The following is a 71,958-nucleotide window of genomic DNA, read 5'->3' on the forward strand; positions in this document are numbered from 1 at the left end:
GAAAGTCATAATGCGGACATTTAACCACACTATACTTGCAATGTGGACGTCAAACCACCATTGCTCCCAAGGCATAGCCCTGACGAAAACATCATCACATAAATCATGTTGGGACTGCACATTGCAATGAACCTTAGGTATATCTCATTGGGCCTTCAATACATCAAATGGGCCGTATCATATGAGCCTCATGTTCATCAAGTGAGCCACATCAATGGGCCACACCAATGGGCCTTATGTGCATTGCAATGGGCCATAACCCGTGGGCCTTAGAATGCATTAAATGGGCCTAATCTTATGGGCCTTATATGTATCAAATGGGCCTCAACCCATTAGCCCCATTACATCTTAATGGGCCTCGACCCATGGGCCCCTAACACATCAAAGTGGGCCTCAATCATGGGCCAACAATAACTGAGATGGGCCTCCCACCATCATTACATTATATATGATATAATATATAATATATATACAGTACCTATAATATTATATATAATATAATATTATATATATGTGTATATATATATATATATATATATATATATATATATATATATATATATATATATATATATATATATACACACGCACACACCACACACGCATGCACTCACGGGCCCACCATCCCTGGACGGTGGGGATAAAACACTTACATCATTGCTGGCCCCACCGTCCGCCTGGACGGTGGCCAGAGAATACATGCATCACTGTGGGCTCCATGTGGGGCCCACCATAATGTTTATATTCCATCCAGACCGTTGATAAGGTCGCCTGGACCCAGGTGAAGGGCAAAAACAAATTTCAGGCTGATCCTAAACTTCTGTGGGCCCAAAATGGGATTTCAATGATAGTAGTTCAATCCCACTGTTCCCTACGGTGTGGGCCACCTGAGTCTTGGATCAAGCTGATTTTTGGGGTGGGCCCACGTCAGGTAGTGGCCCACCCTATGAACGGTTTAGATAGTAGATAAACATCAAGGTGGGGCCCACAGCTTCAGCCGTGGGTGGCTGCTCGACCGCCGTCCGCCCGGACGCCGTGCGCAGGCGCTGCCTGCTGCGTCTGACACAGCAGCAGCAGCTGCTGTGTTATCCTTTATATATTTTTTTTATTTTTAGAAAACCCATGGATTTTATAGGTGGGGTCCGTATTTTGACAATCCACACCGTCTAATGGCATCCCATGGCTCAGCACGAGCAAAATAAGTCCAATATCGGACATATTTTGGCGTATAGAAAATCAGGGGAGGTTTCAATGGTGAAAACCGCCATTTGGTATGGTATGGCCCGCCAAGACCTCGGGTTGACACCATCCTTTGGTTCAACGCCTAAAAGAAGGATGGGAACGGAATGGGCGGCGTGGATTGAAGACATGCATCAAGATGGAGCCTACACAAGTGGACCACCCCCCTTGGCAAGCTAATATTTGCATTTTTCCAAAAACGTCCAGCGTCCCTGGACGCTGGACCCTTGTAAATACATTAGAGGTGGGCCCTGCTTAGGTGGGCCACCTCATGGAGAATGGTGTGGATATTACACACAAAGTGGGCCCCACTTGTAGGTGATTTGGATGGAATACATACCCTGTGGTGGGGTCCCTTCAAGTGGGCCATACAAGCTCATTATCATCACACAAAAAAATAAAATAAAATAAAATAAAATAAAAAGGAGAGAGATAGAGAGTGAAATCGTGTGATGGAGGGACCCCGGCACTATGGGCCCTCCCTTGCACTAAATCATATATCAAGTGGGTCCCCTTACATGTGGGTCCATTAAAATTAAATCCAACGGTGGAGATCCCTTCTCCACTAAATTAGACGGTCTAGATGACCCTAAACATGCAAAGAAATAAACATCATGATGGGGTCCATGGAGAATGGCCCCATCATGGAATGATCATGATGATCTAAGTGGGCCATCGGCCACATCTTAGGGTCCAAAGCGAGATCCAAACCATTGATCGGTTGGCCTCACTTGGCCCATCTTAAAAATATCAAAATCTACCCTATCAAGACACCCACCACTTGATCTTCTTGCTCCCTTGGCTTCCTTAGCTCCTTGTGCTTCTCTTTGATGGAGGAAGATGAGAAATGGATGGTTGAGATGAGAGATGAAGGGGTAGGAAAGGTGGACCTCACAAATGAAATTTTCTCACCATGGGGGACTCATACGTATAGATTTTGCTTATGGGAGAGTATGGAATGAGAGAGAGAGACTTGTAAGGGAGAGAGAGAGAGGGAGTGATGGGTGATGGAGTGATGGATGGGAGAGAGGGATGGGGGTGTAAGAGATTTTTGATTTTTTTGGCAAAAGGTGTAAGAGGAGTTATGGGTTGTGTAAGAGCTTTTTGACTTTGGGGGTTGCTTGGGAAAGGGTGAAAGTTGATGTGTACTTGACATGATGGGATTGATGGAATTGATTGATTGATGTGACACCTCGTAGAGATTTTCTCGAAATTCGCACGCGCGGCGTTTCCTCGCACCGAACGCTGGCCCACAACTCCCGACCAGAGCATCGCATCAGCGCGCGAGTCGCGGCATCGGAACCGCGGCGACGACGCGGTCGCTAAGGTATAAGTCCTGGGTTGAGTCGACTCGGGTTGACGGCACGAGAATCCAGGTCGCGCGCAATTACTGGTTAAGGGTCGAAGGTTGCCGAAATTCGACCGGAAAGACCGCGGAAGCCTATGGAACGGTACGGTCTAGGATACGGGGCTTACACCCTAGGGCTATTCTAGGATATGCAAGAGAGTTTTTTAAAGCTTTACAAGGGTTTGCTAAATGGTTTAGGGCTATCAAAGGGTGAGAGAGAGAGAAAAAGCTTGTAGAATGGAAGTTCTGCTCGTAGAGGTGATCTACTTCGCAGTCGACGTCTCAGCGTTTCTACTTCCTTGTGATCGGTGAGATCTCTCCGTTTTTCATTATTCTCTTATTGTTCATCCACCCCTACGTGAGTGAAGAAGGTTTGATCCAAGCGGTGTGTGCTTGTGATCAGTTGTAACATTGTACTTCATAGTGAATTGTTAATCTGGATGAGGTCCCGTGGTTTTTACCTCTTTAAGGGTTTCCACATAAAAATCTCTTGTGTCGTGTGATTTATGCTTTGATTTATTTCATTGCTTTATTATCCCATAATTCTGGTATTATTTGGGAGGCTAGATCCTAAGGTTTTGTACAACGGCTCCCAACAAAGTAGTATCAGAGCGTTTAGGTTGGTTGAACGGAGTAGAATCGGTTCTGAATTATGGAAGGTGGCTTATCAAGGATGATCAGCCTCAATGGTTCTAACTGGACCATATGGAAGGCTAAGATGGAGGACTTGCTTTATTACAAGGACTTGTATTATCCAATTCAAGATATATTAGTAAAGTCAACAGATATGTCAGATGATGATTAGAAGAAGATGGACCGGAAGGCGGTGAGATTTATTAAACAATGGCTGGACGATTCCATATTCCACCATGTGTCTACGGAGACCTTAACCTCTGCCTATGGCTAAAATTGCAAGGGTTGTATGAGAGGAAGATAACTAGCAATAAGATTTTTTCTGATAAGATGACTTGTGAATCTCAATTTCAAAGATGGTAGTTCTGTGGCTGAGCACATGAATGAAGTCAGCAATATATTGAACCAGCTCTCCGATATGAAAATGGTCATGAATGATGAATTACAGGCTTTGTTATTGCTTAACTCATTGCTTGATAGTTGGGATACATTGGTGGTGTCTCTAAGTAACTACGCGCCAGACGGAAAGGTGTCCATGGAACATGTAACTAGTTGTCTCTTCAATGAGAAAATAAGGAGAAAGTCTCAGGGGTCTACTCAGCAAGAGGCTCTTGTGACACAAGAACGGGGGAGAGGAAAAACAGAAAGGGCGGGAAAGCCCAAGATAAATCAAGATGTAAGTTGAGCGTCAGAAAGGATGTTGAATGCTGAAATTGTGGCAAGAGGGGCCACTACAAGCATGAATGTCGTAATAAGAAGAACGACAAGAAAGGAAAAATAAAGGAGAAGGAAGATGAATCAGATTCCACTGCGGTCGCTTCAGATGGCGACGTTGTAATTATTCTTTCAATAGATCACAATGTTTGTCTTACGGCTACAAGTCAGGACATCGACTGGGTGATAGACTCGGGAGCCTCGTTTTATACGACTCCACGCATGGATTTCTTCACAAGCTATAACTCAGGTGACTTTGGGAACATGAAAATGGATAATTCTGGAATATCGAAGATCGTAGGGGTCGGTGATATTTGTGTGAAGACCAATGTGAGTAGCACATTGGTTCTTAGGGATGTGAGGCACATTCCAAACCTTCGCCTCAACTTGATGTCGATGAGAAGGTTAGATGATGATGGCTATAAAAGTCGATTTGTTGGTGGGCGCTGGAAGCTTATTAAGGGTTTGTTGATCGCAGCCAGATGAAATAAGTGTTTCACCTTTTACAAGACAAAGTGTCAGTATGTGTAAGAGTGGTTTGAATGCAGCGGAAGATTCAACTATTAACATGTGTCACAGGCATCTAAGCCACATGAGTGAAAAATGGCTTCAACTACTAGCAAAGAAGCGGCTCCTTCCAGACGCGACAGATATAACTCTCAAAACCTTTATTGACTGTTTATCAGAGAAACAACATAGAGTTTCATTTGTTAAATCTGCTTCTCATGTTAATAAATTGCATGAATTAGATTTGGTTCATTTTGATGTTTGTAGTCCTATGAGGACAAAAACCTTGGATATGGCATTGTATTTTGTCACTTTTATATATGATGCATCTAGGAGGGTTTGAGTTTATGCTTTGAAATCTAAGGACGAGGTCTTTGGTGTGTTTAAATTGTTTCATTCTATGGTCGAGAGAGAGACATGTAGATCATTGAAGTGCATTCGCACTGATAATGGTGGTAAATACATCGGTGACTTTCATGAGTATTATAAGTCTCTGGGTATACGACATGAACAAATGGTTCCCAAGACCTCCCAGAATAATGGTGTGGCTGAGCGAATGAATCGCACAATTGATAGAGAATCAGATACATGTTGTCCCATGCGAAGTTGGCTAAGACGTTTTGGGGAGAAGCAATGTACATGACAATGTATTTGATAAACAGGTCTCCATCAACCCCATTGAATGGAGAAGTACCTGAGAAGGTGTAGACTGAACAAGATCCATCGTACAGTCATCTCAGGGTGTTTGGATGCAGGGCATCCGTTCACGTACTAAAGGACGAAAGGTCCAAGCTTGATACGAAAATCAGGCAATGTGTGTTCTTGGGGTACAATGATGAAAAATTCGGCTACAGATTATTGGATCCGACCGAGAAGAAGCTTGTTAGGAGTAGAGATGTGGTTTTCTTTGAAGATCAATGTATAGAAGACATTTGTGGGCCAGAGAAGACCCAGTCTAGTTCAGGTGAGCTAGAGGATATGGATCTAGTTACTCCTCATGTGGTGCCTGATGACGGGGGAGTACAACAAAGTGTACAAGACGAGGGAGTTCCTATAGAAGATGGACCGAGGGAGCAGCCCCCACTTGATCCACCTGTTGAGCCACAGGTGAGGAGGTTATTTAGGGACAGACAACCGTCCAAGAGGTACTCACCGTATGAGTACATTATGCTCACTGATGGGGGAGAGCCAGAAGATTATTTTGAGCCCCTAACTGACGAGCATAAGGGGGAGCGGTTGAAAGCCATGCAAAAGGAGATGGAATCCTTAAATTCATGCTAATCATGAGATCAAATGCCAAACATGTTTAAAAGAAAATGAATGATTAGAGAAATTGGCCTCAATTGCACACCTCAGGTCACAACAGCCAGCGGCTTGGCTTCTCCATTGCGTGATAGTTTGCATGGCCCACCTGATGAGCGACCGACCCTCACCACTCCTTGGTGGGAGGAGACGACACCACATCCAAATTTCAAAGTACATGTGTGGCCCACCTGATGAGCCGTTGTAATTTTTATAATCTAAGGTCTCAAGTGATGAATGACTACCCGGATCTCCCACACGTGCTCTGCATTTTCCTCCTGAACTGCCTGACTTCGTGGATGGAAAAAAACTGATAAACTCTGGCAGAGTATGATGGATGATACGCAGGCACTTAAAAATTGTACAAATATCATTTAAATAATTCAAACTAAGCTATCTGAATCATAAGCTTACTTAATTTTTTATATGGGATCAAATACCATAAAAAATCATCCGGGAAAGAATCACCTTATAAAGATGTTAGGTTGGCATATAAATATTATAACGGTCTGCGAGATGGTTTCAACAACGGACATTTCCATCCACACTATTTTCTGGAGATGTGGTCCACTTGAGTTTTGGATCTCTACCATGCTCACGCTTATTTCTAAAATGAGCCTGTGTAACAGATGGACGGAGTGGATATAACACAAATATTATAGTGGACCCCAGAGATTTTAGGGTTTTAAGGGATTTTTGTAGTATGTGGAACACAACACCAACGTCAGTACCATGTACACCTAGCAAAACTCCCGGTGATGTATCTGTTTTGTCGATACTGTTCTTTTGTTTTTCAGGACATGAGGTTAAAACTAGGTAGATCCAGAATCTGCGTGGACAGTAACACCCACCGGTGAAACCTTCTGCGGGCCCACCATGATGTTTATTTGCCATCGAACCTGATCAGAAGAAACGTGGATGGGGTGGTGGGTCAATATGTTGGCAATGAGGGGTCCATCGTGATGTATGTGTTATATCTATGCTGTTCATCCATTTCGCCCTCTCACTTTAGATCATGAGCAAAAAAATGAAGCATATATGAAGCTTAAGTGGACCACAATATAGGAAATAGTGGTGATCAAATGTCCACCTTTAAAATCTTTTTAAGGGCCACAAAAGTCATGGATCAGGTTGATCTTTATGTTTTCCTTCCATCCAAGTTAGAGTGATCTTATAAACAGGTTGGATGGAAAATAAATATTACAGTGGGCATTAGAAAGGTTTCAATGGTGGATGTCAATATCACCACCATTTCTCGTGACCTGGTCCACGTAATATTTAGATTTTCTTTATTTTTGGGTTCTTAGTTTAAAATGAACTAAAAGAATGGGATAGACGGTGTGGATATAAAGCACACAAATCATATTGGGCCCACAATGCCCAAAATGGAGGTGGTGTTGTCCACACCACGTCTGCTCATACGGTCATACAGATATGGTCGAACGGAACACAGATATCAGTTGGATCCAAACTTCTGTGGTGACCACAAGCTTTAGGAATTCAAATCTTTACTATTTTGTATGTAGTTGCCCACTCGATCTTTGGTTCTGACTTATGCGACAAAATATCGGACGTGGTTCGGCTAGTTACGCTGCCAGCCGGTGGTTGATAATTCGTGGGCCAATCATAATATATATGTTTTATCCTAGCTGTCTATCTATTTTTCTAAAGCATTTTGAGGCTTGATTCCAAAAATAAGGTGGATCTAACTCTCATATGGAACACACTAAGGGAAAATAATAGTGATTAAATGTTGACCATTAAAACATCCTAATACCCATCGTAATGTTTATTTGACATCCAACCTATTGATTAGGTCATACAAACCCGAATGAAGTGAAAAGGTGCTTGATCCAAAACTTTTGTGGCCCTTAAAAGTTTTTAATGGTGGGCATTCTATCAACACTATTTCACATGTGGTTTATTTGCGATTTGGATTTATCTCATTTTTTAGATCATACCGTAAAATGATCTTAAAAGATGGATGGACAGCATGGATAAAACACGTAGATCATAGTGGGCTCACATAGCACTGATTACTAGCCAATTTGTGTCCAAAATATCTGAGAAGAAATGAATGGAGGCGTGGTGGGCCACGGTGAAAAACATAGCACTGACGTCTATCTAGTTAGGCTGACATGAGCTAGATGGGCGGTGGTTGATCATAATGTATATGTTTTATCCAAGCCGTCTATCTATTTTTCTAAATCATTTGGAGGCTTGTTCCAGAAAATATGGTAGATTTAAATCTCAGATGGGCCACATTACAAGAAAATAGTAGTGATTAAATGTCGACCATTAAAACATCTTAGGACCTATTGTAATGTTTATTTGACATCTAACCCACGAATTAAGTCATACTATAAAAATATCAGCTTGATCCAAAACTTTCATGGCCAATAAGTTTTTAATGGCTAGCATTCCATCAAAGCTGTTTCCCGTTGAGCATTTTAAATTCGGATGGACCTCATTTTTGGCCAGATGCTATAAAATGACATGGAAAGATGGATTTAGGGCAAGGATAAAACACATAGATCATGGTGGGCCCACAGAGAACTGATCACCAGGAACACGTTTTGGCTAGTGATGCTGGTTGAAAAAATGAGGCAGATATAAAACTCAATGGGGCAGATATAAAGCTCAAGTGGACCACACCATGGGAAAACAATAGTAATTGAATGTCTACCACTAAAAACCTCCTTAGGGTTCACTGTAATGTTTATTTGACATCCAACTGGTTGATTAGGTCTTAAGGACATGGACGAAGGGCTAAAAAGAAATATCAGCTTCATCCAAAACTTTTGTGGCCTACAAAAAGTTTTTAACGGTAGTAATTTAATCAACACTATGTGGTCCACTTGAGATTTCGATTTACCTCAAATTTAAGACTATCATGAAATGATCTGTCAAAACGGACGGATGGCATGGATGAAACAGATACATCATGGTGGGGCCGAAGATGCACCGACCAGTAGCCACTTGCTAGTGGCAGGGTCCCTAGCCGATCCGTTTCCGATCACTAGCCAATTCTGAAATAAAGGAGGGGTCACTAGCCGTCCGAAATATCTGAAAAAAACATGAATGGAGGAGTGGTGGGCCACGGTGTCTAGCCATCTATAACTAATACCGACGTCAGTGCTATGTTTTACACCACTACCACGAGTAGAGGCAACTCGCGTTCCTCGTCGTGCGAGAGCGGCTCTGTTCCCATCGCGGTGGAGCTCTCGCGGTCTACAATTTGGGCTACTCCTTCGAACTACCTGCCTTTATCCGTTCTGAAATCTACCCTCTCTCTCTCTCTCTTCGGTCTCTCTCTTTCTCTGCCAGAAGCATCAATGGCAGAGAACCGAGGAGTTGCTGCCAATCGATCTAACAGCAGAAGCTGCAATTTCAGAGAAGGGAGTCTCCTCACGAAGCTGAAAACGACGGGAAATCTCCGAAACATTTCAACCCTTTCTCTTATCAAACGTCGTTTCTACAGATGGGATTCTTCCCCTCCAGCAAATTGCTGCATTTTGAGGTCTCTTTCTACTCTTAAATCCATCAGAAATTACATGCATCCATGTATCTTTGTATTTAGGGGCGCGTTTCAGTGGAACCGGGCAGATGTGGGACTGTTGAACGGCTAGGATAGGTGGGCCCTCAGGATCTGACGGTATATATTTATGATGGGAACCTTCGCACAAAGCCGAAGATTGACGGTGTACATCCACCATGGAAGCGGAGAGGATATGATCACCCCTTTGATTTTATGTTTTAGATTGCCCCCCTGATTATAATTAACGGTTTAGATCGTCTAAAGGCTGGGGCCTGATGGATGAATGGGTATTATTCCGCTCTCTTTTCTCTGGTCATGTAAAAAAGCCCTTTATAAAAAGGGAGGAATGGAGAGGATGTAAGAGACATCTGATCTCTCTCCCATTATCCCAATGCTGTTTGAGTTTAAAATTCAACTTTAATTTCCGAGAGGAAGTTGGAAGAGGGATTTGGAGGGAAATCATGTGGGGTCCACCAAGTGGTTGCTCACCAGTAGGCCCCACGGACCCATATCCAACTGGGATCGCTTGATGTATTCACAAAATCCAATCCGTCCATAAGGCAGGTCGCCTCTTGTTACCCACAGGGCCCAGAAATCATACCAAACAGAAACTTGGGTGGGCCGCGATACAGGGGACAAGTTGAGAGGCGATGACCCGCCCTTGATTTGTGTGGGGACCTACCATGTTGTATATATGGAATCCAGGTATTCCAGACCCTCCATCTGCCCTGGATGAAGGGGCAGGACAAAGATCTGGTTGCCCTGGTGAAAATCAAGGGTGAGCATTCCCTCTCACCTTGTTCCCTGTGTTACGGGCCACCAGAGTTTTTGATCGAGCTGATTTTCTGGCCATGGGGGTAGCCTGAGGGAGTCTGATGGACAGGTTGGATGTGATACATACATCATTTGGACCCCGATTCTGCCCAGTACCACTGGAGCTCACCTCATGTATGTATGTGTGGAATAGTATCTGTTTTCTTCTCTGAGAAAATTCAAATCTGTTGAAAATTGAGATATAAGCGGCTGAAGATTTAAGGTGTGTTTGGGTGTCCCCAAATTGCGATCCGAATTGATCGATAATTTTCCGCTGTGCGTTTGGCGCAGTGCAGAAAATGGCAGCTCTGCATAACAGGTGACGTTATTTTCTGAAGGTTTTGTCAAGTGTATTGTGTGCGAGATGGATGAAGGGTGTGGTGGCACGTGAGCATATGCGGCACATGCGTGTGAGATCCTGGGACATTCATTTGGTGAGGCCCATGATGAGTACACCCTTGCTCTAGTAATCAGGCTGTTTGATTTATCCAGTGGGCCATGCATGTATGTTGAATATGGGTCGATTGTTGATCCTCTAACTGCCTTTTGCTTTTGCACATGCACGTCCTATTTGATTATTTGACCTGACTGATTTTTTCCACCAATGGATCCAAACAGCAGGACCTGCCTGTCGAGTGTCTTGGATCATGCTTGATTTGGGTAGCCCTACAGTTGGGTTGGGTACTTGTTCCTTCAGTCTTCATGTTCGTTTTAATCTTCTTCTTTCTTGTTTTCAATTCTTTACATTTGGTTGAAAGCCTTGCTGTGAATGTATTGCGAAGTCTCCGTTCTCCAATATGCCTTGTGGAGTAAAAATCGAAAAATGCGATTCCTGCTCACAAGAGTAAGATTTTTGAGTCCTCTTCTCCAGCATGGCAATGTCTCATGTATGGGTGGGACCCAGAAGTTAATCTGCCTCGCCTTGGCATGTTTGTGCCATTTCCAAAAATCAGTCTGGGCCGGTCATCAGGAGGGCTGCAGCTGGGCAAAACAGATGGTTAGAGGAAATTGATCAACCATCAGTGTTCATTGTACATGTATGCTCCGCCTAATAATTGAGACACAATTTCAAATCTCTGTTTCAGTCCCTCACCTATTTGGGACTGCTGCTGGGTTGCATACTCGTGTTGCTGAGACCAATGCAACTCGTTCAAAATGGTCGAGCCAGGAATCCGAATTCAATAAAAAAAGGAATCTGGAAAATTTTGAAAAATCAGAAAAATAATTGAAGTTAAAATTCCAAACAAATTTAACAAATTTGAAAAAGAAGTTTGGGATGGTCAAACAAACTGAGGTTCAGATAGATGGTTTTTTGGTTATGTCTTATAACTAAGTCTTGACACGATGAATCTTCCCAAAAAACAAAAAAAAAACTGACACCATGAATTCGGCCATGAGAGGAATGAATGGCCAGTAGCACATGGAAATCCACGTTGGTTCAAACCCGTCATCATCTCCATCAGCACAATACTAACCGTGTCTATATTTGAAGAACGTATCATGGTAACTTCCACTTTCACATTGAGAGCCTTCAAACCCACACTAACTAGGTATGGAGCCCACCCTAACAAGTCATGGGACCTACACCTGATCCCATAAGAATCGGCTAACTGTTGGTGATTTCAACACATAGCGATAGTTATTGTGGCTATCTCACACGATCATTCATCACTAGTAATGCATGCTGTTGGAGTTCCGGTTCTTATCTCACACCACCATGACGTAATCCCGAGCTACAACAAACCTAGATCAACCCTAGGTATTAAAAATTCGGATCTAATACCACTTCTAATTCGCGCGCTTTGCAAAAGCACATTCAATGAAGATAGAACAATCACAATAAATAGAATAACCAAAACAATCAAGCAAGCAAACACAGAACACAACGATATTTACGTGGAAAAACCTTGCGGGGAAAAAAACAATAACACAATGCGACAAAGATTATAAAACTTTAGAGTGTACACCACTCACCTTCTTCAATTATAGAAGCACTCGATTTCCCCTTGTGATGCGCAACCCTAGGAAAACCCTAGCCCCTTTGAGAAAATCCATTTGGATCTAATACCACTTTTAATCCGTGCGTTTTGCGGAAGCATATTCAACGAAGATAGAACAATAACAATAAATAGAATAACCAAAACAATCAAGCAAGCAAACACAGAACACAACGATATTTACATGGAAAAACCCTTGTAGGAAAAAAAACAATAGCACAATGCGACAAAGATTATAAAACTTTAGAGTTTACACCACTCACCTTCCTCAATTATAGAAGCACTCGATCTCCCCTTGTGAAGCGCAACCCTAGGAAAACTCTAGCCCCTTGAGAAAATCTATTCTCAAGCCCTTATAAGCGTCTAGAACCCTCTCACCGGGGAAAATCCTTGCCCTTAGAGAGAAAACACTCGGATTCACTTAAGCCCCAATCGCAATCGGACTTAAATACCCTGATTCTGCAAAATCGTGTAACCCATCGTTTTGACCGAATGGGACCTTCGGTCGAACCGAATCAAACCGACTCACACATTTCGGTCGAATCGAAAATGTGCAAATCTTCATAGTGAGCAATTTGAGATTCACCCACTAATTCGGTCAAACTGATGGAATACTGGTCGAATTGAAAGTGGCCTTCTCTGCATTCTCAGATTGGCAGAATCCAAGGCATCCCGCACAACAATCTTCACATTGACTTGCATTATACCAAGTCACCTTGAAGATCTCTCGTGCAACCTCCACCTGGAACGCAACTCCATCCGCACCCTTGTGCAAGGGTGCCCAATCTCATCAATGGTTGGAGAGATTGATCAATCCCAAGCAATGCTTGAACTTTTCTGTGGTCACTGGCTTTGTCAACATGTCCGCGGCATTCTCGTCCGTGTGAATCTTTTAAAAGTGAATCTCTTTTGACTGATTCATCGCTATACGGATAGCACTTTGACTATCATAATGCAACCGAATCGCCTCTTGTTTCAACCCGAGTTCTTTTATCAGACATTTCAACCATAATGCTTCCTTTGATGCCTCTGTCGCAGCCGTATATTTTGTCTCAATTGTAGACTATCATAGATTGCAGCGTAGATCTCTAATATATCGGTCCATCTGCTAATGTGAAAACGTATCCCGTCATGAACCTCCTATTGTCCAGATCACCTGCATAATCCGAATCCACGTAGCCTACAACTCCACTTGAAGCTCCATGTTCCCCAAACATGATCCCAATATTGTCAAATAGCATATGCGATCGCACAATCTCATATGCGGTCGCATGTATATTATTTTTTTTCTGGATTTTTTCAAAAAATGAAAAAAAAAAAAATCAGAAAAATCAGAAAAAATTCAAAAAAAATCAGAAAAATCAAAATAAATTATTATATGTCATTGGGACATGAAATACATTTAATTTAAGTAAAAAAATAAAACCATACTCCATGCATGATAGTTGATACATCATACATCATACATTTACAATTTAGTAATTTACAAATTACAATATAATTAACTTCTTAAATGATCTTAAGTAACATTAACAATTAACATTTTAGTTAGTAGTTACATTACATACTTACATTTAACAATAACAATTAACAAATATGAAATATGAAATATCAAATATCCATATTCAACATTCAACACTACATGTACATGATACTATGATAGTGATACAATACATAATATATCAAGTTATCAATGATTCAATATCAAGTTATCAACAAACAATCGACAACATTAACACACTTAGACTTATGAAATAACCATTAAACAAAATTAAGAAGTTATGTATTTATTATATATCTAATCAATAATCATGATTCATGATATACATTGATCTAGCATCCATTGTGGCACATCACCACTAGGTCCACCACCACCACCACCATCATCATCATCATCATTCGAGTCATCTCCTTCTTCCACATACACTTCTTCTTCTTCCGTTTCTTCGTCATCTATACGTACTAATACTTCATCAACATCCAATGGTGGATGATCTTCAATTTGATCATCATTATCACATTCTCCTTCTTCAATCTCCTCAATCTCATCAACGGGTTGACGGCTACCACTCGCCCCCCGGCTTCCCTCCGTCCTTTGCCTTCGAGTGGTACTACTACCTTCACCAGGTGTCAATCTATATGCGGCATCTTCAACTTGTACCCATGTCAGATCCTCTCCAGCAAATACCGGGTTCTACGTCTTTACGAGCCACTCGTTATCTGCATCCAACTCATCTAAGCAGATAGGGTCAAAGAAGCCGGGCTTTTCTTTCCTACTTTGGAATCGTTTTCGCAATTTTTGATTGTATTGAACGAAAACCAAGTTATTGAGCTTTTTTGGTTCAAGGCGATTCCTTTTCTTGGTATGAATCTGTAAGAAAGAAAGTGCATTTGGCATTAGCTATTTAGCTAATTAATTTAACTTAGGCTATTAAAAAATTAAAGTTTACGAAATAACAAAACAATTACTAAACAGTCTAAACTTTTACTTGCCGACTCGAACGTGCTCCAATTGCGCTCGCAACCACTGGCTGAACACGTGAGTCCAAGAATCTTCATAGCCAGCTTTTTTAGAGCTGGATCCTTCCTGTTTGGGTCCACTCCATAGGCAGCCCACCAGTCAGCTGAGAAAAACAGTTTAAGTATAGGTTAGAATCGTTAGATCTCTTAGAGATACTTTGTAGAAAAACTTTTTGTAAGAGTTCAGTACACAGTTGACAGTGTACACTAACATTCATTCATAAAAGTACTTACTGGGTAATTTCATTGTCCAATGTCTTATTACGATATCCCTTGAGAATATCCCTTCACTTTTTGTGTAGAAGTCTAGCAAAGTTGAGATCTTGTCCTGTTCTCCTCTATCTGGAATCATTCTTTCCAAGACATCAATAAATCCAACCATATGCATAGTTAGTGTTTCTGCTGGATCAGCAGAAGCCAATAAACAGGTTGGGTTAAGGATGTAAGCAGCCAAATACAATGGGGATGACATTTGGCTGCCCCATCTTCTATCTATAATATCTAAAATTGGCCTGTAATCACGGTCTCTATAGTTAAAATGGTCCATGATCTTATTTTGCGCCCTCTCCATCGCATCATATATGTAGCCCATTGCGGGCTTCTCATCCCCGTCCACCAATCGTAACATAGAAACTAAGGGCTCGGATGATTTTAGCGCCTTTACCACCTGAGTCCAAAAATTTTGAGAAAGAATTGTTTGTTGAACCCCTTTCTCGTCAGCCTTCTTTGACAAAGGCCCACTTGTAAAATCGGCCGACATTACAAAGCTTATAAGTTCTGATTTCTTTGCATGTAGCCTTTGTAGTGTTAAAAACGCTGTGGCGAAACGGGTGACTGCTGGACGTAGCAAGTTACCCCCAATGTGTTTTCTCATTCAACTGAGAAGAAGGGCGTGTTTGTACATAAAGACCGTGATTCTTCTAGCCCTTGCAATCACGTTTATAAATAATTTACCTATATCTTCTAATATAAGATTAATATAATGGGCCGCACAGGGGGTCCACAATAAACGTCGCCTCTTCTCCATAAGAAGACGACCGACCATTACATACGAGGTTGCGTTATCTGTAATTACTTGTACAACGTAGTCCTCACCTATTTCTTCAACTACACTATCTAGTAAGTTAAACAAATATTCTCCTGTGTGTGAATGGCCCGACACATCCACTGACTTTAAGAACATTGTCCCAGTTGGACAATTTACTAAAAAGTTAATGAGAGACCGACCGGATCTATCGGTCCATCCATCGACCATTAGTGAATAACCATATATTTTCCATGATTCCCTATATTCAGCTATGAAGGATTGTGTACATTCAACTTCAGTTTTTAGGCATGTCTCCCTCATTTCATGATATGAAGGAGATTTAAGCCCAGGTCCAAATTGACCTATAGCCTCAATCATTACCTTGAAGCTTTTCGATTTAACGACGTTGAAAGCAATGCCGGTTTGGTAAAACCACTTAACAATATATTGAATTGTGGTTTTCCTATCTTTTTGTCTATACCGGTTCTCTAAAGTTGTTTGAGCCGGGCCTTTCCCTCTACCCCTTTGGTCGACCACATCCTCAGGGTGTGGTCTACACCATCTATCTATGGGCCCATGCCCTCGGGCTCTTTTCGATGGTTGTACTTGTAGTCTAGACCGGCCTGTTGAAGTAGGGGGAGTGGGACTAGCTTCATCTACATTAACTACATTTATATCTTCATATGCATCTTGTTCCATATATTCCTCCTGATGTAGGGCACTATCGTATTTCTTTCTTGATTGTTTTTCCATATACTCCACGATATCCCTTCGGATTTCTGGAGTAATTTTGTCGCATGCTTTTGCATTTGACCCCGGTAAATGTGCAAGGTGTTGCTTGTGCCTTGCAATGCCACTGGAACTCACAAACCTACATAACTCACATACTATGTGAGTCTTTTCGGTAGCACCACGGTAGTGCCCATATTTCCAACCCGGTTCATTCGACTTGGGCTTCAAAGAGGAAGATTGGGAAGAAGACATTATGATGGTGGATAGTGGTGGTGTGTGTGTATTATTAGCACTAAAAAGTAACTAGCTAGCTACTAACTAGAAACTAGAAAGTAAACTACAAATAAAAAGAAAAGTAAAGTAAGAGACTAAGAAGTATAAGAAGAAGAACTAAGAAGTAAGAAAGAAGTAGATCTAAGAGAGTAAGTAAGAGTAAAGAGTACTAAAGAGCCTAAAGAGATGGGACTTAGGAGAGAGTTACTTACACTTACACACACACTTACACACTTACACTTGTAGAAACTAGAAAGGGAGAAGAAGAGGGAGAGAGAGAGTTGAGTTACACTTACACACTTACACTTGTAGAAGGAGAGAATAAGAGGGAAAAGAAAATGAGAAAAAGAGAGAGAGTTGAGTTACACACTTACACTTGTAGAAAGAGAGAGAGAGAGAGAGAGAGAGAGAGAGAGAGAGAGAGTTACACACTTACACACACACTTACACACTTACACTTGTAGAAACTAGAAAGGGAGAAGAAGAGGGAGAGAGAGAGTTGAGTTACACTTACACAGTTACACTTGTAGAAAGGGGGAATAAGAGGGAAAAGAAAATGAGAAAAAGAGAGAGTTGAGTTACACACTTACACTTGTAGAGAGAGAGAGAGAGAGAGAGAGAGAGAGATTTACACACAAATAAAAGTAAAATTACAAATGTAACAACTAACAAATCTAAAAGAGGTTCCCAACTTCAAATCTTGTTGTAACTAGACTAACTTCAACTTGTAGTCTTGTACTTGTAATCTTGAAATCTTGTTGTAACTTGTTGTAAGTTGTAACTTGTAACTTGTAAGATGTAACTTGTAGTCTTGTAATGTAAGTTGTAACTTGTCTTGTCACTTCACTTATAAGTTGTAAGTTGTAACTTCAAACTTGTAAGTTGTCTTGTAACAACTAACAATTAAGAAAGTAACAACTAACAAATCAATTAACAAACAAAATATTTTAAAAAAATGATAGAAAGAAGTTGTTAGAAACTTAGAATTAGAAACTTAGAACTTAGAAGTTAGAACTTAGAAAACTTAGTGGATGGAGATTGGAGAGGACTAGAGGAGTGAGGAGTCTCTTGACTCTTGTCTTGACTCTTGATCTTGAATCTTGAATCTTGATTCTTGAATATGGATGGTATGAATGATGTATCATGTATCATGTATCTTGGATTCTTGATTCTTGATTCTTGTTGTACCATCTTGATTCTTGAAAGTTGAAAGAAAAGAAAAGAAAAGAAATATGGAAATGGAATATGGATGGAGAGGAGTGGATGGAATGTAGAATGTAGATTGTAATTTGTAAAATGTAAAGTGCTTAGTAAGAGAGGATGTAGTAAGACTAAGAGAAATAGAGAATAGAGAGAGAGTTTGGGCTTTTTTTGTAAGTAGGAATGCTTAGAATGCATATATATAGAGTAAAAATTCGGATTTAAAATAATAAAAAAAGGGTCAAAAAAGGTCAGAAATCTGACCGTTGGCCAATATGCGATCGCATATGCAGTATGCGATCGCATACATCGCATATGCTGGCACATGTGGCATATGCGATCGCATATGTGCAGTGATCGCATATGCCACTGCCGCATATGCGATTGGGCCAAATATATGCGCATATGCGATCGCATATGTATGCGATCGCACATGACAACACTGCATGATCCTAGTGTTGACTTTGCCCCTAAGATACCTTAGAATCCATTTAACAACATTCCAATGTTCCTTTCCTGGATTCGCCATATATCTGTTGACCACACTAATTTCCTATGAGATATTTGGCCTCATGCAAATCTTTGCATACATGAGACTCCCCACTACACTCGCGTACAACACCCGTGACATATTTGAAACATGCTCCTTTGTACTTAGACACGACCTGACTGACAACTTAAAGTGACTTGCTAGAAGCGTACTAACCGGCTTAGCAATTTCCATGTGGAACCTTTCTAGCACCTTTTGCGCATATCCTTTTTGAGACAACCACAGCTTCACAGACTCTCTCTCTGTGAATCACCATGCCTATGGTCTTCTTAGCAACGCCTAGATCCTTCATGTCAAACTCGTTGCTTAACATAGACTTGAGCAAGAGTATCTCCTAGACTTGAGCAAGAGTATCTCCTTCTTGTCCTTTGTAGCAATCAACATATCATCAACGCAAAGCATCGGTAGAATGTAGAACCCATGCTTGAGCACCTTGTAATATACACAACAATCATACTCACATTTGATATAACCAATCTCCACAATGTAGGAATCTAACCACTTGTACCACTACCTTAGAGACTGCTTCAACCCATACAATGACTTCCTCAGCCTACACACGTGGCCTTCCTTACCAAGCTCCTCGAATCCTTTAGGCTACCTCATGTAAATGACTTCCTCCAAGTTCCCATGAAGGAATGCCATCTTTATATCGAGCTGCTCCAATTCCAAATTGGATTCCGCTACCATAGCTAGGAGCAACCTGATTGATGTCACGACTGGAGAAAACTTCATTGTAATCTACTCATTCTCTCTCCAAGTACCCCTTGCTACAAGCTGTGCCTTGAATTTTTCGCCATCTTTTTCTGTTAATGCTTCATTCTTCTTGATCACCCATTTACACCCTATAGCCCTATGACCTTTTGGATGTTCCACCAACTCCTATGTCTGATTTTTGTGTAGAGATTCCGTCTCCTATACCATGGCCGACATCCACTTGTCATAATCTTTTCCAGATTCTGCCTCTTGAAAGGTGGAGGGATCTCCACTTCCTGTGAACAATGCGAAAGAAACCATGTCCTCAAACCCATATCAAATCGAGGCTCTAATGGTTCTTCTCCCTGTTCCTAGCTATACTTTTCTATAGAGGTGGGCAGGATCTGACCCGACTCATCGCGATCCAACTCGAACCGAAAGCCAGGGTCGGGTCGGATTGAGTAGACCCACTCAGATTCGACCGCAAAACGGATCGAGTTCGGATCAGTAGCCAATCCGATTCAATCTTATTTGGAATCGGATCCGATCCGGATTCGGGTACTATAAAGTATCTTTTTTACTTTTATAAAAATATATATATATATATATATATATATATATATATATATTTACTCTTCTTTTCAACTCGAACCCTAATTCCCTAACCCTACTCGGCACTGCATCGATCTTGATCCGAATTCAAGCCACTCAGCAGCCCAGCATCCCATCTTCATCGTTCATCCTCCTCCAGTCATCAAGTAAGTTCCATTTTTTTTCCTGTGTATTTTCAAGCTCGATTGTGCTTCTTGTATATCAATCCATCTCGATCTGAATCCAGGCCGGTCTCTCTCTCTCTCTCTCTCTCTCTCTCTCTCTCTCTCTCTCCCCCCTACATTCCCTCGCTTAGATGTTGAAAAATAAAGATTCAAGCACTTGTTATTTAATTGAATGTTTGTAAATATATTTTAATTGCTTTTATTGATTTTATTTCTCTCAAATATATTTTAAATATATGTAAAATTAGTTATTTAATAACTTAGGAAAGTTACCCTTAATTTCTTATTTTTTTTACAATTTTTTCGTATTTTTTGATTTTATTATTATTATTTTTAAATTAAAACAAAAGACTTGATCCGAAACGTACCCAACCCGATCCGACTCGGTCAGGGTCAGGCCAGCAAGGAATCAGATCGGATCGAGTCAGCCCTGCTGGACTCGGTCCCAGATCGAATCAGTTCGGGTCAGGTACTTGAAAAAATTGGATCGAGTCGAGTTGGACCCAATTCGGTCCGACTCGACCCGATGGCTACCTCTACTTTTCTGGATATCTTGCTGATTGTTTTGATCAGTTTCTTGCACCTGTTGAATTTCACATCCAGTAATCGGCTCAACTGGCTCAACCTGCACCGACAATTTCTCTGCATCACCATGTGTTTCTAACTTCCCTGCAGCGGCCTTGTTGGTCTTCAACATTGATGCCTTGTTGAAGATGACATCTCAGTTAATGACCACCTTCTAAGAAATTGTATTCCAAAGCTTGTAAACCTTAACACCTTTCTCATAACCTACAAAGATGCACTTTCTAGATTTGGGATCCAACTTTGTCCTTGTCCACTCTGCACGTGGACGTATGCTGGACACCCGAAGATCCTTAATCTTGAGTAATTGATGTCCTTGCCTGTAGATGGTGACCGATTTACAATATAGCATGCCATGTTAGCCGCTTCTGCGTAAAAGCTTTTAGGAAACCCCACATGTAACCACATACTTTTCACCCTCTCTAATAGAGTTCTGTTCATCCTCTTCGCCACCTTGTTTTGTTGTAGGGTCTCTAGAGTCGAGAAGTGCCTTGTGATGCCCTGTTCATTGTAGAATTCCATGAATCCCGCCTCTCTGTACTTCGTATAGTTATCTGACCCGCGACACTTAACCTGTCTCCTGATTTGCTTATCTACTTCGGCCTTCTATTAATTGAATTTAGCGAACACATCGGACTTGTGCTTTAAGAAGTAGACCCAAACCTTCCTCGAGTAATTGTTTATGAAGCTTACAAAGTATCGTGTTCCTCCCTTATACGGTACTGTCACTGGCCTCCCAGACATCAGAATGAATATAATCAAGCACCCCGCTGCTAGTATGTGTAACACTCTTAAACCTTATTCTACACTACTCATAAATGTAATGCTCACAAAAATCCACCTTGCACGCCTTAACTCTCTTCAACTATTTCCGTTTATGCAGTTCCATCATGCCCCTATCGGTCACATACCCTAGCCGCAATGCCACAGTTAGTGCCATTTGTACTGGATTCTGCATGTGAGGTGGTAGCGGCCTCACATATAATCGTGTTCTCAACCAACTTGTACAGATTTCCTGTCTTATGTTTCTTCATTAACACCATTGCACCTTTGGTGAGCTTGATTATACTGCTAGATGCGATGAACGTGAACCCATTTGTATCTAAAACCCCCAAGGATATCTTTCAGATCCAGGACATGCCTGACATCACCTAGAGTCCGTATGACTCCATCAAACATCCTTACCTTGATGGTCCCTATTCCGATGGTCTTGCATGTTGTGTCATTCTTCATCGGAACACTTCCATCATCATAGGACTCGTAGAAACGAACCAAATCCTATCCAGACACATATGATACAAATATCCTGAATCGAGTAACCATGTATCTGAGAGATGACTTGTACTTGAAGAGACTTAGATGAAGTCTCCTTCTGAGCTCTCTTCCGCTATGCTAGCCGATTCACCTGTGTTCTTTTTACCTTTGCTTTCTAGCTCATCCTTTCGTTTATGGTAGTCTCTCTTGAAGTGCCCCTTTATGCCGCAATAGAAGGATCCGTCCTTAGTCATTGATTTCGATCTAGACTTTTTCTTCTCGTCAGATCGAGATCGCTTCACGGATTTCCCATGTCTATGACCCCCTTTCACAACTAACCTTTCCGCTTGAGAGTACTCATCGCTTCGCTTCTTCATTACTTTGTTGGAAACGAGAGCCGCATCAATTTCATCCAGTTTCACTGTATTCTTCCCATACAACAGAGTAGTGACGAGATGGTCATATGATGTGGGAAGTGATACTAGAAGTAGCACCGCTTTGTCTTCATCTTCGATCATCACTCCGAGCCTTAACAACTCGCTATATACCTTCGTAAACGAGTTCATGTGCTACATGAGATTGGATCCTTCATCCATAGCCCGGAAAGTTGTTTCTTCACAAACAACTTATTATTGAGGGACTTTGCCATGTATGGATCTTCTAGTTTCTTCCACATATCTAGGGGAGATTTCTCATCCAGAACGTTGTACATGACTTCATCCGATAGACATAAATGGATGATGCTCATAGTCTTCTCCCCGAGTTCACTCCCGTCATCATCTGACATCTTCCTCCAGTTTAGTCTCCAACAACGACGTGCTCAACCCTTGTGATACTAGAATATCCTTAACCTTCCGCTACCACAAACTAAATTGTTTTTCCTATCGAATTTTTGTATATCAAACTTCGACCTTGACATCTTCGTTGAATTTGGGAATGTCCTTAAACCCAACGCTTTAATACCACTTTGTTGGAGTTCTAGCAACCCTAGGTATTAGAAATTCGGATCTAATACCATCGCTAATTCATGCTCTTTGTAGAAGCACATTCGACGAAGATAAAACAATCATAATAAGCAGAATAACCAAAACAATCAAGCAAGCAAACATAGAACAAAACAATATTTATGTGGAAAGACCCTTGTGGGAAAAAATCACGGCACAAACCGACATGGATCCACTATAATCAAAACCTTAGAGTTTACACCACTCACCTTTTTCGATTACAGAAGCACCCGATGTCCCCTTGCGATGCGCAACCCTAGGAAAACTTCCTTGAGAAAATCTCTTTCCAAGCCCTTACAAGCGTCTAAAACCCTCTCACCTCACAACACCCTTGCCCTTAGAGAGAAAACACTTGTATTCACTTAAGCCCTAATTGCAAATGGACTTAAATACCTTGATTCTACAAAATCACATAACCCGTCGGTTGGACCGAACCAAACCGACTCACACATTTCAGTCGAATTGAAAACGTGCAAATCTTCACAGTGAGCAATCTAAGATTCACCCACTAATTCGGTCGGACCGATGGGATACCGATTGAACCGAAAGTGTCTTTACTCTGCACTCTCAGATTGGCAGAATCCAAGGCATCCTGCACAACACATGTGTTTCAAAATTTAAAGCCAATTGCATCAGACCACTCTTTAGCTTTTATCTGACGAATTTTATGCTCTGCAGCGCGGTTTACCATGAGAAATCCAGATCAACGATATTGAAATCTTCAAAACAAAGGAGTGTCCCACTCTTCGTGATGATGCCAATTGATGCATTCGGCATTGATACTGCTGGGGTTCCAAAGATTAGAAGGTAACCACTTCTTATCCTTGACTTCTGGTGTTACATATTCTACTCCGACCAAATTTTCATGTTTGTGACATGTTCCCTTCCGATCTAGATCTTTGAAGAAATACGAAAACTAGTGGGCGTTGCTAGTTCTTGTTCTTTCTTTCTTTTTTTTTTTCTTTTTGTTTTTTTGCCCCTCCCTATGAACATGTGTATCAGTTAGCATTCTTGGGTTTTCCTTTTTGACATTGAAACTCCCTGTACATTGCTCATTTGTTGTTTCAGAATCAAGGCCTTAACTATGTCTCTGAAAGCACTCAAGTTGGCAGGTGTTCATGGAATTGCGGTTGAGGTTTGGTGGGGACTAGTAGAGCGGTCTTCGCCTTTCACATATAACTGGTTTCTGTATGAAGAGCTCTTTAAGCTAATATCTGAGTCTGGTTTGAAGTTACATGTTGCATTATCTTTCCATGCTAGCATGCGATCATCATCTAATGCGAAGGGCTATGTGAGTCTTCCACTGTGGGTTGTTGAGGTAAGAGCTTTGTTCAACTACTTTTGCAAACATCAGTTGAGTAGATTTACTGGAGTGGAGGCAACGTCTTGGACCTTTGATTTTAGTTAAGTTCATTGTTCCATACTAGAAAAATACCTACTAATATTTTGTTTTTCTTTTCAGATTGGTCGTCTTAATAGAGATATTTATTACCGAGATCAATATGGATTCTCAAATGATGATTATCTTACATTGGGTGTGGACCAAGTTCCTTTGTTCTGTGGCCGGACTGCCCTCCAATGCTATGAAGATTTTATGTTCAGTTTCATATCCAAGTTCGGATCACTTTTAGGAAGTATCATTGAAGAAGTAAGCATTGGTCTTGGTCCTTCTGGGGAGCTAAGGTATTTCTTTCAACCTATTTGTTAATCTACAAGAATGAGAATAGTTCTAGTTTAGGAACGAAACAGGGATGTTAGCAAGGTATTCCATAACGGTAACAGTGGCCATAACGGCTACCACCATTACTTTTATGATACAGGCCGTAACGGCCGTTACAGTCTCCTTTTTAATGGAAAAAAAAAGAAAGAAAGAAAGAAAAGAAAGACCTATATCTGCCATGTAATAGCCTTTATGGATCATTTTCTCCATAACGGCTGTTACACCCCATAATGTGTAACGGTTGCCACTGTTACCTTTACGTAACGGCTGTTACGGCACACCATGGACGTTAGATTCTCTATGGATGTGGGCACCTATAGTGAACAGATGGGTCTTGAGTCTTCAAGATCTATATGAACTCAAAACTAGAGATGTCAAAGGCAACCTTGTTTGTTATTCACATTTAAAGCATCTCTCTTGATCAACAACCCTTAGAGGAGATGCGCATGATAAAAGACTGTCATATATGCCTAGTGAAAACTGACAACTAGTGGATAATGGAAATGTCCATGGCATGTTTGAAAAAAATGAAAAAATCAGTAAAATATCACTCCTTTTGAGTTTATTGTTCACAGTTTGGAAGTATCATGATATAATCATGATATTCACATATCTCTAATTTATTTGTTTTTCTCCTTTTTTAATTGTCATGTTTTCTGTGAGATCTTCCCTAATATATCTTGAGAAAAACCAACATTTGAAAATCTCATGATAAATTCCTGTGTTGAGGAATAGCTGAGAACAAGATTTCTAACTTCGTTTGGAGTAGGTTATTCTTGAGATTTGTGGACTGGGAAAACCATTCATGCTAAGGGTGTAAAGCATATAACCGTGTTTACTGGCTCTCGACTGCACTACCTTAGGGTCTGTTTGGTCCTAGGATACAAAATATACTGTTCAAGAAAATTCTCTGTATGTGCAATGATTACACTTGTATTATTTCTTGCCCTTTATCCAGCCAACCTTCCTAGTAAAAGCTCAGAATATCTTTTTTGCGTTGGCGATTTCCCCCTTTAAACACTACAAGATAGAGGAAGTGAAAAAATAGGTGGTGTCATAATTACACTTTTGCCGTAAATGTTCCTTGCATGGTAATTTCATCTCCAACTACCAAACAGATTCCAAAGACAAAACTCACCTTAGGTTCCTTTCATGTCGGACAATTCACCATCCGGAGCATATTTGGAGCGATGTTGAATACTATGGTTTGGTGTAAATTTACTAAAGGTTTCACCAGCTGCATCAGGTCATATGTTGAGTAACTGCACTCAAGAGTTAAGGTAGTTTTTGGTGTCCTGCCAAATCATTGCAAGCCAACTCAATGTCTTGATGTTTGGGTGGACACATAAAGTGCGTCGCATTTTCTGACGTTCTTTAGCACACAAGTTCTATCTCAGCCTTGATTTGGTTGTAGCGTGTCCCATTTGGTGGACACTCAAAGCCAAACACAAAAGAACATAAATTAGCCCTTCTAGGATGAGAGTAACATGGTAAAGTTCCTTCGTAAACATGCTGAATGGCTTCTGTTCCTTAGGTTTCTACATTTTCTGTGCGAGTTACTACAGTTATTAGGAAGGGCTAGTTTATCAGGAGAAAACAGATTGAGTTGTTAGTGGGTTGTTTTGAATAACTAAGCTGTACTATGATTTGATTTAGGGTATGTTTGGTATCCATTGCAAAAATGTACTCTGATATTTCTTCATTGCAGTAATGTTGTGTCCATGGGTGACAGGTAAGCAATAACCTGTTTTCTAGTGGGTTCGCACTGATGTATGTGATGAAATAACATTTTCCAAACTCGCCCTGAACTATTCATGATACTTTGTTTCAACAACATGAACTCTCAACAAAAATCTGTTAGCTTTGAACTCTTTGCAGCATTTCTTCTCACGGGTGTTGGGCTGCAGGTATCCAGCTCATCCATTCAACGATGGCAGATGGAGTTTCCCTGGAATTGGTGAATTTCAGTGCTACGATAAATACATGTATGTTCTATTAATCTTTTTGTAAAAATTATATGAATCCTATTGCGACAAGTTGCATTCCTCATCAGGATGGAGGACTTGAAGATTGCTGCTTGCCAGGCAGGAAAACCTGAGTGGGGAAACAAGTGTCCACAGAATGCTGGGTGTTACAACAGTCGTCCATCTGGAGTCCCTTTCTTTGGAGAAGGAGAAGAAAGCTTTCTCTCTGATTATGGCAGTTTTTTTCTAGTGCGTACCACATAACCATCCTTCATATGATATTTGTGTGCAATGGCTTTTCACCGCATCAGCACTAAAGATGCGTATTGGCAACTTGTCTTCTATTTGCTGGCTTTTTCTTTGGATCTAACGGAATACAAGTCAATGATGTTCGAAAAGATTGAAAGTGGTCTTCTGTTGAATTAACAACTAAAGGTTATAACTCATAACGGATAGGTACTATATGATGCTCGGCCAAAGAAATGCCATCTTTTATGTTATCTTATGTAATGACTCAGGCGGGGCTTGTCTGTTCATTTCCGGGGCCACACTCTTTCATGGCCTATTCCCTTTATCTCCCCTGTCAAAAAACAGTAAATATCTGATGAAAATGTAGAATTATAATCAACAATGCACAGTTAATGGTCACCCAATTGGAGCGTTATGATAATCCGTCAGGAGAGATTTTTGGGTATCTTTGATCCATCGTATGAATGATTTGGATCGCCAAAAGACAGACCCCATGTACAATTTCTTGGCCAAGTGTATGCTTGGTAGGACTATATTTTCACCATAACAAAATCTGTAGTAGCAATTTGCATGCAGTTGCATCACATGCTACAGTTAGTATGGTATAAGGGTGCATCTCAGGTGGCTTGGGTTGGGTTGAGGGTCAACCCGAGCCCAGCCTGAACTCCTGAATTCCAACCCGAGGTGCCCAATCCGAACCCAACCCAAGTTCCTTTATTCTCAACCCAACCTGACTCATATGCATGTAATTATTCCCAACCCAACCTGACCCAACCAAATCCAAAGCCAACCCGATTTCACTAGGGTTGGTGTTTTCCAACCCAAACTCGACCCGTGGACCTTGAAAACCCTACCCAACATGATGTGAACTCAGGTTGGGTCAATTGGGTTCAGGCTGTCCCAAACCCAAGTTGCAGGCCTAGTATGGAAACATAATGAATGTTTGCCTTTTTTGCAGGAGTGGTACAGTGGAAGGCTCATCCATCATGCAGATGCCATTCTTGCTAAGGCTGCTAATATGCTGAAAAAATATCAACAAGACAGATCTGACTCTGTTTTACTGGTGGCAAAAATTGGTGGAATATATTGGTGGTACCAGACAGATTCACATGCAGCTGAACTCACAGCAGGTTATTATAACACTGCTTTGAGGGATGGTTATGATCCCCTGGCTTCAGTGTTATCTAGACATGGAGCTGCTTTACACATTTCGTAAGTTTCTTATTGTAGAAGGTTCTTCCTTATATGTCTAGTCTACATAATGATAAGATGGTTTGCTTTTCCCTTTTCATTGGACTTCAATATGTGGTAGAAATTGGTGTTTCTTTAAGGGTTCGCATATTCAAGGAGCGATCTTCCACTACTTATGTGCTTCTACATGTGCTAGTGTCGCACATCTGTGCTAAGTCCAAGCTGTGTCTGGTTGGTTCCAATGTCTAGATTCCCTGGCCAAAAATCAGGCTGCTCCAATCGGCAGGTTGGCCACACATGCATGTTGAATGGGAACTTCTGGTGAGTGTTCTCAACCAGTTATTCTATCCACGCACTTTATGCTTACCTGATGACTGGACCCGCCTGATTTCTTCTCAAGGGTATCTATACTGTGGGGTCCACCTGATGCATGGCTTGGAAGTGATGCACATGTCTTCATAGTTTTAAAAATCCGATACTATAGAGTCCATGGTTTTAAATATCTGATACACTATAGCTGTATTCTCAGTGCTGTACCCCCATAGGCCTTCCCCGATGTTTGATACGAGGGCCGATACATGCCGATGTGGGCCATATCAGCCACTATTGCTTTGGAAAGTTGGGGGGCTGATACAACCTGTGATACTGATATTTAAAACCCTGCATGTACCAGCACTATCATTTGTAGTGGCATGTAGGTGGTTGTGTAGATGCTGGTGTTTACAGTTAGCAAACATTGTCTCAATTTCAAACGAACTAAAAATGCTGCTTTCTTCTTTTCTTTTTTTATTCTTCTTCTTTTTCTTTTCAAACCAACTTGTGCATGTAGCTGCTTAGAAATGCATGACAGTGAAGTCCCGTCAACCTATCTTTGCAGCCCGGAGGGTCTACTTCAGCAGGTAAATTCTCTGCTCCAACTGGTTAGAACTGCTTCCTTCTTTATGTTATTGTCTCTTATCTTTTAATGACTTCTATATGTTGCCTTTAAAATTCTTAGAATCTTATTTACCATTACTATGGGGTTGGTGTGTTTGCATTTGGAAAAACTTTAACTGTATCATTAACCCCCTACTTTTTTCAATGCAAAATGCTCAATCTGGATTATGGGTCATTTGCAATCACAGTAACTATTTCTTGCGACATGGAATTATGTTTCTGTACAGTTAATGTTGATTAAGTTGTAATATAAGTATATATTTAAAATGTAGAAATATGGTGTTTGGGAAATAATCCCATGCGGTCAACTGTACTGGAATTATGTTTCTATACACTTAATGTTAATTAAGTTGTAATTTAAGTACATATTTAAAATGTAGAAATATGGTGTTTGGGAAATAATCCCATGAGGTCGACTGTACAGTACAGCTCAGTGCCTGTGGGACCCACTGTGATGCGTGTCCCCCATTTGAACCATGCAACCATGCATCAGATGCAGGCCATCACAAAAGATCAACCGGATCCCAAACTCAAGTGGGCCACACCACAGGAAACAGTAAAATTATGCCCAAAAACTCTAAAATCATGTTTTGGGCCCACCTGAGATTTGGAATGACCTGTTTTTAGTCAGTCCCTTCATCAAGGTGGGCTGCATACAACGAACGGGTTGGATTTCTTATAAACATCATTTTGGGCCCACTCAATCAATAGTGCGCATTCAATGCCCATTTTTTCTGTGCTGTGGCCCACCTTGGTCATGGACAGGATGATTTTTGGGCTCCGGCCCTAAAAGGGTGGGATGCAACTGATGGACACGTGGGGGGGAGGAGAGGGGATATCTATAACACATGCGGTGGTCTCACGTAACTTAACCCTACCAACCACAGTTGTGGTAGGGTTGACCACATGCAAACATCATCATCTTCTAAGCCTTCCACTCTATTGAGGACCATATCCTCAATTACACCACAGGTCACCAAGTCATTTGTTAGTACCTCCCCCAACATCCTTTTGGGCCTTATGGCTTCCCTTTTATAGCATGTGAAGATTCTCCATAATGTAATACTATATGTGGAATATTTATAATAACAACATTCATCAATTCATATGTAAATTGAACTCTAATTATGTATATATAGCTAAACTGCGTTAGTGGCTTGTACCAGAGTGACCCAAATGATTATAGTCACCGCTTAACACCCAGTGGCAGAAGTAGTGTATTGCATACCCGTCTCCGTACACCATATTGGAGCTACCTGCTAGCCAAGCAATCCTGATTTGGATAAAGCGAAATCGTTTTACACAAACAAACTTGAAATAAATTCCAGCATGATGTGACAAACTCAGAGATATTACATTCTCCATAATGTAATACTATATGTGGAATATTTATAATAATAATATTCATATGTAAATTGAACAATAATCATGTATATATTCCAGCACGATGTGACAAACCGCAAATGTTGCGTTGACACTGCTTGAATTTGCCTGAAGGATGATTTAGTGGACTGCTGCCACTACAATTTGATATCATCATGTGACTTGGATAAAGAGGTAATTGTCAATGAATGAGGGTCTTCATTGTTTATTGTGATTGATTTGCCAAACAGTGAAGTTCTTAACAGTTTGTGTGTGTTGCTGGATTCACATTTTGACCTCGTAGATTCTCAAACTTTAGCTTCAAAATCTGATATCAGCTTCAATAGATTTTGTAGATGCTAAGAGACTAGATCCGTTGGATAATGTTTTCAACAACTCCTTTCATTCCACGAAGAGCAATTTGCCCTGGGGAGTTGCAAAGATCATGTCTTGAGGCTTCCTCTTTAGTGTATGGTCTCCTATTTGCTAGAGACTATCTTTTGGAAATGCTACAAATATTTCTTTATTCTTCATGAGTGGCTCTTTTTTTTTTTTTCTTTTTTTTTCATGTCTTGGAATTCTTAGAGATGCTACCACTGTGCTAAAAAATTCAAACCCTGCCAGTCTTTTGGAAACTCCAATGCATAGCATTTTTCATGTGACATGCTCTTGTATAGATCTATTTCTCCATATGCGAGTTTCATCTAATGCATGCACTCAATCTTTCAAAAAGTGAAAAAAAAAATAAAAATAAATAAATAAATAAATAAATAAATAAATCTAATACACTCACCCAAGATGGAGCTAATTTAGTTGGAGATAATTAATCCCAATTGTCAGTGAATACAAATTGTTCCTTTTCAAGTCTGCTTCATGGTACTTCCTTAAGATGAATATTTATTTTTCCGATGCTTTTGCTAGTTTCATATTTTCACACCTTTCCAATTTTCTTTTTCTGATCCAGATAAGGGAAGTGTCAAAGAAAAGAATAGTACACTTGACTGGAAGAAATGCAATTGAAAGATTTGATAAGGTATAGCATTGTTTTGCTTTCTTGGGTGTTCTAGTTTCACATGTAGACCTAGAGTAAATCTATAAGATTAGAAGGAATGGCATTCAGGGTTCATTGCCTGCTCTTTCAAGTATAAATCGAGGTGTTAAAACTCATCCAAGTCTACTTGGTTCATTAACTGGAGAATAAATGAATCACATGTTCCAAAACATGTACAGATCATGGTTCTGAATGACAGTATCGGCTGCCATATCAGCTCCGCAGAAAAATGATACTATATGGCGCCACATATTGAATCAGGGCCGTATCAGTCAAAATTGTTTTTTGAAGCACAAAAATATGAAAAAATATCAGAAAAATAGGGAAAATGAGATATCAACGAATCTATCATTTTTATTTTTATTTTAAATGTCTTTTGACCATGTATTCAATGGTGTATCGGACCATTCTTTGATGAGAATGGTGTCTGTGTGATTTGACTTGTTGAAGGTCAACTAAATGGGCCCTAATTGAACACAAATTAAAAATGATTTGGTGAACAATGTCCCATTACATTGGAAATATAATAGAAAGAAGACAAAAATATAAAAAATAAAGTGAAGGCTTACCATTCTTTCCGATTTTTCCCGTAATGGTCCACTTCACTTCAATTTGTTGAATCCCGTTCAAATCATTTGTTTTGATTCCAAAATAGGTCTATATCTAGCCTAAAATGAGCTTTTTAGATTCTTCCATGTTTTAAATGAAAACAAGAAGAGGAGACGTGAGTGAATTTTTGAAAAAAAAAATAATAATTCAAATTTGGGATTTTATGGGCGTATCGGCCCTATATCGGCACCGATACGGACGGATACGGTCCAACCAATTCCGATACGGCTGATACAACCCCATATTGTATATCGTATCAAGCCGATACAGATATGATGCGCCCGTATCAGCCGATATGATACCAATTTTATCATGATCAATATTTTAAATATTGACGACATCAGTCGATAAATCCCACGATATATATTGTATCCCACATATGCGATACAAAACGCGCAGGTAGTGCCGATATATCCCACATGTTCTATCCATCCAAACATCCATCCATATTTTAGAATATCGACAACACATGATATTTCGTCGAGAAATTGTTGACAACTAGAAAGGAAAAGAAAGATTGTGGTCTCGATATTTGCCCATGTTGCAATAACGATAATATCACGATATTATTGTTGACAAATTGAACACTGCATACAACCATGCGCCCATTAAAAAAATTGAAATGGATTTTTTTTTTTATTTTTAATAAACAGATTTTTGGTGATATCGATACATTGGCGATATTATTGAAATATTGCCAATATACTGGAGATGCAAGCGACATCTAGAATTTATACAATTGAAAATATTGGTGATATTGATACATTGGCAATACAAACGGCACTTGGAATTTACTTGGTCGAAAATATTGGCAATACATGGGCGATACATTAGCGATACATTAGCTATACGTCATTGATACCTGAAATTTCTGATACTACCTGTGTTATCGGTATCACTATCAATGTTATCGGTATCGCCAAGTTGGAGATATGGATAATATCGGGGATACTTCAAACAATGAACTTTCACATATTCATCAATGGTAAATGTACTCCCAATGAATATTATATGATATTTAAAACAATTCTTTCCACCAAGTTCATCTTTTATGGTCTCAAAACTTGGAAAATGCTGTGTCTCAATGAGGAGGAGAGTCCCAAGTCTTAGTCGACCTGAATCTCAGTCACGCACTCAATTGAGCATTTGAGCTTAACATGCTTGTATATAATCTCCGAACTCTTCCTGGTGGCAATCCACCAGCCAGTTCCTAGCCCGTTTGGAGGTTTGGTGTCAGATACATAGCCAGTTGTTGAACTTTTGCCAGCAATCATGAGAATCCTGTTTCGAATCTTGATCATTGCAGGTGAAAGAGAATTAGTAAGGCTGACCATGAATAGCGACCATTAATAGATGGGACAAGACTACAATGATGATGATGATGATTGTAATTGTATAGTCTTTTTTTCTTTCTTTTTTTTGGTTTTTTTTTTTTAAAAAAAAAATTATAAAGAGACATGCTCCATTTCTCTCAGAGCACTGTAAGTTATAATGCTCATAGTTGCATTGGAACACTTAGTCTAATCCATTGATCCAGGCTGTTCATTAGGTCTGACACACATTTCATGGACTACGATGGAAACATCACATGGATTTAAAAAATATTAAGTATTTGATCAATGGCCTTTCATATGGATGGTCAAGATTGTCTACATAAAAGTAGACCCACTTAGTAATTTGATTCATCAATTTTTCAGGACCCATCATGGATGGCTTATAATTCTAAAGAATGACTTTCATGAGGCAATCATAAACATGCCATCCATGGCTTGGAAAATGGTAGCCTGTTAAAAAAAGAAAAAGGCAAATCGAGGATGGATTGGATCATCTCATCAATGCAATTTTTGCATGAGAGAGCACATGAATTTGTTTTGGACTACAGTTCAGATTGGTTGATTGGATTGCCCAGTGAACCGAAGCAACTATGAGAATTATAACGTATAGTGCTCTGAGAGCATTGGAGCATATCTCTTTTTGAAAAGGCTCGATCAATTTCTGCTTCTGAGTTTCTTTTATTTAAGAAAGCATAGCTCCCCCTTTAACTCGACCTGAGTCAATAGCGTTTGTAGTGCTAAATCAAGTTTGAACTTTTCAAAGATTGCAGATTTATACTCTTCTCAAGCCTTCTGTTGGGTTATTTTGGTTCCCATTTCTAATAGCTGAACTTGTTCCTTGCAGGCCGGATTATGCCAAATACTAGCTAACTGTTACCATCCACAAGCAGAAACTTTAAGATCTTTTACTTACTTTCGGATGAATGATAAGATTTTTCGGGTGGAGAACTGGAACAACTTTGTGCCCTTTGTTCGAAATATGAGCAAAGATATGTAAAATCATGTACCTTTTTTTTCATTTTTTGATAAAAACTTTTGTAATCTCTAGAACTGTTAATCCATCAAACAGATTTGCACTTGTAAAAACTCCATGGGCACAAAGGTTTGCTAATTCCATGTGTATAATACAACCAGCCCCTATACATACGGTATGTGATGACTACGCATATGAAGTCTAAGCTGTCCAATCAATGGCAGAGGTGGTGTGATCAATGCTTGGAATCATCATTCACGTTGCATGTTTGTATTTTTGTTTTGAAATCATATATAATGGGAACAAACAAATAACCTAAGTATATAAAACTAGTGAAACCAAGTTTTAAAGTATCATCTAAAATACTGGTACGTATAGCCTGATACTAATATGGCGTACCAGCCCGACATGGGCCTGAAACAGGGTGCTATGGGTTGATACGTCCCCGTAATGGTGGTGAGCAATGTGTACACCCAAACCGTAAAGGGTGCAGATACATGGAGAGAGGAGAGGGAGAAGGGTTTCAATGGTAATCGATGAATGCCCATGTTTTTTGGTATTTTGGCCCACTCTTACCTTATTAAGCCCATTTGAAGGCAAATTCAAACCATTCGTTCTCTCTGTGACCCGCCATTTCAATAGGAAGATACTAATTTCAGTGGGATGTGAGCTCCGTGTAGCCTCACTTCCAACTCTTTTCTTGTGGAGTCCACCTTATCTGTTGATGTGACTTATTCTTTGGCCAATCAAATGGATGGAGTAAATTTGACAGGTACCCCACGGTGGCCCCCACAACCCTTAGCACATGACAACCAGGAGGTTGGGATTGTCATGTGTCAAGGGTTGTGGGGCCCATTGTGGGGTACGTTCGAATTCACTCCGTTCATTGGATTCAGAATTTAATTTAAGGCTATGGGTCAAAGAATGAGTCACATACACAGATGAGGTGAACCACATCACGAGGAAACAGTTGGAAGTGAACAATTTTCGTTTATCAGTTGTCGTGGGCCAGGAGAGCTCATATCAGTTTTGAAGTTAGTATCTTTTTACTGAAATGGTGGGTCATGGAGAGAATGAACGGATTGGATCTTTTGAAGTTAGTATCTTTTTACTGAAATGGTGGGTCATGGAGAGAATGAACGGATTGGATCTACCTTCAAGTGTCCCCAATCACCACATAATGGTCACATAATGCATGTGTTGGGTGGTCCGGATCTTTTGCACGCATGTGATGGCAGCGGTCCCAACCATTTGGTGGCATTGAAATGGTAATTCTAGTAACTTGAAAGCCATTTTCACCGTGGCCTTTCCTGTAATGCTGACCCATGTTGAAACGGACGCGGTGTCGCCATCCATGCGGTTCATCCATTTTGCCAGATGATTTTAGGGTCTCAACCCAAAAACAAGACAGATCCAAAGCTCAAGTGGACCATACCACAGAAAATAGTAGAGATTGAATGCCTACCGTTGAAAACTTCTTCGGGGCCACAAGTTTTGTATCAAGCTGATATTTGTGTTTTCCTTCATCCAGGTCTATGAGCAGGTTGGATGGCTAATAAACATCAAGGTGGGACCTAGACAGGTTTCAATGGTGGCGTCATTATCACCACTTCTTCCTATGGTGTGGTCCACTTGACCCTCGATCCGTCTCCTTTTTGGATTAGTGCTTTAAAATGATATGTTAAAATAGATGGATGGTGTGGATAAAACATATACATCACGGTAGGCCCCATAGAGCCCCTTCGAAGACCGGGTCAGTTCTGCCTAAGTAGACTGAAGAGGTAGACAGACCCATGCGGCTATTTGAAGCAGGCATGCCATGTGGAACAAGATCCTCGCCATTCAATAGGTGGACCACAGCTCTATTATTAGAAGATTAGGGAATGTTAGGACAAAGGGCTAACCCACATGGATACAATGAGAAATGCTGAGGGCGATTTGAAGCAGGTATGCCATGTGGCCGTAGGTCCTTGCTATTCAATAGGTGGACCCCATCTTAGTAGAAAAACAATGTGCAATGCTGAGGTGATTGGCCCAAAGATAGTGAAGACATGATTTGAAGCAGGGGGACCATGTGGATCTTCACATGTGAGAGGTTCTGACCATTCAATAGGTGGACCACGTCTAGAGAATGTTAAGACAAGACAAAGGCCTGCCGGTGTGGAAGTTCCTTCGCAAGGATGCTGGGTGGGGCCCACCGAGATGTTTGTGCGAAATCCACCCTGTCCATCCGTTTTGAGAGCTCATTTTATGACGTGTGACCAAAAAAAGAGGTGTATCCAACACTCAACTGGGCCACACGAGAGGAAATAGTGGGCATTCAGTAAGCATCATTGAAGCATTCTTATGGCCATAAAAGCTCTGTATCGGGCTATATTTTATGTGTTTTCACTTCATCCCTTTTGGAATGCCTTATAAACGGTTTGGATAGCATATAAACATCAAGGTGGAGTCCAGGAAGGTTTCAACGATGGGAATTTCTTTCCCCAATTTTCCCTCTCATGTGACCCACTTGAGTTTTGTATACACCTCATTTTTAGTCTCACGTCCTAAAATCAGCTCGAAAAACGGATGGACAGAATGAATTTCTCACATACATTCAGTGGGCCCCACCCGGCATCCTTTACCGGGAAATCAGCGTCCGTGGGAGGGGATTAGGTGAGACCCCCTGACTGTGGGGCTCAAACTGACGTGTGTGCCTTAAATTCACACCGACCAACCGTTTTGAAAGCTCATTTTAGGTCATAATCCCCAAAATGAAGCTCATCTAAATCTTATGTGAACCATATCATAGGAAACAGTAGTGAATGAATCCCTACCATTAAAAACTTCACGTGGGCTAAAAAGAATGTTTATTTGCCATCTAATCTGTTGATAAGGTCACAAATATCTGGATGAAGAGACCACACAAATATCAGCTTGATCCAAAACTTTTGTAGTTAACAGGAAGTTTTTAATGGTTGATTACCACTGCTTCTTATACGATGGTCCACCTAAGATTTGAAACTGCTCCATTTTTTGGACCATGCCTTAAATTGAGCTTTAAATGTGAATGAACAGCATGGCTGTAGTCACATACATCATAGTGGGCCCGGGTCTCACCTAATCCGAGCAGTGGAAACGGACTGGCTACTCCCTCTGCCACTAGCCCGGTGGCTGATGGTCGGTGCTCTGTCGGCCCCACCATGATGTATGTGTTTCATCCATGCCGTTCATCCATTTTTATAGATAATTTTAGGGCTTGATCCCAAACGTGAGAGGGATATAAATTTCATGTGGACCACACCACAGGGAAACAATAGTGATTAGATATCCGCCATTAAAATCCTCCTAAGGCTCACTGTACTGTTTATTTGCATCCAATCTGTTGATTAGGTCATACAACCCTAGATGAAGGGATAAAACAAAGATCAGCTTGATCCAAAACTTTTATGGGCCCTAAAAAGTTTTTAATGGTTGACGTTCATTCAACACTGTTTCCTGTAATGTGGTCCACTTGAGATTGGGATATACCTCATTTTCTGTCTCGTACCTTGAAATGATCTAGAGAAATAGATGAAGAATGGGCTGCCCACATCTAACACTGTGCGGCCTTGACCGTGTGGCCTACCTCATGTATAATATATCTATGTTGTCCATTCATTTTTTTTCAAATCAGATAAAAAATGAAGTAGATTCAAATCTCAGGTGAACACAGTACAAGAAATAAAGGTGATTAACCATTAAAAACTTCATATTGGCCCCACAAGTTTTGGATTAAATTAATGTTTGTTTTTTTACTCTTCATCCATATTTGTATGACTTTATTAATAGGTTTTATTAATATGTTTGATAAAAATAAACATTATGGTGGGCCCTGGGAACTTTTTAACGATGTGTTTAATCATACAGAGTCCAATCCATGGTGGGGCTATTTGATGGATGGTTTGGATCATTTGTAAACTCATGCCACGTGTATAAGATACCTTGCAGGAATCCATAACCACTCCCATTCCTTGTAAAGAGCCTCCAATGTTAGGTTGAGAAAAGGTTGTTGGATTGAACGCTCATGCTCACATAGGCGATAAAAAAGAAAGATAGTACAAAGGATAACGTGTAAGTTGGACTAGGCTCTTGTACGTTTTTGAAAATGGTGGTTACTCAGCTTCCTCACTAGTGGTACTCATCTACAGTTATCCAGACCATCCAAATTGAGGGTCTTATTTTTTATGGATCATATCTAAAAAATCACAATAATCAAGTAATCCTAACCATTCAATTGATTGCTACCAAATGGAAGGTTAGGAGTAAGTAGTGGCTGATCCAAATTTGAATGGGTTACAATTATTTTTTCAAGTGTAGTTTTTGGGTAATGCTACATACAAAGTTGGACGAAAGCTTCAGACGGTCTGGATTCCTGTACAACTATGACACCAATAGTTGAAGAGTCACCACCATTTTTAAATGGTGCTAGACCAACATACGAAGTTCAAGCAACTCTTCATGTGGTTGCATGTGATACATGGACATTGAAGCATGGGCGCCTATTCAATGACAGTACGCGGATTGCGTCCTACTCCAGGGATCTGTGGGGCCCACTGTGATGTAAGTATTTTATCCACGCCGTTCATCGCTTTTCTCAGATCGTTCTAAGATATAATCCAAAAAACGAAGCAGGTCCACAGCTCCAGTGGACCACACGAAACGAAGCTGCAGTGATAATGACACCCACCGTTGAAACCTTTCTAAGGGCTACCGTGATGTTTTTTTTTTTTTTTTTACCATCCAACCTATTCATAAGGTCATGTAAACGTGGATGAATTGGAAAAACAAATATCAGCTTGATCTGAAGCTTCTCCACTTCCCAAGAAGTTTTTAATGGTGGAAGTTCAATCCCCACTTTGTGGTCCACTTAAGACTTATACCTGACTCATTTTTAGGATCTTATTTTAAAATGATCTGAAAAAAACGATGAACGGCGTGGATAAAACACCTAAATTACGGTGGGCCCCACAGATCCCTGGGGTAGGACGCAATCGGCGTCCTCAATGACCGCCTTCATTGGGATGAATTGAATATTAGGGCTGTCAAAAGGGCCGGGCCTGCGGTTGGCTTCGGCCGGATTTTTAAATACTGGGCCCGGCCTCATGAGCAGCACTATACAAAATTTCAAATTTCCTAGGTCCTTCCAAGACCGTTGATGACTATGTTGATTGTGGGGACATTTGGGATACATCTGAATGCCTTTTAGGGTTTGTTGGTTGCACAAATTCTATGAGGCAATAAGAACATTTCCATTGACAAGATAATTAGGTCATTTAAATAGAATTCTTGTATGAGATATAAGGTGACAATTGTTTAATAAATTTAAAAAATATATTATATATTCAAATAAACATCCTAGAATAAAATCATACATTTTGCGATGACTATAGAAATTGATTGTAATTAAGTTATCATTTTGTTATCCATAGAATTGGAATCCAAACACATTTTCAAAGTGCCCAGTGTATCAAGCACATTTGAATGATAATTATTGATGACTTAGATGGTGCCTAATATCAACTAAATTAAACTACGGAAGCTTCATTAAATTTTCTAGACTAGGCTAAGGACATTCTTATTATCTTTTTTCTTTTTTACACACTTGCACCACACAGGCACTTGAACTCATGACTTCAATGTTGAAACCCACTATCTATTACTGAGCCATGAGTAGGCCAAGGACATTCACCAATGAGATTTCCAGTGAAATGTTATCCTCCCTACTCTTTGGAAAGTCAGAAATGAGATCATTTTCTGAAAAGAAAAATACATAAATGAGCTAGAAACTTTCATCATAGCTATGGACCAATTGAGTATTGTAATGTGTGTGGTCTTAAATCTTGGAACCTTAGCCGACAACTTGACTCAAGATGGTTAACTTTATTTCTTGATTTAAATGGTCAACGCCTTTTTAATTTTTTCAAGAACTAGTTCTTTTCATGGGTAAAGTGTTATATATATATATATATATATATATATATATATATTCTTCTTGTTCTTTTCTAATTAGGGTTTTGATTTTGGTGGTGGTGGTGGGTCATTGCAAATGTTGTTTTTATTGTTTTGTGATTAATCTTATCTTTTTATTTTTCTTAGAACTAGGGTTTTGGAGGGAGTTTGGATTTTTAGGGTTTATGCAATTCACTCACCTCGCACATGTGAATGAGTCGCACACTTTCAGCACCAAGTACAGATGCCTCTTCCATAGCCATAGTGGAAGTACCAATCTACCATTTTATTTGGAAGGTAAGAAAGATTTTATTACAAATTGAAAACAACTAAAGCCAATTTCAAACTACATATGATATTTTTTTATTTTTTTTAAAAGAAGCCCATAACCTTAACCAGGATAAAGGCAGATAATATATAATATAAATAAATAAAACGAACAAACAACTATGCTTTTTGAAGGATCCTATTAAATCCTCGAGCCCCACCGACACTTATCACATCATATCATTCCACCATTATAAGCTCCTCGAGCCCCACATATATTTTTCATATATTGCGTCTTTCGACCGCCAGCTCTGAGCCCCACCACCCAATAAACTAACCCTTCCCACAGCTTTTACATTCATGGATTAAGGGTGGATGGCCTATGTTTTGAAATTAACACTAATTAGACAATTACATCCATCACTTTTCTTTATTTTCCAATGCTTTTTTTTTTTAACACGCACACACACACCCCCCACCCACTCATGCCGCAGTGGGATTTCACCACCTATGGGTACTGAACCCTTGACCAGGTGTTGAAACTCCTGAGAGTCTACACCGGAGCAAGAGTAAGGACCCATTTTTCCAATGCTTAGTGTTGGCCATTAAGCTATCATTGCTTTAAAGGCCACTAAATAGATGGTTAGGATTATCCAATTTATTTTTGATGGGGAGAGGATGATGATTGATGCACATGCATTAGGACATTGTACATGTGTTGTATAACCCAAACGGCAATGACTAAAAGAATTATTAGATTATGGTTACGGTCTAACTAATGTTCTGTCTCAGTTCTTTACAATGATGATTACACACACACAAGGCATTCTAAAGCAATAAGAAGAACCTTCCTAGCTTTCTTTTTTAGGACCGGTTAGACGGTGAAAAGGGTTTTCTCTGATGGAAATGATCAGGGTTTTCCTTGATTGGACGGTTTCACTTGATTGAGAATGCAAACCAACCACATAAATGTATTTCCTTTTCTATCTTTTGGATTGAAAACAACATCCTGTCATTTCATCTCTCTAATCGTAAGGAGGAAAACTGCTGCTCATCTATTATGGCTACTTTCTCTAGCGTGGGTGGAAACGACTCAACGTGCATGAAATCTATCATGTCGATCAGGTACACCATCCCATGTTTGGTCTTAATCTCAAAAATCAGGTTGATTCAATACTCAAGTAGGCCACTCTATAAAATTATATCCAAATCCTCTAAATTCACATCGTATGACCCACCTAAGTTTTGGAATATTATAATTTTGGGGCGTTTCTTTTTTCCTGATGAGGCACATCAAATGAATGGATTGGATGACATTTAAATATGTGAATGCTATGAGCGCCATAACATGAGTATGTATGTATATATGTCCTTATTACTTTGGACCACCATTGCATTACTATACATATCATGATTGTCGCAAAGCACTATAATAATTTTGAGTAGGACAGCCACACTTTTGCATGTCAATTCAAACATATGAAATGGAAACCAAACAGGTGAAAGGGAAATAGAAACTAAGTAATTTTACCAAGGGAATCCACCATCTTAGTTTTACATAGGAAATCTATTTCACCTTTTAGTTACTCTATCCAAACAGGCCCTTAGAGAAAAAGAAACAGAACCAATTCAATTCAAGGTGATGCAAAAAAAAAAAAGAAAAAAGCCAAAGTTTAGTAACTATTTTGCCAAACAAACTTTGCTGGATGATAAGTATTTTATTAGAAAAATGATCAAATGCTTTGAAGGCACCATAAGCTAGTGTAAAGTAGTTGCATTGAAACACTTACAACAATCCAATTCACAAGAATTTCAACATGAGGTCATGGGTTTGAGTACCCATTGTGGTGAAAAATCCACTGTAGTGTGAGTGCATGTGTAAGAAAAAAAAAATCCAATTCCCCGTCTGTATTGTCCATTAGATCCGACCAATCTCATGGGCCATCAGATAGAAGTGAAAGGATTCCTATGGGGTTGCTTGGCTCCCAGTATCTTAGAAGGGATTATGAATCCCATTCCAATACATACATGATCACTGAAAGAGATTTTATCTACAGTATTTAAATAAAAGAAAGCCATTATCAAAAAATTATTTATTGCTTTTAAATGCAAGTAATGTTTGAATAAAGGAAAGCCATTATATATATATATATATATATCGCTTGCTTTTAAATACAAGTAACAAAGAGGAAAGAAAGGCTTTCTATCTAGGAATGTCAATGGGGATCTCAATTAATGTATGTTAAGTTAAATTAAAAATTACAATTTCAATTAAAGTCAATCATGCATCTTATATGACCAGAGTGGATTAGGTGCTAACCCAGCCTCACCTAGGACAATTCAGCTTACTGTGGGGCCTACCTTGGTGTATGTATTGTATATCCACACTGTCCATCTGTTTTTCCACATCTTTTTAGGGCATGAGCCCAAAATTGAAGCCGATCCGTATCTCAGGTGGACAACACCTTGGGAAACATTAAAGTGGGCCTTAGGAAGTTTTTAATGGTGGGATATTAAATCACTATTGTTTCTTCTGGTATGGTCCACCGGAGATTCGGATCTGCTACATTTTTCGGCTCATGTCATAAACATATCTAACAAAACAGATAGACGGCATGGATATACAATAGATATATCAAAGTGGGCCCCATGGTAAGGGCCGTACCTAATCCACTGCCTGTATGGCATGTACAATGTACATGCAAGACCTAAGAAAGGCCAAAATCTCATTTCGAGAGACTCAAACGAGGACTTCTAGTTGGCTATACCTCTATCTTACCCCATCATTTTATTTGGATGAGCTAGGACTAGCAACCGGCCATGCTCCGGTCAAATTCCATTCATGTCCCGTGAGTGCACTCTCTTGTAAGGGATTTTAGGCATTTCGTCATTTGTATGTCCTGATTCTATATCTGTTCTAATCTAGAACTGATTTTAGATGGGTCCCACTTTCAGCATGCCATGGCCAAGAAGTCCAGGAGAAATTAATATGATCAAATTGCTCCCATCCATCAAATCATTTCTCAAATTAAATATGATTGGATGAGATGTGATTGATTTTGGTAAATGAATGTATGATGCACGTCAGTAGATGTCGTCAAAGGTATAATCTAATTGAATTTGATTGGGGAACAGCCTGCTGTAATATGTGCTGCTCACTTACAACTTTCATACATGCTTTGCTTTACGTGGTAATCCTGACAGCAGCCTGCCAAACTAAGTCATGCCACTGCTGCTGTCTCACATAAATAAAACTTAATGGCCTGTTTGGCCCGCAGAATTCATGGGATTACAGGGGATAGGATTACTTTTTCTGACATTAATGCAAGTTGTGGATTGCATGTTACAGTCCACAATCCCATGGAATTCGGGAGTGGTCACGTTTGATGGGCCAATCCACTGCAAACGACTAGCATGTGTGGCATTGTTTGATAAGCCACAACTATCCTCCGACTCATATAGTTATCTTTACATAAGCAAATATGAGGAGTGTCTAGGAAGATCTCTCTCCAACTATTGCTTAAAAAATTTGCAAATTGAAGAAAAATCGAAGGGTTCTGGGCCATCACCAACCTAACACAAATCAAACTTATGGTAAAATGCTACATATTATTTTATCTTATTTTTTTCTTAGTTTATATATGACTAAGACAAGCCATCTGTGTTGCTATGTTGGACTGGCTTTATCATAGGAGTATTATAGTATTGTTCGTGTACATGGTTATGTTAAACCGACCTAAATTATGAGTAATGTAATTCCCTTCCATTTACGTCGAGTGTTGGATTGCAAGAAAGATTTTCTTTTCTCTTTTAGTATTATAATTTTCTTTTTCTATGCCTAAGTCGTTGGATAAAGGAAGACTTATATTTAGAGCATCGTCATCTATGCCATAGACATTGGATTGTTGAATGATACTTTTATAAGATTTTACTTTTATTTCAATTAATATAATTGAGTTCCTTCTAATCTCACATTAAACAAATCAAATTATCTTTTTATCATAGTGAGAAAATGACATTCCATATATATATATATATATATATATATATATATATATATATATATATATATATATATATATATATATATATATATATATATATATATATATATATATATATATATATTAAAATGACGAATGCTCCCTTTCTTCTCCCCTTGTATTTTAAATCCTTTTAGTTGCTTTGTGTAAATTTATTCTTCCAATTCCCCATGCAGAAAAGTAATTTTCATATCTATTTGTTTCAGTTCGAGATTGTATTGGGCAACCAACACCAATATGAATATGATAGATACTTGTTTCACCACATGCATGAAAATCTCAGTGAAGTTGACACCTTCTCTCTGAACATATCCCTTTTGTAACACTCTGAAAATCGGCACCCGAGTACATAGATTCTAATCTCAAGTTCTCAGATGTTAACTTAATAAAATGCACATGTGTCTTCATTCAGATTCACATAAAAATAATCAGAGTAACGCAAATTAACTTAGCGGATCTAAAACAAGGTAAAGATAATCAAATCTAAAAATATGGGACAAACACCCAAAAATTTCAATTCCAAAAGTGGTGATCACGCATATGAGAATTGTACGAACCACAATGAATAAAAGAACAATTACCAAGGGGTAAGAAGCTAGATATCTATTAGACGCCCCGAGTGCACCATCGACTGATTCTATTTCTGAGTTATTTGTATATATTAAATATAAGGCATCAGATGCCAACATAGTGAAGAAATATCCCCAAGATTTTTACTTGAGACATTTTAGTGATTAACAGGTTCACAATGAATACATATTCACACACTCAAGCATGTTATCTTTAACGCACAGCCACTAAAAAAATTACACATGTTATCAACACAATCAAATACAAGTAACGATGACATAACAAACAAACAGTTTTATGATCTATTTGGTAAATATATTAATGTTATAATGAAATAATGCATGCTCCTTACAATCCAATATTCCCTCATAAGCAACTTTCACGCCTATTCCGCAAATGCCAACGTTCCCTTATAAGCGACTCTAACGTCAAATTGCAACTTATTCTAGGATATACATAATTAGCCAAGTTATTATTAGTTCTAGTTCATACAACAGGTTAGCGAAGCCAAGATACTGTCATTATATTACGAGTCATTATCCGAATCACGTGACTCGTTGCCGCACGTGGCGGCTTCTCACCAGTGTCCCTTAATCCAGATTACAGTATTAACAAAGTACGGGTCGTCACCTAATACCGAGTATAGACCATCAATTCAGAGGTGCGAGCTTTTCACTCAAAACTAAATTATATAAAGAAAATGACTCATTACCCAACTTCATTCACGCCTGATCGTTCGAACAGTATTCTGGCATGGAACCATCGGCCGGATAATTTGACGGGAGTCATTCGAACAACATTTTATAACCTTTATTGGTGCTAAATGGTCACTATGGGAAAACTCGTCACCCCAGCATAAACCGACATCTCGAACACAATATCCTATACCACTATGCTCGGCTCATGAGTTTTTGGAGATCATAACGCATTAATAGTTATGAGTTGACTAAGTCAATGGTAATGGTAGTATCTCATATTCTTTTGAATGTTATACAATTAGCAAGCACAAGAATAATCGAGCTTGCATTAGACTGATGCGATCGACTATGGAGAACCCCAGACAAATCGGCATTGGGTGCAAAGCATTCCATATATCTCCAACTACTGTCAATCGTCCGTATTCAATTCTGGTCGGCCGTATAAGCCTGGGATAGCCATCCTAAAGCAGGCTATTTACACATTTAAATAATTTGTGGATCTCGATCCACCACAACAACAATTCAATCATATTAGTATTTCTAAGAATTCAATATCTAAACATTATAATATTAAGAGTTTCATGTCATTCAAGTATTTCATCGAGTATATTATCAAGAAAATAGAAAACATACACATTTATTTATTCTAAAATACCGAGTAGAAGCTTGACGGTAGATCTTCACCTTAAAGTTAAAATCATTGACTCAGATGTGGCCTCAGTGTCGGGAATTTCAAGAAAACACTCCTAACCTAAATTAAAGTAAAAGTCTATCATTAATAATGTGGATTTAGTCCTAATTAAATGTTAAACATTGAATTATGGCTTAATTAACTCGATTGGAATGATCCATCAACTCAGTTCGACGAATCGGAACCTAGAATCGGCACACAACTGTAACCCTAACTAAGTCGAGCCTGATTATGGCTCCCGTAAGAGTATGGACCACTCCAATTACAATTGTGACTCAAAATCCTAACTTACTCAACCCTAACATTAGGGTTTGCGAGAATTGACGAAAATGAAAGGGAGTTTCTAACCCCGATGGCTCAAAAATACAAGAAACGAAAGAAAGAGATAGAAGAACAACTAGGGAGCCTCTTATCTAGCAAGGGATGAAGAATTTGGCTTAAAATCATTGGGTTTTGGCCGTGGAAGACGTGGAATCAAGCGTAGATGAGAGATCTTGTAAAATTCGATGAGTATGGGGATTGGACAACATGATTCGACATCGGGCTCCACCATTTCTCCCTTCCCTCTTCTACTCTTCCTCTCTTTCTCTCCTTTGTTAAGAAAAATTCGTATGGGGAGAGGGGGAGTGAAATAAAATGACATTTATAGTGCTAGATGGTGCAGAAATGGTCACAATGGCCCTTTATTCATTATATTAACTTTAAGATTTTTGCCCACTTCGAGTTAGACGTCCTTGGGCAATGGGTCTATCATAACACCTTATTTACTTCTCAGAACTCAATCCCAAAGTCAAAAATCCATTTTTCAACCCATTTCCTTCAAAATTTCACCTCTCACCACCTTGTTCTTTAAATTTTTCTAAGTACTTTCATATTAGACACAAATCTTAAAGTTTAGATGATGAAGAACAATACTTAAACTAAAATTTACTATAAATAGTGAATACATAAATAAAATAGGTTTTTGACTATTAACCTTTTAGAATCTCATGAAATAAATAGGTTATTTGGATAGAGCAGCTTCTCCCAACCCAAATTCATATATGGCACGTCATGTAACTCATTCCGGATTGGAAGATACGTCCGTTTCAAGAAGGCAAGTGGTAGAACCACCACCAGGCACGTGCAAGGCCTCGCCTAGGTGGCGATGGCAACACCTTAGGTCCAGTGGACTGCGATGGCATCGCGCCGACCGCGATGCTTCGTATGTGTATCAAGTTTTGGTGGACCCTCGCTACAGTTTTCTACAGTTTTTGGACCGACTTCAAAAAGTCATATCTCCCTCGTTAGAACTCCGATTTAGGTGATTCAAAAGTCAGATTGAAGCTTGATAAGTTTGATTTCATGTAAAAATAAGTAAAAAAATATAATAAAAATTTTTATATAGTTAAATCTAGGTTGGTGTGACAATTGTCCAAAAATTATTAGTCCGGACAAGTGCTACTTCTAGAATTTTTAGAATTTTTCTACAACACGAAATCTAATGAAATTTGGTAAAGATGGAGTAGACTTAATGATGAACTACTATAAAAATAATTAGAATAATATACTAATTAAAAGTATCAAAAAGGGGCATAGAACTACCCTAGGACCTTATTCAGTCGTAATTAGGGCGGAATTTAGTTAAGTACTAAACTAAACGATCGATGGATTTGGTTTGAACCACTTTCTATACAAACTACAAGACTCAAAACTATTCAAATCACTAACTCAACATTACCTAAAGGCCTAGGGGCAATCTCAAAATCCAGTTGCTCTCGGGAGCACATTGAAACTCCGTATCGGGCCTGGACTGCGCGTCAAAAGTCCGATTACCACGAAACTATAAGGTTATGACCGTGATATTAGGCTTGACAACCATCGCGGGAATCAAATCCAAATAATATCCAGAAAAGCATAACTTGAGCCTGAAGCGAAGTGTGTGAGAAACGCGGTATCTTTAGAAAATGAACTCAAACTTAGGTGAATTGGGTCATTCGCTTGCAGGTCAAATTTAAGGTTTCAGACTGTCAGATTCTGACCCAACTATACCCTTGGATCAGGAAAAATTCTCTACACATTTCAGTATACTTCTGGCCCTGATCGAGTGCCGATGACCGTTGAACTGAAACGGGTCCTCCACGGTTAATCTGCTAGTCCGATCGGACCAAAATCATATCCTGACCTAGATCCATTGTCAGGGAACTTACTCTATGACATAGACAGGTAATGGACCTCCAGATGAGTTCCGTTGGCCCGAAACAGCCGCCTCTTGGCTATAACCTAAGTATACCATGGCCCTGGGGCCATTGACATCAGTTTTGAGCCTATATATGGCCCTTAAACCACCCCTTCTCTCCCTCATACGAATTTCCTAAAAACCCTAGGAGAGAGAAAAAGAAAAGGAGAGAAAAGTGAAAGGAAGGAAAAAGGATTCTTGGAGATAGTTGCTGGGATCTTTTCCCACAACTCTTCACACCGATTCACCTCTCTACTATGCTACTCAGCCTGTTTCGATTCCGATTTGGGTAAGGAATCCTAACCCTAATTTCGTTTTAGGAATCCAAATAGAGGAATTGACGAAGTAGCTAACCTCTTTTGTGATTTAGGTAGCCGCTGTTCTGTAAACGGAAGTGTAGGTTTCGAAACGAGCATACCGATGAAAGGTGCAGACTATAAACGTTTAGGCTATGATTTTCAAGGCTTTCAATGTTAGCTAATAATTTATGTCTGACTTGTTTGCCACCATATGATCTTAGTTACGATGTATTTGATAAATAATACATGTGTGTGAACTATGTGAATATATAACGCGTTTCATGTGTTTGTTGAAATGTTTGAATGAAATTGTTATCATGATTCATGCTTGTCATGACTATTAACGTAGAATACATGATTGTTGTATGCATGACAACTCCTTTGTGAAAGGATTTGCCATAATATATGTTATAACTAATTTAGTTCATATATGTGGTAATGTGTAGCCTAAGTGTTTGATAAATTGTTTGAATGAGTGTGAAATCCTGATTTGTGTTTGTCATGACTATTAATATAGGATTCATATTTGTTGTACGTATGACAATCTCCTTGTGAAAGGATTTGTCATAATATATGTCGTAACTAATTTACTCTATGTATTTATTGAGGTGTAGGCTAAGTGTTTGCTAAATGTCTGAATGAATAATTGTTTGTTGAATGGTAATTATTAAAGGTGTTGAGATAGGATTCTCAACTACCTTACCTATGTGTATAAATTCTTTCATGTAACCTTAATTTCACATATGTGATTTATGTATAAAAATGCTATGTATAGTAGCATGCTTTATGTGTTTGATAAAATGCTCAAACGATTATTGTATTTGGATTATTTGTTAGATGTTGTTATGACTATCACATGTGATTACCTATTGTAATTGAGTATGATTAGGACTACTACGCAGTCTAGCCAATCAGTAACGGTTCCTGGTCAAGTGGTCAAACTAGATTCGGCACATTGGATACGTTCGATGAATCCGAGTCGTACGATGATTGTCAATAGTAGTTAGGCTACGCGGAGTGCTTACGCACCCCATGTCGATTAATTCAGCGTGCGCTCGTACTAATCAAACTTGTCAAATAACCCGATTGGCTTATTGTGTGTTTACTGTGTATGGACATTACTGCTTGAATCTAAGGTAGCACTTACCATTGTAAAACCCGTTTCAACCATGGTACCATGATCCGCTAAGACTCATAAGCTGGGTATGGTGGTATGGGACACCGTGGTTGAGCTGTCGGCTTACGCTGGGGTGACAAGCCTCTCCGTAGTGACCAGTGAACAACCCAAACTTGTGAGCCGAATATGGTGGTATGTGACATTATATTCGAGCTGTCGGCCTCCACCGGTGCAGCCTGACTGCGGTTCCAGTGTGGGTTGGGGCATACCGTCTGATCCGAACTCCCTTCGAAAATAACGCTCCAGTTGGTAGGGCGTTGGTGGAGTGACCTCGAGTATAATCAATTGAACTTTCCTATTCACTATTTTCATTAGGGGTGATGCCCTACAACTTGCCTATCGTATGTGATTAACTAGGATTGACGACCCTAGATGGATCATTGTTTGGGTATGTGATATAAAGGGAGGTACCTTAGCTTCCCAAATCTACTGTATGAATAAGTCTAATTAAGAACTTAGCTAACACGACCATGCACCACATTGCATGTACCTTTGGTGAGGAAGAGCACAGTGAGAGTTTAGCATGCGCGACCATGAGATAAAGTCACTGAAGGAGTGCAGGCGAGGGCATGCATCATTACGCATATCATTCTTCCATTAACTAGAGTAGTTAGGAAATGTTTGTTATATTACCGTATCATTACTGCTTGATTAAATTGATAACATGTTAACCTTTGTCTTATAGTACCACTGAGTTGGCCACTCATTCCCACCCTGGGCTGGTGTTTTAAAACACTAACTAGACTTTGGTTTAGATGCAGGTAATGGCAGAGTCTATGTAGCTGAAATGGACTTCATGGATGAGGAGGAGGAATACTCCTATGTTCAGCTATCAGGCGGGTCTTCATAGACCTTGTTCTGATTCGATGGGATTATAGGGTTACATGGATTAGTTGAACATTTACACTTTGATATTTTATAAATTTTGGAACCATACATGTATATATTCAGCCTGGTATTATACTCATACTCTGGAGGTTGTGAAACACTTATATATTTTATATACCTATCTTAGTCTTCCGCTTGCTTAATTTAATCATCTCTGAAGTATGATATGTTGTTTTAGTATAATCTCACTCATATTTAATGCACTAACATGGGCAACATTTAATCATCATTATCTATGTTACATAAGTGATGCGTTGGAACTCGGGAGTTGAGTTTTGCTCGACCCCCGATTTTCAGGGCGTTACAAGTTAAATGTCTATTTCACTTAAGTTTCAGGCTCAACCTAAGTCATTTGTGTATTTCAAGCAGTCGGCCTCTGGCCCAAGTTGAACTGTTCTGAGCACTTTCTTGATTCGCCACCCGTGATGGACGTCAACCCCACTAAGATGAACGTCTTTGTATAGCCTCTAGTTTAGTGGCCCACTAACGAATGATTTAGAGTTTGTTTAGATAATCAAGGTATTTCTAGAATGAATTTGATACCGAGATATTTTGTGCGCAATTATTAGGGTTTGGATTAGTTAAGTTCCTAGTGTTGCCTATTTGCAACTAGCAAAAATTATGATTCGATTATAATCACCATAAACCGTTGGTTATTAGTTTAAAAGGATACTAGTTTAGTTTGGTTTGTTAATTAAGATTTGACTACTAGTTATCTTGAATTTTAGTAGGTCCTTATTTAGTTGTGGTTATCTTGATTAGTTAGTAATAAGTCAGTTAGATTTGGGCTCTGTGTGAGCAAATCACATGGCTAAACTCGATGTTTAAGTGATCGACCGGATTCGTTTGCTTCTTACTGTTGATTAATCAGATCTGTATGGTTCTTTATTAATATCACCCACGTATAGGCTAACATCGAGTATTAATGGTCAGTAAGTGACAACATAAGTTAATTATAATAAAAAAATTTCAAGAGTTTTTGAAAATCCAAAATATCGAAAATATGGGACGTTACACCTTTGCTACCAATCTTGCCTTATATTTATCATGTTTCTTTTTGAAGATATACTTATACTCAATCACTTTACAACCGAAGGGAAGCTCCACTAGCTCCCATGTCTCATTCTAGTACAAAGAGTCAATCTTGTCATACATCGCTATTTTTCACTTTTTGACATTTACATCATCAGGAGCCTCCTGAAAAGTAGACAGATTATTCTCATCCGTAATGAGGGTAAATGCAACATTCAAGTCATCCGTATATCTTGCCGATAGCCTACAATCCTATCGTGGATTACTTCTCATAGGAAACATATCTAAGTAATTCATCTCGAGACACATGCCAACAAATGTAGTAGCCATTCACTTCCAAAATATGATCAAGACAGTGCAACGTGTTGAGGTAGGCATGAAGCCTTCAACACCATAGCAGATCCTTAGGGTCTACCTTGATCAGGAGTACGAGGAAATGCAGGCTTGATTATGTGAACTCAAGCCGAGCTCGGAGTAGTATGAATTGACGGTCATGCGTGGAGGTGGACAGGACCCATGAAGATGTCCATTATTAACTTCATGGTGTACTGTTAAGGGCAACCCATTTTTCCCAAATCCATTGATGCATCTGCCAATATAAAAGATTACTCTCACATATATTGCCTTCTAAAAGAAGTGATTGGAGAGGTTGGGTCCGCGAATGTCGTCTAAGTTGTGACAGATAATGGTAGTGCATTCGTCAAGGCGGGAAAGAAGCTGATGAAGTACTATCTTTATTGGATACTGTGCGCAGCATACTGCATTGATCTGATGCTCGAGGTGATAGTGTAGAAGAAGTCTATCTGGAAGACCATCGAGGATGGGAGGAGGGTGACGAACTTCGTATACGGTCACTCATGGTTGTTGGCTACAATGCACGAGTGTTGTCAGGGGAACGTCATTAGATTGGCTGTGACGATTCACCACAAACTTTATTGCACTCGACTTGTATATGCATCGTACGGGTCTTAAGGGTTTTCTTCATTTATGAGAAGTACTTAGAGTGGAATCAAAGATAGACTTAGGGTGTAAAGAGGGTTTCGAACACGGTGCTTAATAATTCCTTTTGGGATAGTGTTCTGGTCGTTTTCATGCTGCATCTTATCTACAGGGTTCTATAAAAGCATATTGAGTAACTCAATACGCAATCCAATTCCCCATTAGACGTCGCGGTTAGTGAAATCGGACGCGGATTAGATACTAACAGGTTGAGCAGTGAGACTCACTACTGAAGTGACGTCACCAAGTTACGTGAGCCCCACCATGATGTATGTTTTATATTCACACCGTCCTTCCATTTGGAGCTATCATTTTAGGGCATGATTCAAAGAATTAGGCATATCCAAAGATGCAATGAACCCCACCACAGAAAACAGAGGGGAGAGTGATGCCCACCGCTAAAACCTTCCTAAGGTCGACTGTGATGTTTATTTGAGATTCAATTTGATCATGTGTTAACACACATATGAAAGAAGGGAAAACACAAATATCTGCTTGATCGAAAACTTTTGTTACTCTTAGAAGTTTTTAATGGCAGGTGTCACTCTCTCCTCTGTTTTATGTGGACTTTAGATTTGGATTTGACTCATTCTTTGGGTCGTGCTTTTGTATGATCTCTCCAAATGGATGGATGGTATAGATACAAAACATACGTCATGGTGGGGCTACATCACTTGGTGGCGTCACTTCAGTAGCGAGTTTCACTTCTCAAGTAGCTAATTCGCGTCCAATGAAATCTGCGTTCGAGTCCGAAGCGGATTGGCTGCTGTACCACACACCAGCTGTATAGCTGCTGTACGTACGTGCAGGGGAAGACCAGCACTGACGCTCCTCAAGCTCGGAGTTGTACTAACGATTCAAAGGAGATCATAGTTACATGGCCCCACAGTGATGTCTTTATTATATCTACACTGTTCATCTATTTTTAGATATCATTCTAGAACATTATCCAAAAATTGAATCATATACAAAGATCAGCTCTACCACACCACAAATAGCAGCGGAGATAACGATTTTCACCGTTAAACAATTCATAGGCCCCACCATAATGTTTATTTTCCATCCAATCTGTTCATAAGGTCGCAAATAACTGGATGAAGAGGAAAAATAAATTTCATATTAATCCAAAACTTCCGTGACCTCAAAAAGGGTTTCAATATAATACATTCAATCCCCCATTGCTTTTTGCAGTGTGGTTCTCTTAATAGTTAGATCTGTCTTATTTTTAGTCTAAAGCATTAAGACGAGCTCCCCAAATGCATGGATAGTTTGGATATAACACGCCTCATGATCAGACCCACAGAACTTATTGATATCAATACACCAGCTATATAGCTGGTGCGAGGTGTACCAGCCAATCCGCTTCCATTCGAGTCGGGCAATCCGCGTCCCACCGCAATACTCTTAGGCTGGACTCTTCATTCGTACACCGCTAATAGTTAAACGAAAATCCAGATGGTTGAAATCGCTAATCCATTTCTGGATGGAGCATAACCCAAAAATTGCACAGAGAATAGAATAGCAACCATCCAATTTTTCAATTGAATTGGAACCACTCACTATTTTGCTTTTAACCATCCATATAATATCCACTGATTGGATGGTTATGATCGTTTGATAATTATAATTTTTTACAAGTGGTCCATCCACAACTTGAACTACAATTTGGATGGTCTGGATATCCGTATATCAGTGTCAGATGCGAGGAGAATGAGTCACCACCATTTAAAACTGTTAAACGGTACGAATCTAACATATACGCCTACGCGAATTTCCTGCGAAAGCCTTTCGCAGGAAGTTCCTGCGCAGGAATCGCAGGTGAGGCCTGGGATGTTTGTGAGAAATCCTCACCGTCCATCCGTTTTGTGAGTTTATTTTAGGACACGTGACTAAAAATGAATCATATATAATGCTCAAGTGGACGGAAAACGTGGTAATTGAACGTCTACAGTTGAAATATACGTGGGGCCACAAAAGTTTTGAATCATGCTAATATTTTTATTTTCTGTTCATCCCAGTAGGAATGACGTTATTAACGGAAAGGATGGCATGTAAACATCACTGTCGAACCCAGGGAAGTTTCAACGGTAGGAAATTCCCTAACGACCTTTTCCTTTAGTACGACCCACTTGAGTCTTCGATCCTTTTCAAGTTTGGTCTAATCTTCTAAAATTAGCTCACAAAATGGATGGACGAAGTGGATTCCTAACAAACATCACGGTGGGCCCCACATAAGTTCCCAGCGCAGTAACTTCTTGTGAAAGGCTTTTGCAGGAAATCCGCGTCGCTATAAATTCCTCTCCAAATGCTTCCTTTTGTATTTCCCGCGCTACCAGAGCTCTGTTTTCCAAGGTTTGATTTCAAGAAAAGACGACCGAAAGAGAAAGGAGAAGAGATGTTGTTGAGGGTCAAATATTACATATTAGACTCAATTATTACTTGGATTTACAAGCATGATACCGTTCAATGGCCCGATTTAATTGTGTTTGTGATGTAGAGTGTATTTACGAGCATGGACTGAAAAATAATATCAAAAGCGTGGATTTGACACTCCGAAGTCACCAGAGTAAGGGACGCACTCCAGAGAACCAAGAATGAAGAATTTACATGCCAGGGATCCAAGGAAATCAAGCCATTCACGTTAACGAGGCTCGAAATTGGTGAAGAATGCAAGATCACATAGTTCCCGCTATCTGATTGGCTCAAAAATTCATACATGGCCTGGGAGATATAAATAAACCGTACATATTAAATTTCAACCATTGGAGATATCGAGAAATGGGCCAACGGACAGATCAGCCCATTAATCTCCAATTTGGGGCCCACCTAGTTTCTGGATACGCTGCAATTTTGGATTCAACGCCTTAAATGAGGTGAAAAAATGGATGGATGCCACAAATTTCTCTCGAACATCACGATGAACCCATATGTACATTGCATGTACATAGGGTACATGTACACGAGAAGTGCACCGGACGGAGAGTCCGGTCAAGCAAAGGGCTGACCCGAAGTCCGTTTTTGAAAAGGAAACAGCGTTCGACGCTGTTTTGCCGGGTGATTGCTGTGGGCCCCACTCGCTCCTCAGTTCGATGATCCGACCCGTTCACATGTCTTATAAGATGGCCAAGACCAACGCCTAGGTGTCTTTTTGCCACTATGCAAGCGTCTTCACGATCCCAGCCGTTAAACGCAGGATGGACGGTGGAGTAGAAGATCTTGTGTACCCCATTGATTTCACTCCAAAAATCACCATTCCCGAATGGTTTTTCGCAAGGATTTCAATGGACGGTGTGGATTTCTCAACCGAACTCAATCATGGACTCCACCAACATCACAGCGCAAGAAGTGCACAGGCTCTGTTGCGCGCAACCGAAAGATCCGGGCCGTTCTGCAATCTCGGTGAGGATCGGACTGACGATCCTAGCCGACCAAATCCTTCCCCTGAGGCAATTGACCACCACCAAGAAGTTCGAATGGATCAGATAGCTGAAACGGATCTGTTATTGTGCCAAACGCGGGTTGATCGCGGGTCCTCCACCGGTTGCTGCGTACTGACTGCGTAAAGGTTAATACGCAAGCCCCAGCCGACCCCGCTGCTGCGGAAAACTTCCGCATAGAGTGCGAAAACTCTGCTCCGACTACAGTTCTATAAAGAGAGAGAGAGTGAGAAAGTGTAAAAGGTGATGAACCAGGATCCAAATCGTGGACGGCTGCACAAGAGAAAGAGAGAGTCAGAGTTTTTATTATTTAGTTTTTAGTACTTATGTTTATGTTTAAAAAAGTTAGCCGGATGATGTCGGGCTAAACCTCTTAGCTAGGGCTAAGAGGTGAAGCTTGTAGTCTGATGGGAGAGACTTTGCTTGTGCCTATTGTTTAGATTGACTGATGTTGATTTTTGTTTAAATTAAAAGGAATACTTTCTGTTATTTTTAATGGTTTGTTGTGACTGAAATTACAATAGATCTGCGATGGTTTTTAGTATTTCTTCCTCCTTTTGATGTTTATGACGTCAGGAAGCCCTGTTGTTCACCATCGTCTCATGGGCATGGTCGGATGACGGTATCCTTCCTAACTTTCATACATTGTTGATTGGTTGGTAATTAGTTTAATTCTGTTGTTTGCTTTGTCTCATGGGCATGGTTTGATGATGGAATCCATTCTGATTCATATACCTTTCATCTCGTGAAGACTAAATCAAGTAAGTTCAGTTTGATTTCCATGATTCTTGATGCAGGCATAAGATCTCCCTGATCTCTACAAGTGGATCCTCTGAATCCCTAGTTTCCTTCCTCTGAATTCCTTAAGTTTTAGATTAGTATTTCACCATTATTCATCAATTTATATTTGATTTCGATTTCATCTTAGGCTATTTCTATTTCTACCCAGTTTCAGATAACGTACATGTTTCAGTCCCTTGGGATTGACCTCAGTCTCACCGAGTTTATTACTACATCACAACCCTATACTTGGGGAGTGAACAAGTTTTTGGCGCCATTGCCGGGGACTGACGGTTACGTTTTTCTGAAATTAATTAGTTTTAGAATTAGGTTAGGATTAGGATTTTACTAAGTTTAGGTTAAAGGTTTTTATTTTATTTTATTTTTAGAAACTATTATTTTATTTTTAGAAACTTTCATCTTTTGTTTTTAGAAACTAGGTTAGTTATTTCCCTTTTTAGAAATTCTTTCTAATTTTAGAAACTAACTCATCTTTCATTTATTTTATTTTTAGGCTTAGATTTTCTATTTTAGAAACTTTCTAATTCTTGGTCTTCTTTTTAGAAACTAACTTAGCTTCTAGGTTTAGGGAACTTTCCTTTTTAGAAACTAACTTTTTTTTTTGGTAACTTTCTAATTCTAACTCTTTTAGAATCTAACTTTGTTTCCTAATTTATTTTTAGAAATTTTCTACTTGTAGACTTTTTGTTTAAAAACTAACTTTCCTATTTTGTAGGCCTTTAAGATAGAAATTTCTAATTCGGTAAGTTTTCTCTCTACTCTCTATTTTCTATTCTCTTTTAGTAATTTACTTTTTAGATTAGAACTTTTCTAATTTATTTTAGAAATTTCCACTCCCTTTTAGAAATCAGTTTACTGCTATCTTTGTTTTAAGGATTTTTCTTCTCTTTTTTTAGAATCTAACTTATTTTATCTTATTTTGTAGGTTTTTAACTTAGGGACTCTAAGTTGCTAACTTCTTTCCAAACCTCTCTTTCTTTTGTGATTTTCTTTTCCTTTCTTAGGATTAGGTTTTGAATTTGATTGAGGGCTGCGAGTGTTTCATGCCCAAGTGGGCCCGTGACAATACTCGACGTCTCTTGACTGAAGGAGGATTGGTTGAGGGGTTGACTATCCATCGCAGGACTAGACACCACTCGAAATCCCCTGAGTTAATTGAAGTGATGGCTGGGAACTAACCTCTTCTACCCCAACCTAGGGTGGAGGACATTCAGAATGAAAATGAGGTGTATCAAGCACCCCCGCCACGTACCTTACGAGATTATTTCCAACTAGCGGGGGTGAGTACGCCCTCATGCATGATTTTTCCTGAAAATACAGGACATATGAACATCAAGCCAGGGGTTATCCAACTCCTTCCTAAGTTCCATGGGCTTGAATCTGAAGAACCATATCTACATTTGAAAGAGTTTGATGAGATCAGAGCCACTTTATATTTTTAAAATGTGTCTGAGGACACAGTCAGGCTAAGACTCTTTCCTTTTTCCTTAAAAGAGAAGGCTAAGACGTGGTTACATTTACTGCGTCCTAGATCCATTGGCACATGGAATGATATGCAAAGGGAATTTATAAAGAAATTCTTTCCACATCATAAAACAATTACCCTTAGAAAAGCAATCATGAACTTCACCCAAAAGGAGGATGAAACGTTTTACCAATGTTGGGAAAGGTTCAAGGATTTGGTCAGTTCATGCCCACAACACGGCTTTGAAACGTGGCGCATTACAAATTTTTTCTATGATGGACTGACATCTTCCATGTGCCAAATGATCGAGACAATATGTAATAGAGAATTCATTAATAAAAATGTTGACGAGGTATGGGATTACCTCGATAGTCTTGCTGAAAAAACATAATCATGGGACTATTACCTAAAGTCGAACACCACGTCTAGGCCGACTCAATTAAAGGAGAAAGGTGAATTATATCTCTTGAAAGAAGAGGATGATCTCAAGTGTAAAGTGACTACACTCATAAGGAAAGTTAAGGCTATGGAAGGAAAGAAGGATAAGGTTAATGAAAGTGTTTGCGGCATCTGTGATTGCAACATTCATACAACTGAAAATTGCCCTACAATACCTGCCTTTCGAGAATTGTTGAATGAACAATCCAATGCCATAAATAATTATCAAAGACCTTTCAATGGACCAATCTTTAATACGTACAATCCTGGTTGGAAAAATCATCCAAACTTTAGTTGGAGAAATGGACAAACTGCTACCCCTCAAAGTTTCTTCAATCAAAATCCAAATCAGGGGAAACCTCAAGAAGAACCGGTTCAAAATTCCATGCAAGAGCTGACCCATGCAATGCGAGACTTTATGCAAAAGATGGATTCACGTATGACGGTTATAGAAAAGGAGATGCTTCCTGTACAACCGCTCCCCAATCCTAAACCGCAATACGAGACAAGTGATCCCAGTTCTTCGAATCAAATGGGGCACGCTAAATCCATCACCACTCTTAGGAGTGGGAAGATCATTGATAAAATCCTTCCGGTTAGGCCCGAAAAGCCTCAAGAACCAGAAGAGGACAACAATAATGGATCTAGTGAGGCCCCACAAAAATTAGAACCGAAACTTCTAGAAAAGTCAGTTGCTCCATTTCCCCAACGGTTGGTCGCACCAAAACCTCTCTCTAACTCTCAGGATATCCTAGAGGTGTTGAAACAAGTGAAAGTCAACATTCCTCTACTTGATGTCATAAAACAGATACCTTCATATGCCAAATTCCTGAAAGACTTATGCACGACCAAACGACGGCAGAGTATTCAAAAGAAGATCTTCTTGACCGAGAAAGTGAGTGTCATCCTAAAGCAAGACGTGCCACAGAAATTCAAAGATCCCGGTAGCCCAACCATATCATATGTAATCGGGGACCATCGAATTTATCATGCACTTCTTGACTTAGGAGCGAGCGTTAATCTGATTCCCTACTCGGTATACAAACAGTTAGGTTTAGGTGAGTTAAAACCCACCCTAACCACACTACAACTTGCTGATCACTCTGTTCGTGTACCAAGAGGGATAATTGAGGATGTGTTAGTCCAAGTTGATAGATTTTACTACCCTGTAGATTTTATCATCCTGGACACAGAACCCATCAATAACATGAGCACTCAGATCCCCGTCATTCTTGGTCGCCCATTCCTTGCCACTTTAAACGCAATTATTAATTGCAGGAATGGTGTCATGACTATATCTTTGGGGAATATGACATTGGAGTTAAACATCTTTTTCAATAACGGCAGAAACTTAGAGGAAGATGACAATTTCCAGGACATTAACATGATTGACTCTTTAGTGGAAGATACGACACCTCTGACTTTATCATCTGACCCTCTAGAGATGTGCCTGGCCCACTCCCATGATTTTGATGATAACATGATTAGGGAGACGTGTGCCTTGCTTGATACCGCACCGGTACTTGAAGTTAACCGATGGAGGCCACAATTCGAAGAGTTGCCCCAAACTGATATAGTGCCTCTACCGTCTAACCTCAAGCCGCCGAAGCTTGACTTAAAACCTTTGCCCTCTGATTTGAAATATGTCTATTTAGGTCAAGATGAGACATACCCGGTGGTGATCTTTGCCCACCTAGAGAAAGAACAGGAGAGTATGCTTATATCTACTCTCATTGAGCATAAGGGAGCCCTTGGATGGATGATAACGGACCTCAAGGGAATCAACCCTCGATTTATACTCACCGCATTTATCTTGAGGATAATGCTAAGACCACTCGGCAATCAGAACGTAGACTAAATCCAAACATGAGGGAAGTGGTTAACGCCGAGGTTCTTAAACTATTAGATGTGGGTATCATATACCCCATATCTGATAGTCAATGGGTGAGTCCAACTCAAGTGGTTCCTAAGAAGTCCGGGATCACCATTGTAGCCAATGCTAATAATGAACTCGTGCCAACTAGAGTTACTACTGGTTGGAGAATGTGCATTGACTACAGGAAGCTGAATACCGTCACGAGGAAGGACTACTTTCCTTTGCCTTTCATTGATCAAATCTTGGAAAGGCTAGTTGGTCATTCCTATTACTGTTTCCTTGACGGGTATTCGGGCTACAATCAGATTGAAATCGCCCCTGAGGACCAGGAAAAGACTACATTTACATGTCCCTACGGCACCTTTGCCTACAGAAGGATGCTATTCAGATTATGTAATGCCCCTGCCACCTTTCAGCGATGTATGATGAGTATCTTTTCTGACATGATGGGGAAATATCTAGAGCTCTTCATGGACGATTTCTCTGTTTTCGGTTCATCTTTCATCGAGTGCTTTGAGAGTCTTAAATGTGTGCTGAAAAGATGTGAAGAGAAGAATTTGGTACTTAATTGGGAGAAGTGTCATTTCATGGTTCATAAGGGAATTGTCCTTGGACATATTATCTCGTCCAAAGGAATCGAGGTGGATAAGGCAAAAATTGATCTTATCTCTAACCTACCTCCACCCAAGAACATCAGAGATGTGCGATCCTTCTTAGGACACGCAGGGTTTTATAGACGATTCATAAAGGACTTTAGTCTCCTCTCTCGTCCCTTATGTAATCTTCTGCAAAAGGACGCACCATACGAGTGGACTGAGCAATGCCAGGAAGCTTTTACCAAGCTTAAGGGCATGTTAACCACTGCACCTATCATGCAACCACCTGATTGAAACCTTCCTTTTGAGCTTATGTGCGACGCTTCTGATTATGCTCTTGGAGCGGTTCTAGGCCAGAGAAAAGATAAGAGGCCCTACGTCATTTATTACGCAAGTAGAACATTAAATTCTACCTAAGTGAACTACTTAACTACGGAAAAGGAATTCCTAGCCGTAGTGTTCGCTTTAGATAAATTTAGGTTCTACTTGATCGGATCCAAGATCATTATCTACACAGATCATGCGGCACTTAAGTATCTTCTTTCTAAGAATGATTCTAAGCCCCGCCTGATACGATGGATCCTTCTACTCCAAGAATTTGATTTGGAAATTAAAGATAAAAAGGGAGTAGAAAACGTAGTAGCCGATCACCTTTCTCGCCTTAATTCCTCTGATTCCCTTGAGGCGATCCATATCAATGACATGTTCCCTGATGAACAATTGTTCAGAGTCTCCCATTCACCTTGGTTCGCTGATATTGCTAATTATTTTACCACAGGTTCCATACCGACACATTGGACTGCGCAAGATAAGAAGAAATTTTTCACCAAGGTGCGCAACTTTTTCTGGGACAATCCATATTTGTTTAAATATTGTCCAGACCAAATCCTGAGGAGATGTGTGTCAGACGATGAGCATCAGAGTGTCATCTCCTTCTGTCACTCACAGGCCTGTGGTGGTCACTTTTCTGCTAAAAAGACCACAGCCAAGATTTTACAGTGTGGCTTTTATTGGCACACTATGTTCAGGGACACTCATGAGTTTTGCAAGTCTTGTGAGCGTTGTCAAAAATTGGGAGCATTATCCCGTCGAAATATGATGCCTTTGAATCCCATCCTTATTATAGAAGCATTTAACTGCTGGGGCATCGATTTCATGGGACCATTCCCCCAATCATTTGGATATTTGTATATTTTACTCGCCGTAGATTATGTCACTAAATGGGTCGAAGCAATTCCGTGCCGAAATAATAACCATCGCACGGTCATTAAATTCTTAAAAGAGAACATCCTTTCGCGGTTTGGGATGCCTCGAACCATCATTAGTGATGGGGGCTCACACTTTTGTAATTGACCATTCGAGAGCTTAATGAAGAAATACGGTATCTCTCATAAGGTGAGCACCCCATACCATCCATAGACAAGTGGACAAGCTGAGATTTCCAATAGGGAGATTAAACATATCCTAGAGAAAACGGTTAACCCTGATCGTAAGGATTGGTCAATTCGATTGACCGATGCCTTATGGGCATACCGTATTGCTTTCAAAACTCCTATTGGAACGTCTCCCTTTAGACTTGTCTATGGGAAAGCTTGTCACTTGCCTGTGGAGTTGAAACATAAAGTGTACTGGGCGATCAAAAATCTGAATTTCAATCTGGACAACGCTGGCTCACTACGTAAACTTCAATTAAATGAACTTGAAGAAATCCGGAACGATGCGTATGAGAACTCGAGAATTTACAAAGACAGAATGAAGGTGTTTCATGACCAACGTATTCTACAAAAATCATTCACACCTGGTCAGAAAGTCCTTTTGTATAATTCTCGATTACATCTCTTTCCAGGTAAGCTTCGATCTCGTTGGACTGGCCCTTACATTGTGGTCACTGCATATCCTCATAGGGTCGTTGAGATAAGAGATCCTGACAATTGCAAGGAGTTTAAAGTAAATGGACATCGCTTAAAGCCATTTGTCGAGAAATTTGATTCAGAGGACATGTCCATACCTTTGACTGATCCTGTTTACTAGGATTGATCTCCTAGTCTGATGGAAGTATAGGTAGGTTTCGTGTTTTCATAGGACTAGGATAGTTTCCTTTATGATATTTTAGGATAGACGGTAAATGTAGGCCCCGTATCTTAGACCGTACCGTTCCATAGGCTTCTGCGGTCTTTCCAGTCGAATTTCGACAACCTTCGACCCTTAACCGGTATTTGCGCGTGACCTTGATTCTCATGCCATCAACCCGAGTCGACTCAACCCAGGACTTGTACCTTAGCGACCGCGTCGTCGCCGCGGTTCCGATGCCGCGACTCGCGCGCCGAGGCGATACCCTGGTTGGGAGATGTGGGCCAGCGTTCGGTGTGAGGAAAACGCCGCGCGTGCGAATTCTGAGGGAATCTCTACAAGGTGTCACATCAATCAATCAACCCATCAATCCCATCATGTCAAGTACACATCACCTTTCACCCTTTCCCAAGCAAGCCCCAAAAGTCAAAAAGTTACTTACAACCCATGCTTTTCTTACAACTTTTATCACAAAAGTCAAAAAGGAGCCTCTTACACCCATCACCACCACATCCATCACTCCATCACCCATCACTCCCTCTCTCTCTCTCCCTTTACAAGTCTCTCTCTCATTTTCAAACTCTCCCTTAAGCAAGAAAAATCCATACGTATGAACCTCTCCAAGCTTTCCAAGCATCAAGTGTGGCCCACCTTTTCATCCCTATATCTCTCATCCTAGCCATCCATTTTTCATCTTCCTCCATTAAAGAGAAGCACAAGGAGCTAAGAAAGCCAAGGGAGCAAGAAGATTAAGCGGTGGGTACTTTGATAGGGTAGTTTTTGATGTTTTTAAGATGGGCCAAGTGAGGCCAACCGATCAATGGTTTGGATCTCACTTTGGACCCTAAGATGTGGCCGATGGCCCACTTAGATCATCATGATCATTCCATGATGGGACTATTCTCCATGGACCCCATCATGATGTTTATTTTTCTTGCATATTTAGGGTCATCTAGACCGTCTAATTTAGTGGGGAAGGGATCTCCACCGTTGGATTTTGGATTTAAGAGGCCTATGTGTAATGGGACCCACTTGATGTATGATTTAGTGCAAGGGAGGGCCCATAATGCCGGGGTCCCTCCATCACGCGTGTCCCACTCTCTATCCCTCTCTCTCCCTCTCTTTCTCTTTTTTTATGTGTGATGATAATGAAGTTGTGTGGCCCACTTGAATGGACCCCACCACAAGGTATATATTCTATCCAAACCATCTACAAGTGGGGCCCACTTTGTGTGTATTGTACCCACACTATACCCCACTTGGTGGCCCACCTAAGCAGGGCCCACCTCCAACGAATATGCTAAGTCCAGCGTCCAGGGACGCTGGACGTTTGCTGGAAAGAAAAACAAATATTGGCTTGGTTCCAAGCCAATGGGGGAGGCCCACTCATTTTGGCCCTACCTTGATGTATGTCTTCAATCCACGCCGTCCATTCCCCTCTCAACCTCATTTTAGGCGTTGAACCAAAAAATGGTGTCAACCCGAGGTCCTGGCAGGCCATACAGTAACAAATAGTGGTTTTCACCATTAAAACCTTCCCTATTGCTTTTATACGGCGAAACATGCCCAATATTGGGCTTGTTTTGCTTGTCTGGATCCATGGAGGGCCATTGGACGGAGTAGATTGTCTAAATGTGGACCCCACCTGTAAAATCCACAGAAAGACTAGAAATCAAAAAAAAAAAACATCACAGCAGCTGCTGTGTCAGAAATGCAGCACGCACTACCTGCGTACCAGCGTCCGGGCGGACAGGCAGCCACCCACGGCTCTAGCCGTGGGCCCCACCTTGATGTTTATTTGTCATCTACTCCGTTCAAATGGTGGGCCCTAAGGTCAGTGGACCACCCTCCAAATTTCAAGTCTATCCAAGACTCAGGTGGTCGACACCATATGAAACAGTGGGATTGAATCTCTACCTTTGAAACCCTTTTGGGGTCCACAGAAGTTTTGGATCAGGGTGAAATTTGATTTCACCCTTCATCTAGGTCTACTTGACCTTACCAACGGGTTGGATGGCATATCAGATATTATGGTGGGCCCCACATGGAGCCCACAATGATGCACGTGTTTAGCTGCCACCGTCCAGGCGGACGGTGGAGCCCACTGTGATGATGGTGTTGAGCCCACAGTGAGCCTGTTCGTGTGCGTGCATGTGTGGGTGTGTGTATGTATATTTATATATATATATATAATATTATATTATGTGTAATATTTTATATATATATATATATATATATATATATATATTTTATTATATATAATTTGCTGGTGATGGGAGGCCCATCTTAGTTTACTTGTGGCCTGTGGTCGAGGCCCACTTTGATATGTATTTAAGGCCCATCTCAGCTTACTTGTGGCCCATGGTTGAGGCCCACTTTGATTTATATGTAAGGCCCATGGGTCGAGGCCCATTTGATGTATTAGGGGCCCATGGGTTAAGGCCCATTAAGATGTATAAGGACCTATGGGTTGAGGCCCATTTGATGTACATATGGGGCCCAATTGGCGAGGCCCATTTGATACACATAAGGCCCATAAGATTAGGCCCATTTGATGTATTCTAAGGCCCACGGGTTATGGCCCATTGCAATACACATAAGGCCCATTGGTGCGGCCCATTGATGTGGCCCATTTGATGTATTGAAGGCCCAATGGGATATACCTAAGGTCCATTGCAATGTGCAATCCCAACATGATTTATGTAATGATGTTTACGACGGGCTATACCATGGGAGCAATGGCGGTTTGACGTCCCCATTGCAAGTATAGTGTTGGTTAAATGTCCACATTATGACTTTCCCTAGGGCCCATATGTGTAATGTGTAGGCCGTTTAGGCCCATCTTCATTATGAACATCATCCATCCCATGTAACATGTTTAATTCCATGATTCATGATCATATGCATCATACGTATGCTTGATATGAGAAATGACTGATCATAGCATATGCCTTCGGGCAGATTGTTTAGGGGCTCCCATACAAGGGGTGTTGCCCTACATGAGCGCACGATACGCAGGATTGCTGTATGACTGGATAGTGTGATTCATGCATTCGCATTGTGTGATATGGTTACTGTACGCCCTAGCGACATCAGGGCCGTAGCCTCCACAGACGTATCGTGGTTGGTAGGATTGGATACTGAAAATACTGTTCTACATGGGGTGCGATAGATATCCCTGGGTGAAAGTCCCTAAACCCTTATGGTACCAAGAGGTTGCTCCAACGTCTAGACCGAGTAGCTGCATGAGCGCTGAGTGCCGATTACCAAATGGTTGCGCTTTCCACTGTGTTGTGGTCGGTTGGAAGGGGGTGCGGCCTTACCCGCACGAGAATAGGGGCAATGCTAGGCTGAGTCTGACCAGCTCGAGGTATGGGTCCGCTATTGATGAGCTGAGCCCAATATTGGCAGGCGGATAGTGAAGTCTTTTTCACTCACCTTATTGCGCGCGATGGGGCGGCAATCTGGCTTGGAGTGTACTAGACCCCGGTGATATTCCAGATTTTGAGCTGTATCGATATGTGGACTTAGATGAGGATTTGTATGCTTGAGTTGCATTTCGTATTGCATGGCCTTGGTATGGCCGACACCATCCTTTGCACCGCATGGCCTTAGTACGGCTATGGTATTCTTGGCATTCATCAGCATGTTCCGCATTACTCTGATACTACATAACTGCATTACCACCTTGCGCACACACTTATACCACCCTCTAAGCTTTCTATAAGCTTATGCATGACCGTTGCGTGCAGGTGACGTTGGATCGTAGCAGCGCTAAGGCTTGGGCGCGTGGCAGATCATTTTGAAGTTTTTGTTCATCTTCATTGTATTTCTCTTTATGCTCATTGTACTTGTAAAGTTTTTGATCATAGTGGAAATGTGATAGAGTTTTTGGTTGTTGTTTGTGGGTTAGGCCTTTGGTTATGCTTATTACGAATCAAACTGATGTTGAAAATCCTCCTTGCATCCCAGGATCGAAACCTGGCGAATGGGCGCTGAGAGCCGAGAATGGGGTTCTACGGAGGCTGTCGGCGCCGGATTCGGCGATCGGGAATTTTGTGAGCCCGATTTTCGAGTTTGGGGGGTGACAGAAGTTGGTATCAGAGCATAACTCGGGAATAACCAAGAACAACATTACATGTCTACTATGAATAATTAAGTCCTAAGTTTGGATAGCCTAAGCGATTTCTTATTACCGACCCTTAACGAGCGTGCCTTCGAGAGTTTTCAAAGTTGATTGGCACCTTCGCTCTTTCCTGTAGGACATGCCGCTGCGTAGGAGAGTGACTCGATCGACTCCGGCTCCACCACCTGCAGCTCCCGCCCTACCACCTACGATTCTCACTCCACCACCAGAAGTTCCTACCGCTCATCCTGAGGATGCTGATCCTCCACCAGAGACTGGTGCGGATCCGACCGTATCTTTGAGTGCCTCCCAGTTGCAGCAGATGTTGCAGGCTGTGATGGCCGCCCTTCAGGGCCAGGGCAGGCACCCCATCTTTTCACCAGCCCAGGCAGAACAGGAGCGCGCGAGTGCCCTCCTTCGAGAGTTTCGACGGCTTGATCCCCCGTGTTTCCAGGGCGAGCCAGACCCTACTATAGCTAAGAGATGATGTTCCGATGTGGAGAAGATATTTGATACGATGGGATGTACGACCGATCGGCGAGTCCGATTAGCAATATTTCTTCTCCATGGTGAGGCTGAGCATTGGTGGACATTAGTCTCTCGAGCAGCAGGCGCCGATTTTACGTGGACATGGGAGGATTTTGTGGATCGGTTTAACCGATAGTATTTTCCTGATCACATCCGACGACAGCGGGCGTTGGAGTTCGAGGCCTTGGTGCAGGGTGATATGACAGTGGCTCAGTATGCCGCTCGTTTTGTAACACTGTCCCGATTTGCACCATACTTAGTGGATGATAAGGAGCGAGAGCCCGTCGATTTGAGGGTGGCTTGCGTTACGGTCTTCGAGGCCGTGTTATTGGGCATGAGCTCCCGACTTTTGAGGAAGTGGTGCGGAAGGCTCAGATTTTTGAAGCTGAGTGGGACGGTTCTCAGTCTAATCGCGGTCAGAGGAGAGACCGGAAGAGGCAGGCTCCTTCTAGTGATTCTCAGCAGGGTCGACCGCAGCAGAGGCGCATAGGTCGCCCAGCCTTCCGAGCGCCAGCAACACCTCCACCACCACCTCCGAGGCAGTTCACTGGCACTTGTTTTAGGTGCGGTGCAGCAAGACACCATATGTGGGAGTGTCCTCGCCCCCAGCAGCAGCAATAGAGAGGTCCACAGCAGCCCCCACCATCACAGCAGCAGCAGAGACCCCCACAGCAGCAGCGACAGCAGCCCCCACCACCGAGGCCACCTCAGCAGCAGCATCAGCACCAGCCTCCGAGGCCGCAGCAGCAGAGGCAGCAGTTTCGACCACCTCAGCGACAGCAGCAGCAGCAGCACGCTCAGAGGGGACAGGCACCTCCCCAGCCGGCTCAGGCTAGATTCTATGCGGCCCAGCAGGATCCTCAGTCATCTGGAGGAGTCGTTGAGGGTATACTTCCAGTATCCGCATGCATTGCACGTGTGTTGTTTGATTCTGGTGCATCTCATTCTTTTATGGCAGAGAGTTTTTGCCGATCGACTGGTTTGCCATTGGAGTCTGCTCATGAGGGGTTGACAGTATCGACTCCCTTGGGGAAGACTGCAGTGTTGGGCCGATTTTGCTCGTCTTGCCCCGTTCTGGTTGGGGATATCTTTTTGCCTGCCGATCTGTTTGCATTGCCGATGTCCGAGTTCGACGTCATCCTGGGCATGGATTGGCTTGCCGAGTACCATGCCATATTAGATTGTTCCGCGAGGACAGTCACGTTTTATATACCTGGCTTGCCGCAGTTCCAGTTCATTGCTGAGCCCAGAGGAGAGTCGTTGTCTTATTTGATGTCTTGTGCCATAGAGGAGCCCATAGCGGTGAGCATCGACTAGTTGCTTGTGGTTTGCGATTTTCTCGATGTGTTTCAAGAGATTTCAGGATTACCGTCTCGTCGACTCACCGAGTTTCAGATTGATCTCGTGCCCGGTACTGCGTCTATTTCAAAGGCCCCATATCATATGGCATCATTAGAGTTGCGGGAATTGCAGAAGCAGTTGGACGAGTTGCGCGAGTTAGGTTTTATCCGTCGGAGCAGTTCACTGTGGGGAGCGCCGGTACTATTCGTGAAGAAAAAGGATGGCACGTTGAGGCTCTTCATAGATTACCACGAGCTCAACAAGGTCACGATCAAGAACAAGTACCCGCTCTTGAGGATTGATGATTTGTTTGATCAGCTGCAGGGTGCACAGTTCTTTTCGAAGATTGACTTGCGTTCCGGTTATCATCAGATTTGGATCCGAGAGGAGGACATTCCGAAGACAGCATTCAGGACGCGTTATGGTCATTTCGAGTTTCAGGTCATGTCCTTCGGACTGACCAATGCGCCAGCTGTGTTCATGCAGTTGATGAACGAGGTCTTCCGTCCGTATCTCGATCAGTTTCTTATAGTCTTCATCGACGACATTCTGATTTATTCGAGGGCCCGTGAGGAGCACGAGCAGCATTTAGAGGTTACGTTGCAGACCCTCCGCGCACCCCAGTTGTATGCGAAGCTGGAGAAGTGCGAGTTTTGGCAGGAGGAGGTGAAGTTCCTCGGTCACGTGGTGACGAGGGAGGGTGTCGCAGTGGACCCCTCGAAGGTTGAGGCAGTGCGTCAGTGGGGCCAGCCCACGACTGTGTCCGAGATCCGCAGTTTCCTTGGTTTAGCGGACTACTACCTGCGTTTCATTGAGAGCTTCTCTTGTATTGTAGCCCCGTTGACCAGGTTAACTGGGAAGGGCGTAGAGTTTATTTGGAGTGACGCTTGCGAGTGAGCATTTATGGAGTTAAAGGACCGTCTGACGTCCGCTCTTGTTCTCACTCTTCCCTCTGGGAGTGACGGATTTATTGTATTTACTGATGCCTCGCATATTGGTTTGGGTGCTGTCCTGATGCAGCGCGGGTGACCAGTGGCCTTCGCGTCTCGTCAGCTCAAGGTCCATGAGCTGAAGTACCCCACGCATGATTTAGAGTTGGCTGTAGTTGTCTTTGCACTGAAAGTGTGGAGACACTATCTCTATGGGGTTAGGTTCGAGCTCTTTTCTGACCATAAGAGCTTAAAGTACCTCTTCTCACAGTCTGAGTTGAACATGAGGCAGAGGCGCTGGATGGAGCTCCTAAAGAACTATGATTTTGATCTCCAGTACCACCCGGGTAAGGCGAACGTGGTGGCGGATGCCCTTAGCCATTAGCCACGAGGCCTGGTGGCACATATGATGATTCAGGAGTGGCGGATGCTCGAGGATATAGCAGAGTACGACTTTGAGTTTGGCTTGCAGTCTTCTATTGTGCAGTTATCGAGCCTGTCGATTCAACCCTCTCTTGTCGCAAGGGTGATCGAGGCTCAGCAGGCAGACGAGTCGTTACAGGATTACCAAGCAGAGGCAGCATCTGAGAGTCAGGCAAATTGGCAGGTTGGTACAGATGGTGGACTTCGCTTCAGAGGCCGATTATGTGTCCCAGATATTCCTGAGTTACGTAGAGATCTTATTACCGAGGCACATCGATCGCGGTTTTCTATCCATCCTCGCTCGACGAAGATGTACCACGACATGAGGCGACAGTATTTTTGGGTTGATGAAGCGCCAGATCGCCAATTTTGTGGCCGAGTGTGACACATGCCAGCGTGTCAAGGCCGATCATCAGAGACCCCCTGGTCTATTGCAGCCGTTGAGTGTCCCGATGTGGAAGTGGGAGCACGTGTCGACAGATTTCATTATGGGTTTGCCGAAGACTCAGCGCGGTCATGACGCCATCTGGGTTATCGTTGATCGACTGACGAAGTCGGCACATTTTATTACGATACGTGCGACTTGGCCTTTGGACCGGCTTGAAAGGTTATTCATTGAGAATATTGTGAGACTGCATGGCGTTCCAGTTTCAATCGTTTCTGACCGAGACCCGAGGTTCACGTCTCAATTTTGGGGGAGCTTCTAGAGAGCGATGGGTTCTGATTTGCAGCTCAGCACCGCGTACCATCCGCAGACCGATGGCCAGACCGAGAGGGTCAACCAGATCCTTGAGGATATGCTTCGGGCCTATGCGATTGATTTCGGGGGTAGCTGGGATGAGCATCTGCGATTGGCTGAGTTCGCATACAATAACAGCCATCAGGCGACCATCGACATGGCTCCTTTTGAGGCACTATATGGCAGACCATGTAGATCACCGAGTTGTTGGACCGAGGTTTGAGAGCGTCGTCTCCTAGG

The 71,958-nt window shown here is 41.0% G+C and overlaps 1 protein-coding gene and 1 non-coding gene across 6 annotated transcripts; one reads left to right on the plus strand and one right to left on the minus strand.

Moving 5' to 3' along the window:
* Positions 1 to 8,884: 8,884 nt before the first annotated feature.
* LOC131258130 (inactive beta-amylase 4, chloroplastic) lies at positions 8,885 to 34,272 on the plus strand. 5 transcript variants are annotated; one of them, XR_009177889.1, is made up of 11 exons: positions 8,885 to 9,263; positions 23,384 to 23,512; positions 23,774 to 24,023; positions 24,168 to 24,388; positions 26,333 to 26,410; positions 26,479 to 26,638; positions 27,597 to 27,850; positions 28,659 to 28,728; positions 30,209 to 30,322; positions 31,092 to 31,160; positions 33,966 to 34,053. XR_009177889.1 is itself a non-coding variant. In XM_058259231.1 (11 exons), the coding sequence occupies exons 3-11, from the start codon at positions 23,457 to 23,459 to the stop codon at positions 34,116 to 34,118; spliced, it is 1,311 nt and encodes a 436-aa protein (XP_058115214.1). In that variant the 5' UTR covers positions 9,128 to 9,263; positions 10,386 to 10,528; positions 23,384 to 23,456; the 3' UTR covers positions 34,119 to 34,272. The 5 variants fall into 5 exon arrangements, 4 of the variants coding, with proteins under 4 accessions (XP_058115213.1, XP_058115214.1, XP_058115216.1 ...); XM_058259231.1 differs by lacking the exon at positions 30,209 to 30,322 and adding an exon at positions 10,386 to 10,528 and having other exon boundaries at positions 9,128 to 9,263; positions 33,966 to 34,272; XM_058259233.1 differs by lacking the exon at positions 30,209 to 30,322 and adding an exon at positions 10,391 to 10,528 and having other exon boundaries at positions 9,145 to 9,263; positions 33,966 to 34,272.
* A 24,516-nt stretch (positions 34,273 to 58,788) lies between these two features.
* On the minus strand, positions 58,789 to 58,895 carry LOC131217840 (small nucleolar RNA R71). The gene has a single exon (XR_009157428.1). It is a non-coding gene; the product is annotated as a small nucleolar RNA R71 (small nucleolar RNA).
* Between the last annotated feature and the right edge of the window lie 13,063 nt (positions 58,896 to 71,958).

This window comes from Magnolia sinica, chromosome 10 (genome assembly GCF_029962835.1).
Source record: "Magnolia sinica isolate HGM2019 chromosome 10, MsV1, whole genome shotgun sequence".
In the NCBI taxonomy this organism is placed as follows: Eukaryota; Viridiplantae; Streptophyta; class Magnoliopsida; order Magnoliales; family Magnoliaceae; genus Magnolia; species Magnolia sinica.

Bases quoted from the DNA above. Each gene is read 5' to 3' on its own strand.
- LOC131258130 (XM_058259230.1), top strand. From the start codon at position 9,079: ATGGCAGAGAACCGAGGAGTTGCTGCCAATCGATCTAACAGCAGAAGC. The intron at 26,411-26,478 runs GTATGTTCTATT...ATTCCTCATCAG, and splicing joins CAGTGCTACGATAAATACAT to GATGGAGGACTTGAAGATTG. The intron at 28,729-31,091 runs GTAAATTCTCTG...TTTCTGATCCAG, and splicing joins CGGAGGGTCTACTTCAGCAG to ATAAGGGAAGTGTCAAAGAA.